Source organism: Felis catus, chromosome X, assembly GCF_018350175.1.
Source record: "Felis catus isolate Fca126 chromosome X, F.catus_Fca126_mat1.0, whole genome shotgun sequence".
Taxonomy (NCBI): Eukaryota; Metazoa; Chordata; class Mammalia; order Carnivora; family Felidae; genus Felis; species Felis catus.
The window spans coordinates 66,364,280-66,434,449 of record NC_058386.1 but is presented as its reverse complement, the minus strand read 5'-3'; the positions used below and the strand labels follow the sequence as shown (position 1 = coordinate 66,434,449).

General features: G+C 36.7%; 1 protein-coding gene and 1 long non-coding RNA gene across 3 annotated transcripts; one reads left to right on the top strand and one right to left on the bottom strand.

Moving 5' to 3' along the window:
• Positions 1 to 12,770: 12,770 nt before the first annotated feature.
• LOC123383441 lies at positions 12,771 to 41,441 on the bottom strand. Its single transcript, XR_006593164.1, has 4 exons — positions 41,308 to 41,441; positions 40,098 to 40,172; positions 32,177 to 32,247; positions 12,771 to 13,027 (listed from the first exon to the last, which is right to left on the bottom strand). It is a non-coding gene; the product is annotated as an uncharacterized LOC123383441 (long non-coding RNA).
• HMGN5 (high mobility group nucleosome binding domain 5) lies at positions 40,772 to 55,233 on the top strand. Of its 2 annotated transcripts, none has more exons than XM_045051032.1 (6): positions 40,772 to 41,014; positions 42,931 to 42,960; positions 43,507 to 43,536; positions 43,815 to 43,868; positions 46,329 to 46,457; positions 53,934 to 55,233. In XM_045051032.1, the coding sequence occupies exons 1-6, from the start codon at positions 41,000 to 41,002 to the stop codon at positions 54,660 to 54,662; spliced, it is 987 nt and encodes a 328-aa protein (XP_044906967.1). In that variant the 5' UTR covers positions 40,772 to 40,999; the 3' UTR covers positions 54,663 to 55,233. The 2 variants fall into 2 exon arrangements, with proteins under 2 accessions (XP_044906967.1, XP_044906968.1); XM_045051033.1 differs by lacking the exon at positions 40,772 to 41,014 and adding an exon at positions 41,307 to 41,397.
• Positions 55,234 to 70,170: the final 14,937 nt, after the last annotated feature.

Sequence of the window (70,170 nt, the reverse complement as noted above, 5' to 3'; positions counted from 1 at the left end):
TTTCTTTCACCATTGTTTTATAGTTTTCAGAGTTTTCACATCTTTTATCTCTTTGGTTAAGTTTATTCTTAAGTATCTTATGGTTTTAGGTGCAATTGTAAATGGGACTGATTCTTTGATTTCTCTTTCTGCGCTTCATTACTGGAGTATAGAAATGCAACAGATTTCTGTATGTTAATTTTGTATCCTATGACTTTACTGAATTTGTGTGTCCATTCTAGCAATTTTTTGGTGGAGTCTTTTGGGTTTCAATATAGAGTTTCATGTCATTTGCAAATTGTGAAAATTTGATTTCTTCCTTGCCAATTTTGATGCATTTTATTTCTTTTTGTTTTCTGATTGCCGAGGTTACGACTTCCAGTACTATGTTAAATAACAATGGTGAGAGTAGACATTGCTATCTTCTTCTGGGCCGTAGAGGAAAAGCTCTCATTTGTTCCCCATTGAGGATGATACTAGCTATTGTATTTCATATATGTCCTTTATGATGTTGTGGTATGTTCCTCTAACTCTACTTTGTTCAGGAGTTTTATCTTAAATTGATGTACTTTGTCAAATGCTTTTTCTGCATCTATAAAAAGGATCATATGGTTCTCATCCTTTCCTTTTCAAATATGGTATATCATGTCTCATTTGCAAATATTGAACCACACCTGTAGCCCAGGAATAAATCCCACTTGTCTGGGTGAATAATTCTTTTAATGTTCTGTTGGATTTGATTTGCTTGTAATTTGTTGAGAATTTTTGCCACCATGTTTATCAGGGCTATTAGCCTGTAGTTCTTTTTTTAGTGGAGTCTTTGTTTGGTTTTGGCTTTGGGGTAATGTTGGCCTTATAGAATGAATTTGGGCTTGATTACTTCAAAGATGTCTATTTACAAACATTTATTTTTTTCTTTCATCAATATCCAAATATGGGCCACATATCACATCTGGTTATTATGTCTCAAGTTTTTTTTCAATCTACATCCCCCTGATTTTCTCTATATTATGTATATACATTTAAGGAGCAGAAACAGGAGAACCATAAGAGTGCAGTATCACTCTTTAAAAATGGATTTAGAGACTTCTCAAATACTTTTGAGAAAGAAATAGGATTTAAAGAAACAAATAGCATTTAGCTTTGCCCAGCATACTTAATTTTATCAAGGCATGCAATTCATAAAACATAACTTCTTTTTGATAAATCCAAGCTTTTTGTATTAATTTAGAATTCTTCAAACAGTTCCTTGTGAGTATACTTATCAGTTCTCATTTTATATACGTATTGTTATATTTGAAATATTTCCTAATGGGAAAACAAAATAATTTCAGTAATGTATCATAATTTGGGTACAATACGTACAATGACCCTGAAGCAGTATGGCAGGAGTGTAGTGAGCAAGTGTTTAAGTAACTTGGAGATAAAGTGCAGAGAGGCAGATGTCAAACCATTCAGGGCTCTTTAAGGCCATTAAGGATTTTGTTTTTTTCTTGAGAATAAGTCATTCGAAAGTTTTAATTGTTTAGTTGTATACCATAAATTCTAGAAAACTCTGAATATTTCTATGTTGATTAACTAGCTCACACTAAAAATATATAAGGGGGGTGCCTGGGTGGCTCAGTTGGTTAACTGTCCAATTCTTGATTTCAGCTCAGGTCATGATCTCATAGTTCATGAGATTGAGCCCTGCTGGTGCTGCAGAGCCTGCTTGGGATTCTCTCCCTCTCTCTCTGCCCATCCTCTGTTCTCTCTCTCTCTCTCTCTCTCTCTCTCTCTCTCTCTCTCAAAATAAATACATAAACATTTAAAAATATATACAAAGAAATGTAAACTATTCAGCTGTCATACACCAACATGAGTTAGAACTCAGTAAATTATGTTGTCAGGTCTAGAAACATGCCATTGCATTTCTGTTTACATTCCCACCATTATTCAGAACTAAAACTGACCTGCCATCTGAGATATAAGAATTCAGGGTTCAAATGTCTCCATTTGAAAAGAAAATAAATATTTGTAAAAACAGAAAATATTTAGTCACTAATTACCTTTTCAGAAGTTACTTCATTGTCATTTATTTTCCTGCCTATTTACATAAAATGCATGGACTTTTTTTGCAACAAAAGTTGCAATTTACCACTTTTGGTTGGTCCATTTATAAAATCCCTATTTCTTATAAGCAGATCTCCAAAACGCATTTTATCAGTCACTTAATATTTTTACCAAATGGGACTAAAGTTACTTGTAATATACAAATTCGTTGTTAAAAGCAGATTCCCGAGTAATAACAATGTGCTATTCTTGTAACAGTGCTATATATTTTCCTAAGCTCATTTCAATCTCTTAAAATCAACTTTCTTGGAAAACAGCATATTGTAGCAGAGGAAACATCATGTTCGAAGTCAATCAGAAGAACATCAAGATCCCAATTTTACCACATATTTGTAGTATGTGTTGGCCAAGTCACAGTCCCCATAAGTCTCAGTGTTTTTTTTTTTGAATCTGCATAACGGGAATAATAGTATCTAACAAGCAAAATTACTCTGAGAATTGAGTGAAATAGTTTTTATAAAGCTTGTGGCACACACTAAATGCTCAATATAATTAGGATGCCTTATCATGATATTTAATATACTCTTAGTGGTAGATTTAGGGGATTTGAGATGTATTAGCATTTCTCAGTATGAGATATATATATATATATATAACTATATTATATATATATATATATATATATATATAACCAGTTAGCTGATAATATCTCATTTATAATTGCTAAATATCATTGATATATTTCATTGGTAGTCTCTCATTGATAGTATTTGAGGGACTATTGATTTTACTCTTTATGCCCCTAGTTCATCCACTTACAATTTTACAAATTAGGCCATTAACATTACTAGGAAAAATGATCTTGTCTTATTTTGCTTTAATTTCTTTTTTTAAAAAAGTTTATTTATATATTTTGATAGAGAGATAGCATGAGCAGGGGAGGGGCAGCGAGAGAGGGAGAGACAATCCCAAGCAGGCTCCACACTGTCAGCATAGAGCCTAATGTGGGCCTCAAACTCACGAACTGTGAGATTATGACCTCAGCTGAAGCCAGATGCTTAATTGACTGAGTCACCCAGGCACCCTTTCTTTTCTTTTCCAAGATTGCTTTGGCTATTCAGGGTCTTTTGTGGTTCCATACAAACTTTAGAATTGTTTGTTCTATCTTTGTGAAAGATGCTATTTTCATTTTGATGGGGATTGCATTATGTGTGTAGATTGCTTTGGGTAATATAGACATTTTAAAAGTATTTGTTCTTTGAATCTGTGAGCATGGGATGTTTTCCCATTTGTGTCCTCTTCAATTTCTTTCATAAGTGCTGTATAGTTTACAGAGTACAGATCTTTTATGTCTTTGTTTAGGTTTATTCCTAGGTATCTGATGGTCTCTAATGCAATTGTAAATGGAATAAATTCATGGATATCTATTTCTGCTGCTTCATTATTGGTGTATAGAAATGAGACACATCTTTGTTGTTGATTTTATATCCTGTAAATTTGCTGAATTCCTGTGTCTGTTCTAGCAATTCTTTAAGGAATCTTTCAGTTTTCTACATAGAAAGAGCATCATGACATCTGTGAATAGTGAAAATTTGATTTCTTCCTTGGTGATTTGGATACGTTTTATTTATAGATTTTTGTCTGATTGCTGAGACAAAACCTTCCAGCACTATGTTAAGTAGTACTGGTGACAGTGGACATCCCTGTCTTATTCCTGAACATAGAGGATAAGCTCTGCATTTTTACCCATTGAGGATTATATTAGCTGTAGGTCTTTCATATATGGTCTTTATGAAGTATGTTCCATATATGCCTACTTTGTTAAGGGTTTTTATCAAGAATGGATTCTGTATTTTGTCAAAAATCTTTTCTTCATATAGAGAGGACAATATGGTTCTTATGCTTTCTTTTATTAATGTGGTGTATCACATTGATTTGAAAATATTGAACCACACCTGCACCCAGGAATAAATCCCATTTTATTGTGGTGAATAATTCTTTTAATGTATTGTCAGATTCAATATGCTAGTCTCTTATTCAGAATTTTTGCATCCATGTTCATCAGGCATATTGGCCTGTAATTGTCCTTTTTACTGGGATCTTTGTCTGGTTTTGGAATCAAAGTAATGCTGGCCTCATAGAATGAGTATGGAAGTATTCCTTCCATTTCTATATTTTGGAACAGTTTGAGAATAGGTATTACATCTTCTTGTAATATCTGGTAGAATTCCTCTGGGTACCCATCTATCCCTGGACTTTTGTTTCTTGGGAGATTTTTTATTACTGATTCAATTTCTTTGCTAGTTAAGTCTATTCAAATTATCTATTTATTCCTGTTTCTCTTGTGGTACCTTGTATGTTTCTAGGAATTTGCCAATTTCTTCCCCATTGCCCAGTCTGTTGCCATATAATATTCTCTCATAATTGCTTGTATTTCTGTGTATTTCTGTGATGTTGGCTGTGATCTCTCCTCTTTCACTCATGGTTTTATTTATTTGTATCCTTTCTCTTTTCTTTTTGATAAGTCTGGATAGGGGGTTATCAATTTTATTAATTCCTTCAAAGAACCAGCTCTTACTTTTGTTGATCTGTTCTACTGTTTTTGTTTGTTTGTTTCTATATTACTTATTTCTCCTACAATCTTTATTATTTCCCTTCTGCTGGCTTTAGGCTTTATTTGTTATTACTTTCTAGATCCTTTAGGTGTAAGGTTAGGCTATGTATTTGATATTTTTCCGATTTCTCAAAGTAGGCCTGTATTGTAATATACTTCTCTCTTAGGACTGTCTTTGTTGCATCCACAGGTTCTGGATGGTCATATTTTCATTTTCATTTGCTTCCATATATTTTTTTAATTTCTTCTTTAATTTTTGGGTTAACCTATTCACTGTTTAGTAAAATGTTCTTTAACCTCCACATATTTGTGGTTTTTCCAAATTTTTTCTTGTGATTGTCTTCAAGTTCACAGTGCTGTGATCTGAAAATATGTCCAGTATGATCTCAATCTTTTTGTACTTCTTGAGGCCTGATGTGTGACCCAGTATGTGACCTATCCTGGAGAACGTCCCATGAGCCCTTGAAAAGAATTTGTATTCTGTTGCTTTATGATGAAATGCTCTATATAAATCTCTTAATTCCATCTGGTCCAGTGTGTCATTCAAAGTCATTGTTTCCTTGTGATTTCCTGCTTAGATGATCTGCCTATTGATGTAGGTGGGGTGTAAGTCCTCCACTATTATTGTATTATCAATGTTTCTTTGTGTTCGTTATTAATTAATTTATATATTTGGATCCTCCCACATGGGGGTGTAAATATTTACAATTTTTAGATCTTGTTGGGTAGATCCCTTAATTATGATACAGTTCCCTTCTTAATCTATTATAGGCTTTGTTTTAAATTCTAGTTTGTCTAATATAAATATGGCTACTTCAGCTTTCTTTTGATGTCCCTTAGCATAATAAATTATTCTCAATTTCCTCACTTTCAATTTGCAGGTGTCCTTTAGTCTAAAAGGAGTCTCTTGTAAGCAGCATATATTTTGGGTCTTTTTTAATATATTTGGATGTACTATGTCTTTTCATTGGAACACTTAGCCCATTTATATTTAGAGTGATTATTAATAGATTTGAATTTAGTGCTATTATATTACTTATAAAGTTGGTGTTTCTGGAGATATTTTATGTTCCTTTCTAGTCTTTTTTTCTTTTGGTTCTTCTTTCCCATTCTAAGAGGCCCCTTTAATATTTCTTCCAGGGCTGGTTTACTGGTCACCTACTCCTTCAGTTTTCATCTGGGAAACTCTTTAGCTCTCCTACGCTGAATGACTGCCTTGGTGGATAAAGTATTCTTGGCTGCATATTTTCCTTTTCAGCACATTGAATATATCATGCCACTCCCTTCTGGCTTACCAGGTTTCTGTGGGGATATCTGCTGCAAACTTTGTCATCCCTTGTAGGTTAAAGACTTTTTCCCCTTACTGCTTTCAGGATTCTTTCCTTGTCTGTGCATTATGTAAATTTACTATGACACATCTTGGTGTTAGCCAGTTTGTGTTGATTTTGATAGTAGCTTTCTGTACCTCTTGCATCTTGTCTATTTCCTTCCTCAGGTTACGAAAGTTTTCATCTATAATTTGCTCAAATAAAATGTCTGCCCTTTTTCCCATCTCTTCTGGAATTCCTGTGGTAGGAATGTTATGATTTATGGGTTAAGAGTTCTCTAAGTCTACATTCATGATCCAATATTTTTCTTTCCCTCTTCTTGTTTGCTTCATTATTGTCCATAATTTTATCTTCTATATCACTGATTTGTTCCTCTGCTTTTTCCATCCCTGTTGTCAATACACCCAATTGGCTTTGAATCTTGATTGTAGCATTTTATATTTTGTACTAGCTTTTAGTTTGTTTATATCTTCCTAGTGTCTGTATGCTTTTTTCAAGCCTAGTTAGTATCCATATGTTTATTCTTTTAAATTCTGGTTCAGGCATATTACTTATATCTGTTTTGATTAGGTCCCTGGTCATGACCTCTTCTTGTTCTTTCTTTTGGGATGAATTCCTATGCCTTGTTATTTTGCCTACACCTCTTTCTTCTGTGTGATAGGAAAACCTGTTACATTTTCTGCTCCTGAGTGTGATGGTTATATTAAGAAGAGGTCATATACTCTCCAGAGCCTGGCACTTCAGGAAGTTCTTTTTGTGTATGCTGTGTGCACTCTGCTACTGTGTTTTGGTTGTTCTTTCCTTCCAATCAGTCCTCTACAAAGTTTCTTCTTGCCTGCAGTGGGGAGTATTTGGACCTGGTCCAGTGTGTGGTGGGTTTTAACAAGGTGTGTTTTGGTCTGTTTGTTAGAAAAAGCTAGATCCTGTATCCCCTAGAGCTGAAGCTTTGCAGCACTCTATAATCAGTAGACTTATGTGTGCGAGGGGTTTGTGCTGGTCTTCTGGGAGATGGACCTGCTACGCCATTTCACAGGCTGACTTGCCCTTGTAAAGATGCCCCTGCAGGGTGCTATTGGGCAGGGCTTGGTGTAAGTGACTCCAGCCTCCACTGTGCGTGCTGTGTTGCTCACTGAATATATGTTTCCTTGCCCAGATTAGGGATGTTTCAGCTATAATTTCCTCAAATAAACTTACCTCTTTTTCCTACTGTTTTTCTTCTGGGACTCATTATATGAATGCTATTATGCACTATAGAGTCGCTAAGTTACCTACATCTGTATTTCTGATCCAATATTGTTCTTTCCCTCTTCTTTTCAACTTCATTACTTTACATAATTTTTATCTTCTATATCACTTATTCATTCCTCTGCTTCTTCCATCCTTGTGGTTATTATATCCAGTTGGCTTCCCATCTCAGTTATTGAATTTTTCATTTTGGCATGTCTAGTTTTCAACTCTTTTATCTGTGTGCTTAGGGACTGTCTCATGTCTTCTATGCTTTTATTAAGCCCAGCTAGTATCCTTTTGATTGGTGTTTTAAATTCAGGTTCAGGCATATTATATGTATTTCAATTAGATCCCTAGCTGTGACCTTTTCTTATTCTTTCTTTGGGATGAAATCCACAGTCCTGGCATTTTGTCTAGATCTCTATCTTTTTCTCTGTGTTAAACACACCTGTTATGTTTCCTGATCCTGAGAGTAATTGCTTTAGGAAAAAGAGGTCATATACTGTCCAGGGCCTGGAACTTCAGGAAGTGTCTCTAGTGTATCATATGTGCACTCTGCTGCTGTGTTTTGGCTGCTCTTTTTCTTAGGTCAGTCGTCTGCAGAGTTCCTCCTTCCCTACAGGGCAGAATGTTTGGACCTTGGCAGAATTTGGCAAGTTTTAAGTAGGTGTGCTCTGGTCTGCTTGTTAAAAGAAGGCCTGATGCTATTTCCACTAGAGCTGAAGCTTTGTAGAACTCTTGTCAGTAGATGTGGTGCATTCAGAGGGTTTGTGCTGGTCTTCTGGAGGAGAGGGCCACTCTGATGGTTCTCAGGCTCACTTTTGTAAGAAAAATAGCACCAGCAGAGCACAGTGCGGCATGACTTGGTTTAAGTGGTTCAGGCAACCAGTGTGGCACTGTGCTGCTTACTGAAGTTAGTTTATGCTCAGGAATGGTGGCACGGGAAAGAAATGGCATAAGCCAACTCCCTTGTCCCTAGAGAGGGGAGTTTCTGCCCACCACTGTCTGGAAAGCCCCACCAGATGAGCCAACAATCACCCCTTATGTATCCCAGGTGTCCCTCAGATCATTGCCTTCACCCCGTATGTACCCCAGTCACCTATCCACTGGGCAGCACAATACACATTGGGCTCTATTGAAGGCAGGTCAGCTGAGTTTTAAAACTCCAAACTTTAGGGATCTGGCATGGCACCAACCTGTGCTGGTCCTCTGGACAAGGGTCTCACCACTCTGTGAATGATTCAGCTTTTTCCAAGAATGGCAGTCACACAAGCACAGGGCATTGAGTTTACAGTAAAGTACAGCAAAGAGCCAGTGTCTAGTTTAGCCACCCTCAGCAGGTGTCTCTGCATCTATGTTGAGGAGTGTTGGAGGGAAATGGCAGCAGCTGGCTCTTTTGTCCCTGGAGAGGCAATGCCACCTCTCTCAGATACGCTCCAAACAGGGGGTACCATCTCTCCCAGTGAATCCCAGAGGATCCTCAGATCATGCTGTCTGTCCCTAGGATATCTGTCCTCCTTCTCCACGGGAGCACTATAGTGCCCGGAGGGCTCCATACCAGCCATGCTATGGACCTCTAAAACCAGTAGTTGAGCACCACTGGTTGTAAAACCTCATGAAAATCTGCCTGTCTCATTTTCCCAGTCAATGGCTTTGGGAAAGTGTTTTCCTTGTGCTATCCCCTGTGTGTTCCTTTCTTTCTTGTCTCTTGTCCATGACCAGCACTCTCTTCTCTCCACAGTACCTGTGATCCGTTTATCCTCCAAACCACATCTCTGTACTTCCTACCTTCCTCGAAGTACCCTCTTCTTTCCCTCTAGTGCAGTTTGTTCTGTCAGTCCTCAGATCAATTTCTTGGGTATTAAGAATGATTTAATATATATCTAGCTGTGTTTGAGGGAGGAGGCAAGTCTAGGGTCCTCCTACTACTTCATCATCTTAGCCCCTCCCTTAGGATATTTTTGAAACAGCAGATCATAGCCTATTAAGTAGTGAGATCAAATCATTGTGTCACAAATAGCATTTTTGTAAAATTATGTAGAATAGGGTGGAGAAAGGCATATAAGAACATAAGTCATTTAGAAAAAATAATTATTTTACAAAACTTTTGTTTCAATTACATATTTATGTGTGTGCATGTATGTGTTTGTGTGTGTGTGTGTGTGTGTGTATATATATATATATACATGCTTATGGATAGAGCCATAAAATCTATTTCAGACTGTGGATACTAGACACAAAAATATTTGTCATAGAAGTCACCAATCCTCTCATCTGGATGGAAATTTTCTCTCAGTGATCATGGTCTATATCTTTCCTTTACCCTGTAAATTGAAGCAACATGGATTTATGTAGCACAACATAGCTACTACAGATATTTCCTGGAGGCATGCACAAGTTTTCAGACACGTTTGCTAAAAGAGGGTATCAAGTACTCTGGTAATTCCAAATAGACCTATATTCCTCCATAGGGATAGTTTCCTTTTCTTATAGGTTGAATACCTGAGATGGCATATTTTTGTTGCTAATCATGTCCCTGTAGCATAAACTGAAACCTTTAAATTATAATCTAAAAAATCTACCACCCACTTATTTCTAGTAACATCTAATGTGAAAGTATTATTCAGTCTCTTATCTGAGATAAGCAAAAGGTTGGAGACAGTAAAAGCCAAGGCAAGGTATGGTATCCTAGGTATCAGTGCCAGCAATAATACAGAAATGACTATTTGGGATTTTGTTGCTCATGCAGTTGGGTTGGCTGAGGCCAAAAATGTGTAAACTGTTGGCTGGACTTCTTTGAGATTCTTCTTTTCATGATTCCCTCTTTAATAGCATCATCACAGAACTAGGGCTTTTGTAGATATCTTTTCAGATACACTATTCTCAGGTTGCTTGAGACATTAAATAGCTAGCATCCATGTTCTTCCAGTGTTTTGAAAAAGGCAATGCTGTCATTTAGAACCACCAATATTTCTAGGTAGTTCATATAATCCATCAGCTTCCTATTAGATGTTATGAGGTGGCAGAATCTTCTCTTTTTCTCTAAAGTACCCTCTTAAAACTTTACCTTCACCAATTATTGGGGTTTTATAATTCATGTTCTACAAATATTACTAAATAATTTACTGGTTTCCTAATAAGCGATACTGACTTGTATTTGGTCATAATAACTGTGACTATTTTAACACATGTCCATTCATAATTTTCAGACATTTTCTCATTATCATAATTGGTAAGGTATATGGACAGAAGGATTTCATGATTCCATTAGTTGATAGTTCTTTAATATGATTTCTGAGATAATTAATCTCTGATAAACCAAACCTCCTAGATCAATAGCTATCAATGGAGGAAAACTTTGTCACTCAGGGGACAATTAGAAATGTCTGAAGACATTTTTTTTTGTCAAAATGGTAGGTATGTCTTTTGGGTAGAGGGCAAGGGTGCTACTAAACATTATACAATGTCCATGGAAGTCCTTCCCCACCGCAAACACAGAATTATTTGTTCAAAATGTCAGTAGTGCCAATGTTGATGTTGAAAACTCCTAACTCTGATGTTTGACCCTAACGTTTCCTTGAGTCATGCAAAGTTATAGTGAGCTATTTCCTTATATACCCCTTCATTTACATAGATACTGTATCATAGCTTAAATTTCTATCTTCCTTCCCAACATTCTTCTTCTACATCTTAGAACTTGAATAGCTATCAAACTCAAAATTAAGTTAACTCCGACCTTAAACTCGGAATTTTCTAAGATGATAGGAAGAATAGAGATTGAGAGGTTTGTGGTTGTTGTTTTTTTTTCTTTTTTTCACTTGTCATACTTTTTTTTTAAATTAAGTATGGTTGACACACACAATATTACATTATTTTAGGGGTACAGCATAGTGATTTGACAAGTTTATATGTTATGTTATGCTCACCACAAGTGTAGCTACCATCTGTCACCATACAATACTATTATAATATCATTGACTATATTCCTTAAATTTTCCCTTTATTCCTGTGATTTATTAATTCCATAATTTCAATACTGTATCTTCTACTCACCTTTACACATTTTGTCCATCCTTCCACCCCCCCCCCCCACATACCCATCAGTTTGTTTTTGTATTTATAGGTCTGATTCTGCTTTTTGCTTATTTAATCTTTTTTTTTTAGATTTCACAGAGTTTTTTTGTTTCTGTTTATCTTTAATTCTGGTGAACTAGTGTGCATAAGATAAATAGAGTTTTGTTTATTAAAACTGAAAACTGATATATCATCAGTCTGCTGTTGGAAATAATATACTAGGATTTAAAAAGACTAAAATTAGGCTCAATGAATGCCATGTACACAACAACAGTGTTAATTCAACTCATCTCAATGGCTAATATGGAGGAAATATAATGACCTCAATTATAAATATGACATTTTAAGGTGTCCATGGGTCACTCAAGCAGATGTGTCAAGTAGGTCATTAAATATATGGAATTGGAAGTAAAACTAGACATGTAGATGTTATCATTTCATAGATGGTAACTGAAGCCTTAGGAGTGTAATGTAACAACTAAGGACATAATATAGACTTAGAAGAGGAAGTAGTCCATAACTATATTCTTACGCAATTCCAATGTTTAATGTCATATAAAGGAAAAATTCAGAGCCAATGATCTTTCCACTATATAAAGCTCTCCCAGAAAAAAGAGGAATTGATTTAATCATTTGATAAAATTTTATATTAAGTACCTATTATATGGAGGAACTATTGTAGGCTCTTGGATACATCAGTAAATAAAACTGAAAAAAATCTCAAACCTTAAGGGAGCTTATCTTATAGTTTCTTTATAAATAAACAGGGGTTCCAGAGGTGTTCCCTATTATAAAGCCAGTGGTTCTCTGAAAACCTCAATCCCCCATCTTCAATATTAGAAAGAAAAAACAGATGCCACCCTACTCTCCCATTTCCCCTAATCCACCTTTTTTCAATATTGCACATGGCTTTAGCTTTCCTACAAAATTGCTGGTTGTTTTGAGGAAGTGAAATAGATAATGGGGCAATCCAGAAATTAGGCATTGACCTTGAGCAAAAGGAAAGAGAAAGAATATCACATAAAAAAGAATGATAGGCATTCATAATGAAATAGCGAACATTATAGACCCAAGTTAAGATAAGTGGACAAAGAATTCTCAGTTCTTAGGTTGACAAAATATAACAAAGATAGGATAACATAGTTACACAGTATTGGAGGTAGTAAGAGTAAAGGGATGGGTCTGATTTGAAAATGCCATTTTCAAAGGCAAAATTAGAGGGAAGAGAAGTAAACTCAAACAATCATCTTTCTGATTGTATCTTTGCTCTTATTATCTTGGACTGAGCTTTACTTCCATCAGGCAACAAATTGATGTCAGTCAGACAACATAAAAATGCATTGAATTAAAATTTGATGATAAAACTTTAGACTTTCTCAGTGATTTTTAATATTGTTAAAATAATACATACAATAGTCTATTGATCATGTGTGCAACATAATGATTCAACATTTGTATACACTGTATACATTTCAAAAATGAATATTCTGTAGGATATGTTTTATAACAAAGGAAAAGTGCCACTTTTTAATTCATATACTAAAAATTGTGCTTTTATCATACACTTCTTAACCTCTTAAAACTGATAGCATTTCAAAAGTGAGTTAGATAATAACCATGAAAGCAAAATTATCCTAGAATCTTTGCTTACCACCTTGAACACTATTCGAATTCTCCCTCTACCTCAGGTCACCCTTGGTTCATCCTAAACGCAAGACCCTCCAGTTGGCACTCTCGCTGGAATCTCCACAACCTGAAGTATAAGACATGACGATAATTATATGAAACCCATAGCTCCAGAAGCACTACACATATGGACATAGATGATCTGGCAGTAATCCTGAAGTTCTTCCATTAATTTTTTGGAGGAAAACAATTACAGAACTATTGGCTCTGTAATCAAAGGTCTTACTCTTATACATCAAGGCTCCATATCTACATAATTGTTTGGGTATCTAGAACCTTTTAAAAACAGTTTCTGTTATCTGGGTCAGTTGATGAAGTCCCCTATATAACTCCATGAAAACTCAGGCCTCACACTTCTTATCAAGACAGAACATTTTAGATATCCTGCTGAAAGAAGAATATAAAAATAGATCATTCTGTACACTCAAAAAAAGTCATGCCTTATGCCAAACCTATGTTAGATTAGCACCCTGGATGGTATGTGACTTCTTGCTTATGAGGAGATGCCAATACTTCCAGAGAAGGAAGCAGACACTGTGGAAGAGTTCGAGTTGCTGGAAAGGATACACTATGGAATAATGCTGCCCTGAACATAATATTTCAAAAAAGGTTTTCCACTCTTTCATGTGGAAAACTGATTTAGATAGCTAAGGCTGGAAGTTTGGACCTGTGTGTATAACTGAAAGGCTACCTGGACACTTAGACCCATCTCTTAGCCATCCTGGTTCAATCTATCACCAGAAATAACTGAGTAAATGGACCTGCATGAAAAGTCAGCCATTTTATGTGTGCCAGGCCCACCAGCAAGAAATTCTGCAGCTATCTAATAATGATAAAAATCAGCCAGGTTCTCTTCCTCTAGCTGTGTCTTATGTCAGGGAAATCTTGGCTGCCAATATAACCTACCTATAGACCCACATAATGACAGATTTCAGGGTAATGGGGAAATCATTCATGGTCCAGTAGGCCCAGATTCACTCCAAGCTTCAGCAAGACTTAGCACATGTAATGGACATCTGCTACTGAGACCTATCATCCATTAGAACTTGTTAGGGTAGAAATTTATGTAGGGCTAATCATACCAATGTTGGCATTTAAGCTCAAATGGTCTAGGCCCATAACTAAACTATCATCTGGAGCATCCTGAACTACTGCTGAGCTACTATTAGCATGTGTGCCTCCTGAAAATGTCAATAATCATAAACTTTCCAGGTGTGTCTGCTTTATCAATCACATGGACAGCCAGAGTGCCCAAGAAAAAGTCAATCTACAGAGAAGTCTTCTCAGAATAAAGTGCAAGGGAGATACCTGTTAATTTACTTGTTGAATAGGGGTGCAGTGGTGCACTGCACTTGGAGGTGCAGTGGTAATCAAAACAGACAAAAATATTTTCCCTATGAGGCTTACATAATAGCTTGGAGGACAGAAAATAAGAAAAGAAATAAGTAAATTAAATAGCATATTAGAAACTAATAAGTGTTATGGAGATAAACAAAGAAGAAGGGATATGGAGATTAGCTTTAAATGTGGTCATCAGAGAAGGTCTCCTTGGGAAAGTTATATTTAACTAAATATAGATAAATATAATATAGATAAATATATCTTCTTTGGGAAGAACCTAAAGAAGCAAACCATGTACAGACATACACTAGACACGCTGCAGGTATGGTTCCAGACCACTGTGATAAAATAAATATTGCAATAAAGCAAGTCAACTGAACTCTTTGGCTTCCAAGTGCATATAAAACTTATTTTTACACTATGCTGCAACCTATTAAGTGTGCAACAGTATTATGTCTAAAAAATATATGTCTTAATTTAAAAATACTTTACTGCTAAACTATGCTAACCATAATCTGAGCTTTCAGTCATAATATTTTTGTCAGTGGAGGGTCTTGACTCAAAGTTGATGGCTGTTGACTGATCAGAATGGTGGTTGCTGAAGGCTGAGGACATGGCTGTGGCAATTTCTTAAAATAAGAAAACAAGTTTGCTCCATTGACTGACTCTTCCTTCCAAGAACTATTTCTCTATAGAATGTGATCCTGTTTGATAGCATTTTACCCACTATAGAACTTCCTTCAAATTTGGAGTCAATCCTATCAAACCCTGTCCCTGTTTTATCAATTAAGTTGAGATAATATGTTAAATCCTTTGTTGTCATTTAAACAATATTTACAACATCTTCACCAGGAGTAGATTCTATGTCAAGAAACTACTTTATTTTCCCATCCATAAGAAGCAATTACTTATCCATTAAAGTTTTGTTAAGAAATTGCAGCCACTCAGTCATGTATTCATGCTTCACTTCTAATTTTAGTTCATTTGCTATTTCCACCATTTCTGCAGTTACTTCCTCCACTGAGGTTTTGAACCCCTCAAAATCATCCATAATGGTTGGAATCAACTTCTTCCAATCTCCTGTTAATGTTGGTATTTTGATCTCCTCCTATGAATCACAAGTATTCTTAATAATATCTAAAATGGTAAATCTTTTCCAGAAGGTTATCAATTAACTTTGCACAGATCCATCAAAGAAATTACTATCTAGGGAAGCTATAGCTTTACAAAATGTATTCCTTAAATAATAAAACTTAAAAGTTGAACTTACTCCTTCATCCATGAACTGCAGAATGGATGCTGTGACAGTAGACATGAAAAACAATTTTAATATCATTGTACATCTCCATCAGAGCTCTTGGATGACCAGGTGCATTGTCAATGGGCAGTCATATTCTGAAAGGTATCTTTTTCTCAGAAGTAGGTGTCAATAGTGGGCTTCAACATTCAGTAAACTATGTTGTCAACAAATGTGCTGTCATTCATGCTTTGCTGTTCCATTTATAGAGCACAAGGAGAGTAGATTTAACATAATTTTTTAAAATGTCTAAGAGTTGGGGGGGTAAATATCTAGTAGTACAATTGCTGGATTGTAGTGTAGTTCTACTTTTAACTTTTCCAGGAACCCCTATTCTGTTTTCCAGAGTGGCTGCACCAGTTTGCATCCTACCAGCACTGAAAGAGGGTTCCCCTTTCCCAATTCACACCAATACTTGTGGTTTCTTGTGTTATTGATTTTACCCATTCTGACAGGAGTGAGGTGGTATCTCATTGTAGTTTGGATATTCATTTCCCTGATGATCAGTGATGTTGAGCATCTTTTCATGTGTCTGTTGGCCATCTGTAAGTCTTTTTGGGAAAAATATCTATTCATGTCTTCTACCCATTTCTTCACTGGATTATTTGTATTTTTGGTGTTGAGTTTGCTAAGTTCTTTATAGATTTTTGATACCAATCTATTCTATATGTAATTTGAAAATACTTTCTCCCATTCTGTAAGTTGCCTCTTACTTTTTTGTTCATTACTTCCTTCTCTGTGCAGAAGCTTTTTATCTTGATGAGGTTGCAATAGTTCATTTTTTTCTTTTATTTCCCTTGCCTCTGGAGACATGTCAAGTAAGAAGTTGTTGCAGAAGGTCATAGAGGTTGCTGCCTGTTTTCTTTCTCCTCTAGGATTTTGATTGTCTCCTGTCTCACACTTAGGTCTTTCATCCATTTTGAATTTATATTTGTGTATGGTGTAATAAAATGGTCCAGGTTCATTCTTCTGCATGTTGCTGTCCTGTTCTCTCAGCACCATTTGCTGAAGAGACTGTCTTTTTTCCATTGGATACTCCTTCCTGCTTTATTGATGATTAGTTGGCCATATACTTGTGGGTCCATTTCTGGGTTCTCTATTCTATTCCATTGATCTATGTGTCTGTTTTTGTGCTAATACCATACTGTCTTGAGAATTACAGCTTTGTAATAAAGGTTAAAGTCTGGAATTGTGATGCCTTCAACTTTGGTTTTCTTTTTCAACATTACTTTGGCTATTTGGGGTCTTTGGTGGTTTCATACAATTTTTAGAATTGTATGTTCTAGCTCTGTGAAGAATGCTGGTGATATTTTGATAATGATTGCACTGAATTTGTAGATTGCTTTGGATAGTATAGACATTTTAACAATATTTGTTCTTCCAATCCATGAGCATGGAATGGTTTTCCATTTCTTAGTGTGTTCTTCAATTTCTTTTATAAGCTTTCTATAGTTTTCAATATATATATATTTTTTACCCCTTTGGTTGGGTTTATTCCTAGGCATCTTATGGTTTTTGGTGCAATTGTATATGGGATCAATTCTGTGATTTCTTTTTCTGCTGCTTCATTATTCGTGTATAGAAATGTAACTGATTTCTGTACACTGATTTCATATCTAAGACTGCTAAATTCATGTATCAGTTCTAGAAGTTTTTCGTGAAATATTTCTGGTTTTCCATGTAGAGTATCATGTCCTCTGCAAAGTGTAAATGTTTGACTCCTTCCTTTTCAATTTTTATTTCTTTATGTTGTCTGCTGAGGCTAGGAGTTCAAGTATGATGTGGAACAACTGTTGTGAGTATGGACAACCCTGTCATGTTCCTGAACTTAGGGGGTAAGCTCTCAGGTTTTCCCCATTGAGGATGATATTAATTGTGTGGATTTGACATATGGCCTTTATGATGTTGAGGTATAGTCCTTCTATCCCTACTTTCATGGGGGTTTTTACCAATAAAGGATACTTTATTTTGTCAAATGCTTTCCTGGTGTCTATTGAGAAGATCATATATTTCTTATCCTTTATTCTATTAATGTGGTGTATCACATTGATTGATTAGTGAATACCAAACTAGCCCTTCAGCACAGGAATGAATCCCACGTGATCATGGTGATGTTTTAATGTACTATTAGATTTGATTTGTTAGTATTTTGTTGAGAATATTTGCATACAAGTTTATCAGGGATATTGGCCCATAATTCTCCTTTTTGGTGGGGTCTTCGGTTTTGGAATCAAGGTGACTCATCAAATGAGTTTGGAAGATTTCTTTCCATTGATAGTTTTTGAAACAATTTTCAAAGATAGATATTAATTTTTCTTTAAATAGCTGATAGAATTCCCCTGGGAAGCCATCTGGCCCAGGAATCTTGTTTATTGGGAGATATTTGATTACTGATTCAATATCTTTGCTGGTTATGGGTCTGCTCAAATTATCTATTTTTTCCTATTTCAATTTTGGTAGTTTGTGTATTTCTAAAAATTTGACCATTTCTTCCATATTTCCCAGTTCGTTGGCATATAATTTTTCATTGTATTCTCTTATCAGTGTTTGTATTTCTGTGTTTTTGGTTGTGATCACATTCATTCAGGATTTTATCTATTTGGGTTCTTTCTCTTTTCTTTTTGGTAAGTCTGGATAGGGGTTTATCAATTTTGTTAATTCTTTCAAAGAACCAGAACTTAATTTCATTTTTTGTTCTGCTTTTTTGTTTTTTTCTATATAATTTATTTCTGCTCTAATCTTTATTATTTCCCTTCTTCTGTCTTTAGGCTTTATTTGTTGTGCCTTTTATAGCTCCTTTAGGCATAAGGTTATATTGTGTATTCAGGGCCTTTCATGTTTCTTGAAATGGGCCTGGATTGCAATATACTTCCAAAGACTGCCGTTGTGGCATCCCAAAGGGTTTGAATTGTCATGTTTTAATTTTCAGTTGCTTCCATGTATTTTTTTTATAATTTTTTTATTTATTTTTTTATATATGAAATTTATTGACAAATTGGTTTCCATACAACACCCAGTGCTCATCCCAAAAGGTGATACCCTCAATACCCATCACCCACCCTCTCCTCCCTCCCACCCCCCATCAACCCTCAGTTTGTTCTCAGTTTTTAACAGTCTCTTATGCTTTGGCTCTCTCCCACTCTAACCTCTTTTTTTTTTCCTTCCCCTCCCCCATGGGTTCCTGTTAAGTTTCTCAGGATCCACATAAGAGTGAAACCATATGGTATCTGTCTTTCTCTGTATGGCTTATTTCACTTAGCATCGCACTCTCCAGTTCCATCCACGTTGCTACAAAAGGCCATATTTCATTTTTTCTCATTGCCACGTAATATTCCATTGTGTATTTAAACCACAATTTCTTTATCCATTCATCAGTTGATGGACATTTAGGCTCTTTCCATAATTTGGCTATTGTTGAGAGTGCTGCTATGAACATTGGGGTACAAGTGGCCCTATGCATCATTACTCCTATATCCCTTGGATAAATTCCTGGCAGTGCTATTGCTGGGTCATAGGGTAGGTCTATTTTTAATTTTCTGAGGAACCTCCACACTGCTTTCCAGAGCGGCTGCACCCATTTGCATTCCCACCAACAGTGCAAGAGGGTTCCCGTTTCTCCACATCCTCTCCAGCATCTATAGTCTCCTGATTTGTTCATTTTGGCCACTCTGACTGGTGTGAGGTGATACCTGAGTGTGGTTTTGATTTGTATTTCCCTGATAAGGAGTGACGCTGAACATCTTTTCATGTGCCTGTTGGCCATCCGGATGTCTTCTTTAGAGAAGTGTCTATTCATGTTTTCTGCCCATTTCTTCACTGGGTTATTTGTTTTTCGGGTGTGGAGTTTGGTGAGCTCTTTATAGATTTTGAATACTAGCCCTTTGTCTGATATGTCATTTGCGAATATCTTTCCCCATTCCGTTGGTTGCCTTTTAGTTTTGTTGGTTGTTTCCTTTGCTGTGCAGAAGCTTTTTATCTTCATAAGGTCCCAGTAATTCACTTTTGCTTTTAATTCCCTTGCCTTTGGGGATGTGTCGAGTAAGAGATTGCTACGGCTGAGGTCAGAGAGGTCTTTTCCTGCTTTCTCCTCTAAGGTTTTGATGGTTTCCTGTCTCACATTCAGGTCCTTTATCCATTTTGAGTTTATTTTTGTGAATGGTGTGAGAAAGTGGTCTAGTTTTAACCTTCTGCATGTTGCTGTCCAGTTCTCCCAGCACCATTTATTAAAGAGGCTGTCTTTTTTCCATTGGATGTTCTTTCCTGCTTTGTCAAAGATGAGTTGGCCATATGTTTGTGGGTCTAGTTCTGGGGTTTCTATTCTATTCCATTGGTCTATGTGTCTGTTTTTGTGCCAATACCATGCTGTCTTGATGATTACAGCTTTGTAGTAGAGGCTAAAGTCTGGGATTGTGATGCCTCCTGCTTTGGTCTTCTTCTTCAAAATTCCTTTGGCTATTCGGGGCCTTTTGTGGTTCCATGTGAATTTTAGGATTGCTTTTTCCAGCTTTGAGAAGAATGCTGGTGCAATTTTGATTGGGATTGCATTGAATGTGTAGATAGCTTTGGGTAGTATTGACATTTTGACAATATTTATTTTTCCAATCCATGAGCAAGGAATGTCTTTCCATTTGTTTAAATCTTCTTAAATTTCCTTCATAAGCTTTCTATAGTTTTCAGCATACAGATCCTTTACATCTTTGGTTAGATTTATTCCTAGGTATTTTATGCTTCTTGGTGCAATTGTGAATGGGATCAGTTTCTTTATTTGTCTTTCTGTTGCTTCATTGTTAGTGTATAAGAATGCAACTGATTTCTGGACATTGATTTTGTATCCTGCAACTTTGCTGAATTCCTGTATCAGTTCTAGCAGACTTTTGGTGGAGTCTGTCGGATTTTCCATGTATAATATCATGTCATCTGCAAAAAGCGAAAGCTTGACTTCATCTTTGCCAATTTTGATGCCTTTGATTTCCTTTTGTTGTCTGATTGCTGATGCTAGAACTTCCAGCACTATGTTAAACAACAGCGGTGAGAGTGGACATCCCTGTCGTGTTCCTGATCTCAGGGAGAAAGCTCTCAGTTTTTCCCCGTTGAGGATGATGTTAGCTTGGGCTTTTCATAAATGGCTTTTATGATCTTTAAGTATGTTCCTTCTATCCCGACTTTCTCAAGGGTTTTTATTAAGAAACGGTGCTGGATTTTGCCAAAGGCCTTTTCTGCATCGATTGACAGGATCATATGGTTCTTCTCTTTTTTTTTGTTAATGTGATGTATCACGTTGATTGATTTGCGAATGTTGAACCAGCCCTGCATCCCAGGAATGAATCCCACTTGATCATGGTGAATCATTCTTTTTATATGCCGTTGAATTCGATTTGCTAGTATCTTATTGAGAATTTTTGCATCCATATTCATCAGGGATATTGGCCTGTAGTTCTCTTTTTTGACTGGGTCTCTGTCTGGTTTAGGAATCAAAGTAATACTGGCTTCATATAATGAGTCTGGAAGTTTTCCTTCCCCTTTTATTTCTTGGAATAGCTTGAGAAGGATAGGTATTATCTCTGCTTTAAACATCTGGTAGAACTCCCCTGGGAAGTCATCTGGTCCTGGACTCTTATTTGTTGGGAGATTTTGGATAACCGATTCAATTTCTTCGCTGGTTATGGGTCTGTTCAAGCTTTCTATTTCCTCCTGATTGAGTTTTGGAAGAGTGTGGGTGTTCAGGAATTTGTCCATTTCTTCCAGGTTGTCCAATTTGTTGGCATATAATTTTTCATAGTATTCCCTGATAATTGTTTGTATCTCTGAGGGATTGGTTGTAATAATTCCATTTTCATTCATGATTTTATCTATTTGGGTGATCTCCCTGTTCTTTTTGAGAAGCCTGACTAGAGGTTTGTCAATTTTGTTTATTTTTTCAAAAAACCAACTCTTGATTTCGTTGATCTGCTCTACAGCTTTTTGAGATTCTATATTGTTTATTTCTGCTCTGATCTTTATTATTTCTCTTCTTCTGCTAGGTTTAGGCTGCCTTTGCTGTTCTGCTTCTAGTTCCTTTAGGTGTGCTGTTAGAATTTGTAATTGGGATTTTTCTTGTTTCTTGAGATAGGCCTGGATTGCAATGTATTTTCCTCTCAGGACTGCCTTCGCTGCGTCCCAAAGCGTTTGGATTGTTGTATTTTCATTTTCGTTTGTTTCCATATATTTTTTAATTTCTTCTCTAATTGCCTGGTTGACCCACTCATTCGTTAGTACGGTGTTCTTTAACCTCCATGCTTTTGGAGGTTTTCCAGACTTTTTTCTGTGGTTGATTTCAAGCTTCATAGCATTGTGGTCTGACAGTATGCATGGTATAATTTCAATTCTTGTAAACTTATGAAGGGCTGTTTTGTGACCCAGTATATGATCTATCTTGGAGAATGTTCCATGTGCACTCGAGAAGAAAGTATATTCTGGTGCTTTGGGATGCAGAGTTCTAAATAGATCTGTCAAGTCCATCTGATCCAGTGTCTCATTCAGGGCCCTTGTTTCTTTATTGACCGTGTGTCTAGATGATCTGTCCATTTCTGTAAGTCGGGTGTTAAAATCCCCTGCCATTACCACATTCTTATCAATAAGGTTGCTTATGTTTATGAGTAATTGTTTTATATATTTGGGGGCTCTGGTATTCGGCGCATAGACATTTATAATTGTTAGCTCTTCCTGTAGGATAGACCCTGTAACTATTATATAATGTCCTTCTTCATCTCTTGTTACAGCCTTTAATTTAAAGTCTAGTTTGTCTGATATAAGTATGGCTACTCCAGCTTTCTTTTGGCTTCCAGTCGCATGGTAAATAGTTCTCCATCCCCTCACTCTCAATCTAAAGGTGTCCTCAGGTCTAAAATGAGTCTCTTGTAGACAGCAAATAGATGGGTCTTGTTTTTTTATCCATTCTGATACCCTATGTCTTTTGGTTGGCGCATTTAATCCATTTACATTCAGTGTTATTATAGAAAGATACGGGTTTAGAGTCATTGTGATGTCTGTATGTTTTATGCTTGTAGTGATGTCTCTGGGACTTTGTCTCACAGGGTCCCCCTTAGGATCTCTTGTAGGGCTGGTTTAGTGGTGACAAATTCCTTCAGGTTTGTTCGTTTGGGAAGACCTTTATCTCTCCTTCTATTCTAAATGACAGACTTGCTGGATAAAGGATTCTCGGCTGCATATTTTTTCTGTCTAGCACCCTGAAAATCTCATGCCAATTCTTTCTGGCCTGCCAAGTTTCAAAAGAGAGATCAGTCACGAGTCTTATAGGTCTCCCTTTATATGTGAGGGCACGTTTACCCCTTGCTGCTTTCAGAATTTTCTGTTTATCCTTGTATTTTGCCAGTTTCACTATGATATGTCGTGCAGAAGATCGATTCAAGTTACGTCTGAAGGGAGTTCTCTGTGCCTCTTGGATTTCAATGCCTTTTTCCTTCCCCAGTTCAGGGAAGTTCTCAGCTATTATTTCTTCAAGTACCCCTTCAGCACCTTTCCCTCTCTCTTCCTCCTCTGGGATACCAATTATGCGTATATTATTTCTTTTTAGTGTATCACTTAGTTCTCTAATTTTCCCCTCATATTCCTGGATTTTTTTATCTCTCTTTTTCTCAGCTTCTTCTTTTTCCATAACTTTATCCTCTAGTTCACCTCTTCTCTCCTCTGCCTCTTCAAGCCGAGCTGTGGTGGTTTCCATTGTGTTATGCATTTCGTTTAAAGCGTTTTTCAGCTCCTCGTGACTGTTCCTTAGTCCCTTGATCTCTGTAGCAAGAGATTCTCTGCTGTCCTGTGTACTGTTTTCAAGCCCAGCGATTAATTTTATGACTACTATTCTAAATTCACTTTCTGTTATATTATTTAAATCCTTTTTGATCAGTTCATTAGCTGTTGTTATTTCCTGGAGATTCTTCTGAGGGGAATTCTTCCGCTTGGTCATTTTGGATAGTCCCTGGTGTGGTGAGGACCTGCAGGGCACTTCCCCTGTGCTGTGGTGTATAAGTGGAGTTGGTGGGCGGGGCCGCAGTCAGACCTGATGTCTGCCCCCAGTCCAACGCTGGGGCCACAGTCAGACTGGTGTGTGCCTTCTCTTCCCCTCTCCTAGGGGCGGGATTCACTGTGGGGTGGTGTGGCCTGTCTGGGCTACTTGCACACTGCCAGGCTTGTGATGCTGGGGATCTGGCGTATTAGCTGGGGTGGGTAGGCAAGGTGCACGGGGGCAGGAGGGGCAGGCTTAGCTTGCTTCTCCTTAGGTGATCCACTCCAGGAGGGGCCCTGTGGCAGCGGGAGGGAGTCAGATCCGCTGCCGGAGGTTTGGCTCTGGAGAAGTACAGAGTTGGGTGTTTGCGTAGAGCGACAAGTTCCCTGGCAGGAACTGGTTCTCTTTGGGATTTTGGCTGGGGGATGGGCAGGGGAGATGGCGCTGGTGAGCGCCTTTGTACCCCACCAAACTGAGCTCTGTTGTCAGGGGGCTCAGCAGCTCTCCCTCCCTTTGTCCTCCAGCCTTCCCACTTTCCGAGCAGAGCTGTTAACTTATGACCTCCCAGACGCTAAGTCGCACTTGTTGTGGGAACACAGTCCGTCAGGCCCCTCCGCTTTTGCAAGCCAGACTCGGGGGTTCTGCTTGGCAGGCGAGCCGCCCCTCCGCCCCGGCTCCCTCCTGACAGTCCGTGTAGCGCGCACCGCCTCGCGGCCCTTCTTACCCTCTTCAGTGGGCCTCTCGTCTGCGTTTGGCTCCGGCGACTCTGTTCTGCTAATCCTCTGGCGGTTTTCTGGGTTATTCAGGCAGGTGTAGGTGGAATCTAAGTGATCAGTAGGACGTGCGGTGAGCCCAGTGTCCTCCTAAGCCGCCATCTTGCAAACCTCTCTCCATGTAATTTTTTTTATTTTATCTCTTCTTCAATTTCCTGGTTAACCCATTCATTCTTTAGTAGGATGCTCTTTAACCTCCATGTATTTGAGGGCCTTCCACATTTTTCCTTGTGTTTGACTTCAAGTTTCATAGCATTGTTTTCTGAAAACATGCATGGTATGATCTTGATTTTTTGTACCTATTGAGGGCTGATTTGTGACCAATTATGTGATCTATTCTGGAGAATGTTCCATGTGCACTTGAGAAAAATGTGCATTCAGGTGTTTTAGGGTGAAATCTGAATATATGTTAACTTCATCTGGTCCAGTGTGTGTCTCAAAGCCACTGTTTCCTTGTTGATTTTCTTAGATGATCTGGCCATTGTTGTAAAGGAGGGGTATTAAAATCCCCTAGTATTTTTGTGTTATTATCAATGAGCTTCTTCATGTTTGTTATTAATAAACATATATTTGTGTGCTCCAATTTGGGCACATAAATATTTACAGTTGTTAGATCTTCTTGATGGATAGACCCCTTAATTATGATATAATGCCCTTCTCCACCTCTTGCTACAGTCTTTGTTTGCAAATCTAGTTTATATCAGGGCACATGGGTAGATCAGTTGGTTAAGCATTCGACTCTTGATTTCAGAAAAGAAGGGGTGCCTGGGTGACTCAGCCAAGTAAGTGTATGACTTTGGCTCAGATCATGATCTCACGGTTGGTGAGTTTGAGTTGGTGTCAGCATTGGACTCTGTGCTGACAGTGCAGAGCTTGCTTGGTATTCTCTCACTCCCTCTCTCTCTGCTCCTTGCCTGTTTATGCACTCACTCTCACTCTCTTTCAAAATAAATATTTTTTTTAAAAATCTAGTTTATCTCATATAAGTATGGCTACTCCAGCTTTCTTTTGACATCCATTAGCATGATAGAAGTTTCTCCATCCCCTCACTTTCAATCTGCATGTGTCTTTATGTCTATAATAAGTCTTTTGTAGGCAGCATATAAATGGATCTTGGGTGTTTTTTTTAATCCATTATGCTACCTTATGTCTTTTGTTTGGAGCATTTAGTCCATTTACATTCTGAGTGATTATTGAAAGATATGAATTTAGTGCCATTCTGTCACCTGTAGAGTTGGTGTTTCTGGTGATGTTATCTGGTCCTTTGTAGTCTTTGTTGCTTTGATCTTTATTTTTTTCCTCCAGAGAGTCCCCCTAAAAATTTCTTATAGGGCTGATTTAGTGATCATGAACCCCTTTAGTTAGTTAGTTTGTTTTTTGTCTTGGAAACTTTTTATCTCTTCCCTTATTCTGAATAACAGCCTTGCTGGATAAAGGATGCATGGCTGCATCTTTATCTGATTCAGCACGTTGAATATATTCTACCACTCCTTCCTTGCCTGCCAGATTTCAGTGAACAGGTCTGCTGCTAACCTTATATGTCTACCCTTGTAGCTTTAGAACTTTTTGTTCCTAACTGCTTTCAGAACCCTCTCTTCATCTTGTATTTTGCAAGTTTCACTATGATATGTCATGGTGTTGGTCTGTTTTTGTTGATTTTGAGAGGAGTTCTCTGTGCCTCTTGGACTTGAATGTCTGTTTCCTTCCCCAGATTAGGGAAGCTTTCAGCTATAATTTGTTCAAATAAACCTTCTTCCCCATTTTCCCACTATTCTTCTATTGGGACTCCTATAATACAGATATTGTTTCATTTAATGGAATCACTAAGTTCCCTAAGTCTCCCCTCATGATCTAATACTTCTCTTCCCCTCTTTTCAGCTTAATTATTTTCCATAATTTTATCTTCTATATTAACCACCCTTTCCTATGCTTCTTCAATCCTCACTTTTACTATATACAGTCAGGTTTGCATCTGGTACAACATTTTTTTAATTTATGCCTGACTAGCTTTTAGGTCTTTGATCTCTGGAGCAAGGGTTTCTCTGGTGTCTTCTATGCTTTCCTCAAGCCTAGCTAGTAGTCTTATGACTGTTGTTTTAAATTCTTGTAAGATATATTGCTTATATCTTTTTTGAGCAAGTCCCTGGCTGTGATTTCTTCTTGACATTTTTTTTTTATGGAGAATGCCTCCAACTTCTCATTTTGGTTAAGTTTCTGTCTTTTTTGTGTTTTAAAAGCTTGTTATGCTTCTTGCACCTGAGAGTAATGCTCTATTAAAAAGGGGTTATACACTGTCCAGGGCCTAGAATTTCAGTAAGTGTTTCTTATGTATGCTGTGTGAACTCTGTTTTGTTTTGGCTACTCGTTTCTACCGTCATTCCTCTGCAGAGCCCCTCCTTGATTGCAGTGTGGAAGGTATGGAGCTTTATCTAGGTGTGCTTTGGTTTGTTGGTTAGAATAAGCCTGGGAAAAGGGGGGGAAGCCTAATCCCAAAAAAGGTAAAAGTAAAGGGAATTAAAAAAACAGAGAATCAAAAAACTATAAGACTGATTCTAATTAAAAAGAAAAAAAATTGAAGTCTGATCCAAAAAGAAAAAGAGAAAATGAAATGAAACAAATAAGAAATTATATGCCTGATTCTAAAAGAAAAAAAGAAGAAAGGAGAAAAAAAGTAAGCCTCGTCCTATTCCCACCAGTACTGCAGGTGTCATTTTGAAGCACCTGGTTTTCAGTATACTTGGTGCATGTAAGGTGCTGCTTACGCTAGTCTTCTGGAAGAGAGGTCTGCTGTGTTGGCTCAGAGTCAGTCTTGCTCCAGTAAATAAGCAGTTGCCATGCTCAGGGGGTTTGGTTTAAGTGGGTCCCGCCTCCACTTGGGGTTGCTGTGCTGCTCTCTGAAGTCCCACCATGTTGGTGTTGGGGAGAAAATGGTGGCACTCCAATCTCCCATCCCCGGACAGGGGATCTCATACCCCTGCTGTTTAGTCAGCTCTCACAGAAAAGCATGGATAGTCAGCTCATCCTGTGCCACTGCTCTCCTGCATTTTTTCTTTGGCACTCAGCTGGGATTCAAAACTTGAAGTCTTAAAGGACCCAGCACAATGCGGACCCTACCCACCTCTACTCAAGATTAGAGCCTCTTCACGCTGTGTCTGAAGTCCTTTGTCCCAGAAAAACAGTCCCACGCCTATACAGTGCATGGTATCAATGGTGTAGCACCACTAAAAGCAGCAACAAGGTTATATTCCCTCTAGGTATGCCTCTGTGCCTGCTGATAAAAGGCTTCTTGTTGGAACCTACACGGTCTTGTGTCCTTGGAAAGGCAATATACCCTCTTCCAAAAGTACTCCAAGAAGGAGAATATTCTCCCCCGTGTAACCTGGAGATCCCTACAATGTGCTATGCACTCCTAGGCCAGCTCCCTACTTCTCCCCAGAGTGCATACCACAGGTCTGCTCCAGAGAAAGTCATGCACTTTAAAAATCCCCACTGTGTGCAAAAAGCATGTGACATTCAGTACTTCTCTCTCTAGTCTGTAGTCTAGAGAGGTTTTCCTCTTGTGCAAAGTGATGCCACACTCACTCAACTCCTCTATCTTTCTCTTCCTTTTGTCTCTCTTGGAAAGGGTTGCCTCCTCTTGATGGCACCACAGGTGTTCTCTGACCCAATTCACTTCCATGCACCTCGCACCTGCCATGCTGTCTCCTTCCAACCCAACTCCTTCTGCCAGTCCTCAGATCGATTTCCTGGGTGTTTCAAGTGATCTGACCTCAATACAGCTGTGTTTGAGGGCTGAGGAAAGCTCAAGTTCCTATTACTTCTCTGCCATCTTAACTCCTCCCTGAACAAATACTTCTTTAAGATAAGTACCAAATATAGAATTATTAATAATTCTTTACTTGGGATGCCCATCTCTCCTATACTATCTTTACCTCCTTAGTAAAGCCTTTTCTGATCTCCCCACTTTTATAAAGTATTGTTTGCTTCTTATCCTGATTTCCATACTATTTTGAACATATATCAATTATATCACATTTCAGACTACATAGGTACACCTATGTCTGTACTAGATTGTGAGTTCCTCAAAAACCAGAATCAAATATTTGTATCCTCAGTGACTAATGCAGTGGCTAGGCTCTGAGAAGTGTTCTATGAATATTTGTGGAACAAATTACTGTGAATTATAGTTGGGTTAATAATAATTATATTCCACTAGCATTGATTTCGTAGCTATTTCACAGTTGGGAGTCAAAATGGCACTATGTCCCAGGAAGAACTGAAAATTTAAAACTGTAAAACAGGAAATAAAACATAATTAATTTTCTATGTAACTAATTATATTAGCAAAAAAATTATGCTGAGATTTTGGTAATGAATTTCTGAACTAAGATGTAAAAATATAAATACTTGATAAAATAAAAATTAAAAGAACTGAAATGTAATTAAAAGAGCATAGGCTCTGTAATCAAATTCACCTGAATTTGAATTCTGACTTCACAATTACTAGCTAGAAGTTTGGGTCAAGGTGGCATAGTAGTAGGGGACCCTATGCTTATCTTGTTTCTCAAACACAGCTAGATAAATATCAAATAATTCTGAATACCCAGGAAACCAATCTGAGGACAGAGAACAAACTATACAACTAGGGGGAGAATAGAGGCCACATTAAGGAAGGTAGGAGGTGTAGAGATGTGATTTGGGGGAGAAAAGAATTATGAATGCTACAGAGGTGAGGATGCTCTGATCAGACAGAAAGAGAGAGAGAGAGCGACGGAGATCAGTGTGCAGGTGATTGCACAAGAAAAACACTTTCCCAAGACCATTGACTGGGAAAATGAGAAGGGCTGATTATTGCAAGTTTTTATAAGCAGTGGAGCTCAAAGTCTGACGTTCTTAGAAGTATGCTGGGGTGGAGCTTGTGGGCATAGTGGTATTCTGGTGGAGAAGGAAGGAAGAAACCCGGGAGCAGAGTGTGGTCCGAGGATCCCTAGAGTCACACTGGGAGAGACAGTTACCCTTCTTGGAGTGCATTTTGGAGAGATGGCACTGCCTCTCAGGGGACAAAATTGCTGGCGGGTGCCATTGAGCTGCCCCATTCATTAGCATAGACACAGAGGTACCTGCTGAGGGCAGGTAGCTTAGATGCCAGCTTTCTCTTGTGCTTCACCACAAATTCCAAGTCCCTGCATGTTTGTGTGATTGCCCTTCCAGCACAAAACAGCACCAGCCACAGCATGGTGAGATCTTCCTCCAGAGGATCAGCACAGGTCCACACCACACCAAGTCCCTCAAATTTGGAGTTTTGTAACCCACCCAGTGTGTCTGCGATAAAACACAGGAGCCCTGTGCTGCCGAGTGGGCAGATGGCTCAGACACAGACAGGGTGAAGGCAAGGATCTTGGGATCTCTGGGACACATGAAGGGAGATTATTCACTCTTCTGTGAGGGCTTCCTGAACAGTGGTGGGTAGAAATGCTCCTCTCTGGGTATGAGAGAGGGGGCTGACACCATTTTTATACCCTGACCAACAGCATGGACAGATTTCAGTGAGCAGCACAGCACCCACAGTGAAGGCTTCAGAATCTTACACCATGACCCATCCCCCTCTACTCGGCAGATGCTTTTTTAATAGATGCAGAAAAAAAATCATTTGACAAAATACAGCATCTATTCTTGAAAAATACCCTCAATAAAGTAGGGGTAGAGGGAACATACCTCAACATCATAAAGGCAATCTATGAAAGACCCAGTGCTAATATCAACCTCAATGAGGAAAAAGTAAGAGGTTTTCCTCTATGGTCAGAACAAAACTGGGATGTCGACTCTCAAAATTGTTATTTAGTATAGTACTGAAAGACCGAGCCTCAGTAATCAGACAACAAAAGAAAATAAAAGTCATCCAAATTGGCAAGGAATAAGTCAAACTTTCACTATTCTCAGATGCGTTGATACTCCATGTAGAAAGCCTCCACCAAAAATTGCTAGAACTGATGAATTCAGTAAAATCGCAGGATACAAAATCAACATACAGAAATCTGTTGCATCTCTATACACCAATAATGAAGACACAGAAATTTCAGGAATCAATCCCATTTTCAATTGTACCAAAAAACCATAAGAAGTATAGGAATAAACCTAACCAAAGAGGTAAAAGATCTATATTCTGAAAACTATAAAAGACTTATGAAAGAAATTTATGTTGACAAAAAGAGGGTAGCCTGGGTGGCTCGCTAAGTATCTGACTTTGGCTCCAGTCATCATCTCATGGCTTATGAATTTGAGCTTCACATCAGGCTCTGTGCTGACAACTCAGAGCCTGGAACCTGCTTCAGATTTTGCATCTCTGTCTCTCTCTGCCCCTTCCCTGCTCACACTCTGTATCTCTCTCTCTCTCTCTCAATATAAACATTTTTAAAAATTTCAAAATGACACAATGAAATGGACATACATTCCATGCTCATGGACTGGATGAATAAATCGTTAAAATGTCTCTACTACCCAAAGCAATCTACACATTTAATGCAATCCCCATCAATATACCACTAGCATTGAGAGACCTGGCTAGCTCCATCAATGGAGCAAATGACTCTTCATCTTAGGGCTGTGAGTTTCACCCCCACATTGGATGTAGAGTTTACTTAAAAATAAAAATCTTTTTGGGGTGCCTGGGTGGCTCAGTCAGTTAAGCATCCAACTTCAGCTCAGTTTATGATCTTGCAGTTTGTGGGTTCGAGCCCCACATCGGGCTCTGTGCTGACAGCTCAGAGCCTGGAGCCTGCTTTGGATTCTGTGTCTCCCTCTCTCTCTGTTCCTCCCCTGCTCACACTCTGTCTCTCTGTCTCTCTCAAAATAAATAAAATATTAAAATAAAATTTTAATAAAGTTAAAATATTTTTTAAAAGCTATTGAGAGACACTACAAATAAAAAGGTTACCACCAGAATTTTTCACAGAGCCAGAATAAGCAATCCTAAAATCTGTATGGAATCCCAATCGAGCCCCATGTATGGCTCTGAACTGGCAGAGCAGAGCCTGCTTGGGATTCTCTCTCTCTCTCTCTCTCTCTCTCTCTCCCTCCGTCCCTCCCCTGCTGGCTCTCTCTCTCTAAAAATAAGTAAACTTAAAAAAAAGAATGATATCTTGCCATTTCTAATGATGTGGATGGAGCTAGATTATATTATGCTAAGTGAAATAAGTCAGTGAGAGAAAGGCAAATACCATATGATTTCACTCAAATGTGGAACTTAAGAGACAGAACCGATGAACATAGGGGAAAGAATTAAAAAATGAGAGGGAGGCAAACCAAAAGAAATTACCAACTATAGAGAAAAACAGGTTTGCTGGAGGGGAGGTAGGTGGGGAATGGGCTAAATGCGTGATGGGTATTAAAGTACTTGTAATGAACACCTCCCATTGTATGTAAGTGATGAATCACTAAATTCTACTCCTAAAACCAATATTACACTTTTTGTTAACTAGCTAGAATTTAAATAAAAATTTGCAACAAAAACAAAGAAACAAATTATGACTGAAAAAACAATTATTAGCTATATCATTTGTAAAATAATCACCAGAAGTAACTCATATAACATGTAAATAGTTCCTAATACATAGTAAGCTTCCAATAAATGGTAGCTGTTCTTACTAATTTAATCTGGAGAAAACAGGGAATATTTTACTAATAATCACCAAATAGTGGCTCTGTGAAGGTCTGACCCAAGAGAAAAATATAAAAAGTCCATTTCCTCCTCTTTTCTCACTCCCATTCTCACCCCAAACTCTCCCATGAAAGCATTATGATCATTACCTTCCTTATGCCAAGAACCAATCTAAAACATAGCTGTTCTCTCTTCCTGAAGTTCCTGGTAAAGATCTTCCCTACAGAAGAAAATAAATCATTTTGTAATTCACACTTTTCTGATGGCAAGCATATAATTGTTTAGAATTAAAAAGTTTTTTTATCAAATTTCTACTGGGTTAGACTAAATCACAATAGTGTCAAGCCAGGAAAGTAATTAAGCAGAGAAGGTACACTGAGTCAGTATACTTTGTTGGAAAAATTACAGGCCAAAAGTTGAAATAGGAAACTTGATTTCTGTTCTTAACTTTGCTAATAACTTAGAAATCTTAGGTGAGTTGTTTTATTACTCTAGGTCTCAACTTCCTCACTTGTAGATGATAAATTCTATCCTGAAACAACTGGCCCAAATTTGGGGAAAAAAATAAAAAAGCTGTACCCCAACTCACTTCTTAAATGTATAAAGTCCAGACAACTGCACAAATATTTTACTATAAAAAGTGAAACTACATAATTTCCAGAGAGAAGTGTTAAAACATATGTTTATAATTTTGGAGGGAGGAAGTTCTTCTAAAAGAAAACACAAACAAGAAGTCATAAATAAAAAGTGATACAGCTACATAAAAACTTAAATCCTCTTTTGGAAAAATATACTTCTGTAAACATTTCAAAAGATGAAAGAGAAAAGTCACATAGAAAAATAACGCCCATGGGGCACCTACATGGTTAAATTGGTTGAGCGATATCTTGGGGCAAGTGACCTTGATTTCTGCTCGGGTCATGATCTCACAGTTTCTGGGTTTAAGCCCTGCATCAGGCTCCATGCTATTAGCACAGAGCCTGCTTTGATTCTCTCTCTCTCTTGAAATAAATAAACAAACTTTAAAAAAAGGCTTTAAAAAAAAGAAAACTAAAGGTTATGTTCAAATAATTCACAGAAAAAGAATACAAATGGCCATCAAACATACAAAAAAGTTGTTCAACTTCCTCACAATTAAAGACATATACATCAAAAGGAGATATTTTAGTCTATCCAACTGGTAAAAAATAATATATTTTAAAATACTAAATGCTGGTGAAGGCAAGGGAAGTGAACATTCCTCTGTGTTGGTGAGAGTGTAAAGTGGTGCTGCTCTCCAGTGCTAATTCTTGCTACAAGTCTCCGAAGCACTTTGTTTCAATCCTTCTCAGAGATACCCCTCTTCCAGTATTCCTAGTATCTGATTTGTCATCCTACAGACACATTTTAATCTGGAACACTGTGTGCAAATAGGTACATTGGTCTTGCTAACCCATCCCCTATCACCTCCTCCTTGAGGAACGTTCAAAGTTCCTTCAGTGTGGCTCCTTTCCTCTCTTCTACTCTTTGGGATCTCTTCCTTTCTGATAAGCAAGTTCCAAAAATTTTAAGAACCTAGCCAGTAAAATTCTCAAAGCATAACCATTAGCAACTGAGAAGAAGAAACACAAAGATTTGGATAATTCTTGAAATGGAAACAGAATACAAATTAATATATAAAGGAATTATCCTGCCACAGTTATTTAGTCATTTATTTAAGTAATTTCCACACCCAATGTGGGGCTCAAACTCATAACCTCAAGATCAAGAGTTATATGCTCTTCTGACTGAGCTAGCCAGGTGCCCCTTGCCACAGTTATTTTAAAGATAAAATTAAAATGGCTAAAATGTAATAGGATACTACTTTCTATGGGCAAAAGTTATCATAAACTTACAAAATAATATTTCTATTTTCAAGAGCTACAAAAACAATATTTTCACAGAACAAGTCATACCTCATGAACTAAAATAGCATGTATTTTATTACTTTTTAAAAATCTTCAATGTTGGGGCACCTGGGAGGCTCAGTCAGTTAAGCATCAGACTTGGGCTCAAGTCACGATCTCACAGTTCATAGTTCAAGCCCTGCATCGGGCCCTGTGCTGACAGCTCAGAGCCCGGAGCCTGCTTCAGATTCTGTGACTCCCTCTCTCTCTCTACCCCTCCCCCGCTCATGCTCTGTCTCCGTCTCTCAAAGATAAATAAACATTACATTTTTAAAAAATCTTCAATGTGGACTTTTTCCAGGAGAAATTAAGTGATGAATGGCAATTAATCTCATAATAAATTTAGAAGTGAATTAGAATATGAAAACAAAAGGAGACAGAAGGAATAATTCTATTTTCCCTTCAGTTTGAATCAGCAATGAATTCATATATGAAATAGACTAAATAATATAAACTATTTAATGAACATATTTAAAAATATTTTCTAGTTTGTATTTGGACAACACAACTCTGAAAGCAAGGGAAAATGTTCCAAAAATATATTTAGTTTATAGAAAATAATGAAAATATGTAAATGTAGATTTATACTATTATCATTAAAATGTATAAGAACTGAACATGCCCATTTGCTTGAATGGTTACTCACTTGAATAGAAAATATAATTTTCCAGTTTTAAATGTGTGGGAAATGAATGAAGTATGTCAGCTATTTAACAAATTGATCATAGATTGACTTAATAAAAAGAGGATAGGCATATGCACCCCAATGTTTATAGCAGTGTTATCAACAATAGCCGAATTATAGAAAGAGGCCAAACGTCCATCAACTGATGAATGAATAAAGAAAATGTGGTGTGTGTACACACACACACACACACACACACACACATACATACATACAGTGGAATATTACTCACCAATTCAAAAGAATGAAATCTTGCCATTTTCAATGATATGAATGGAGGTAGAGAGTGTTATTCTAAGTGAAATAAGTCAGTCAGAGAAAGACAAATATCATATGATTTCACTCATGTGTGGAATTTAAGAAACAAAACAGAGGAACATAGGGGAAGGGAAGGAAAAATAAGATAAAAACACAGAGGGAGACAAACCATAAGAGACTCTTAAAAACAGAAAACAAAGTGAGGGTTGCTGGAGGGGAAGAGGGTTGGGGTATGGGCTAAATGGGTGATGGACATTAGGGCACTTGTTGGGATGAGCAGTGGGTGTTGTATGTAAGTAACGAGTCACTAAATTCTACTTCTGAAGCCAATACTACATTCTATGTTAACTAACTTGAATTTATAAGAATAAAGAGAATAGAAACAAACAAAAAGAATGATTCTTTCAAAATGAAGTAAGGTAAGTAAGAAATAAGTAAATGTTTTCCACCATGTCCTTAGAATTTAAGAACACAAGAGATGTGTATGAATGATCTCCCAAAAAATGACTCTTAAGAGATATTTCTTAATGGATCTCCTCCAGGGGAACTTCTTTTCTCTCTTCCTCCCTGCACTCTTGCTTTGCTGTGTACTCGAAGGTATTTTCAGACTTAATACCATTATTGTACAGCTGTTTGTTCATTTATCCTCTTAATGGAATGTGCAGTTAGTGAGAACAACAGCATACATTGACAATTTCCCAAAAGAAAATCTACTTGAGTTCTACTACTTCATCAGAATATTTGTATGTACAGTTTGAAGATTGAAGCAAACTAGTTTTAACTTTTTTTATCACACTTTAGCTATGTTTAAATATGTGTAGATATTTATTTCAAGCAATTTACAATAAATTAAAAAATTTGGAGGTTATATGGTGCTTATTATAAAATAAGCTGATATGTAAGGCTCTAAGTGAGTGGATGAAAGCCTAAAACAGAGAGTAGGGGAAAAATCTCTAGTATGATGCAAAGTTAAGAGAATCCAGCATTTAACTTTAGCCTCTTATTAAAATGGTATCAGTTTACTATATCAAATATTTTTATTAGTGAAGAAGTTGGTTTCTTACACACAACATATTTGATAGGTTGCCACTATTTTCTCAGTGAAGGGTGATTGTTTGTAATCAACGCTCATTGATGGGACAGCTGAACTATACCAGAAAACTGATTTATCTTTTCTTGAAAATAGGCTGTAGTCTCATGTGGGCAATATGTGGCATTTATCAAATTTTTTTATTATTTTCTAATAAATTCTTGCTATAAATGTAACCAGCATTAGTGAGCTTTCTAAGGAGATAGAAAAAGCCTGAAGCATTAAAGCAAATTAAAATATAAAAAGCCAAAATATAATTGTTTTAAAGATGCCATTGTCTTAGTGTACCATAATATTCACACAAGTTGTAGAAGTCTCCCAAACTACATCTTAGTAGTTTATTAGCCATGGACTAATATTTATGCTTCTATAAGATAAGGCTGATGGTAGGAGCACCTGGGTGATTCAATTGGTTAAGCCTCTGACTCCTGGTTTCCACTCAGGTCATGATCTCACGGTCAGTGGATCTCTCTCTCTCCCTCTTCCTCTGTTCCTCCCCTGCTCCCACTCTGTCGCACTTTCTCTCTCAAAATAAATAAAAACTTTAACAAAAGATCAGGCTGATGGTAAAATATTAGAAAAAATAAGATTTTAAAACTCTTATATTTCATGCAAAAATACAAATTAAGTTTAATAGAATTTAGTAAATTTAAAGGAAACATAAGTCCTTATAGCTAAAGTAAAAAACTTTGGAACTCTTTTCAAGTAAATGAGGACACCTATGAGAAATGGAAAATTTTCAAATAACTTTTAGCCAACAGAAATACTTTCAAGTAAAATTACAGATGAGCTAAAAGTTATTCTAGAGTTTCAGCTAAGTGCTGTAATCAATCCAAGCAATTCCTCAGATCAATCTTCAACATGACTCAAAAATAAGTGCATTGATGTATTTGGCTCACTGTAGACTTACCATTTATTTTGCTCTTTGAAAATACCAACCAACAATATATTTAAAACAGAATTTTGGGGCGTCTGGGTGGCTCAGTCGGGTAAGCGTCCGACTTTGGCTCAGGTCATGATCTCACTGTTCCTGGGTTTGAGCCCCATGTCGGGCTCTGTGCTGACAGCTCAGAGCCTGGAGCCTGCTAAGGATTCTGTGTCTCCCTCTCTCTCTGCCCCTCCCCTGCTCATGCTCTGTCTCTCTCAAAAATAAACATTTACAAAATTTAATAAATAATAAAATACAATTTTAATTACATACTAAAAGTCTTACATCATTATTTGTTAGCAATAGTAGGTAGTTTTCTGATTTTTTCATTTTTTGTAAATATAATGGAAACAATAATGGTAATGGATGATGCCAAAATCAAAGATAATTTAATAGATAAAAGCAAATATCTTTTTACTAATCAATCAGTATTTTTGAGATCTCATTGCACATAAAGCAGTGCATACAGAAATACTTCTAATTATGTAACATATATATCATTCTAAACTATAAACAGGACATTTGAAGACCTCTTTTATCTTAACTACCTAGCACCCCTTTTCTCATAAATACATAATCTTAATATTCTCTTTTGGATTATCTTTCTCTGTTTAATGTTGGTTTCTTTCCTCTATAATTTTTCATATCTTTCTGTGTCTTTTCCCAATGGTTACCCAGTGGACATGCTAAAGTTTCTGTAGGTTTTTAGAGTGCTTGTAGGTATACTTAATACTCAGGGGAAATTAGAGAGTCCAGTGGAGAGTTGTCTAACAATCAACCTTTATAGTCAATAAACAATTGTAAAAGAGAAATAAGCCAATTTAATTTTAGAAAAACTGAGCCAAAAAAGTCTTAATTTGACAATTATACAAAGATTAAAGCCTTACTTAAAAATAATTTATCAATTTTAGAAAAATAGTTTTTAAAGTTAGTAAATTCATAGAAACTATGTAGAATATGATGTGCTGAGAAAATATTCAGGCAAGGCGAAATAAGTATATAAAATTTTAAATCAATGTGAAATTTTAGGACTGAATGGTTGGGAAAAATCAGGTTTGCTTGTGTCATATGAGTGGTACAATTTAAATTCTATAACATAATAAGAAAGCAGGATCTTTTAGGGCAGAAATGATTGGAGAAGGCTTTTGTCAAAGGGGTAATATTAGATTTGAATCTGACCAGTTTTGGTAGACATTTGATAGGCAAAGATATAACAGAATGGGTCTGTAGTACGAGATAATAATACAGCAAATGAAGAGTCTAGGGCAGGTTGGTTTGTATAAAAGGCCACCTGATTAATGATTAGAAAGAACATGGTATGTGGTAGGTCAAGAATTAGAGAACTATGTCACAATTAGAATATTTTTTATGCATGCATGACTATTTTTTCAATCTGATAAGACATAAATCACAGTTGCAACAAGTCAGACAGTAAGGAAGAAAAACTGACCAAAAAACAAAAATGCTGACAAACTTAAGAGGTATCTTAGATCTCACTGACTACACATTTGTGCTTTGCCTCAAAACTAAGCCTGACTTCCCAAGTCTTCACATGATCATTTGTTTCAGCCCACTTAGACTAGGCATTCTTTTCCCTAACAAGTACAAATATTTCTTGTATCTGCATTTGCTGTTAACAGTCTATTCAACAGTTCAGGGCCAAGTCAAATACCACCTTCTCAACAAAAATTTTCTCCAATGATCTGCCCTAAATGATAGTTCCCCTCTGTTATAATATCAAACTTAGATTGTACCACTCATATGATAAAGCAACCTTGATTTATAAATATGCATGCAACTGCTTGCTCTATTTTAAAAATTATAAAAATCCTAAGGGTAGAAACTATGTAATTTAACTTTGCATGCCAGAGAGTTTTGTCTTTTTACAGGTTAGTCTACAAAACCAAAATCCAATTCACAAAATAATGCTAAATACGAATTTGTTGAGTAAATGTGTTCCAGTGTTGCCACATTTTTCATTCCCTTCATGTTTTTTTTTCTTATCCTTTTGAGGCAATCCTCATTTTGTACCCAATTTTTATACTTACATTCTAACTCTTGGAACATAAAATGATTGAAAAATATCTAGGCTCGCTCAGTAATGTTTTCACCATAAGGGCAAAAAGAGGCCTCTAGAGGATCTAAGGATGATTCCAATAACTGTGGGCAAAGGAAGCAATATAAATGTCTTCTTAATTTACTTACTTGAATCAGAATACAATGAGATTGGAGAAGGGAAGTTGACTTGTAATCAAACAGTCTTATACTACTGGATCTGTTTAATTCCACAGTATAGATGGCTGGGGAAGAATGGGCAAAAATTTAAATGATGGGTTCTTCTGTTAGGCCATATTTTAGTTTGAGGGGATGCTTATGTATTATGTAACAGCTATGAATATTAAATTTTTAAACTGGTAATTCCAATTTTTTAGTACACATGAACACAAATGAAACTCCCCCTTTAGGTAGCTGTGCAAAATATTAATTTCCTTTTTAAATTAACCTTCCAGAATAAGGATTTGGGCTGTCGTTGGAGCACTTTTAAACCCAATTACATGTTACAACAACCAAAGTAAGGTACTCTGAGAAAGGGCTTCAGGACCTGGAATCTCCATTTCTACCCACAATTATCCCCATGTACAGTATTCGCCAATTCCCATCCCCACTCCCACAACCTTTAGGTCTCAGGAACTAACTTTGGAAGGCAGATAGAAGTCTCTCTTAGACGAGAAATCCACCTAAGGATGGGTTAAACTATGGTGAGGCTAAGGAGACACTATCCTTCAGCATAAAATGTAAGAACTGCAAAACTCAACAATGAAGATAAATACTTAATGCACTATTTTAAATATCTAAATTAATGTACCAAAGTCCATGATGAACAAAATATCAAAATTTTTCAAAAAGGATCCTACCCTGTGCTTGCATGACTCACCTCAATCGCCTCACCCTAATCTCAGTTTTGGGCCCATCCTTAAATTTTGTGGCACTGATGAGTGCCTTTTAATCACCTGATCCTAGTCCAGGCTCTGAGTCCTAAACACATTTTTGCATGGCACCTTCCTGAGTCCCTTCACTAAATGCTACCTTTGGATTCAAAATCCCTTGTATCAGCACTTTAACACTGGATAGACCTTTGTTACTACAAACTTAACTCGAGGTCCTATTCTTGGTGTATGCTTACCAAGTGGGATATCAGATGTCTGTGCCCTCAGGCTCTTCTGCTCTTCCAGCTCTCAGTTTTCTTTCAACTCTTCACCTGCAGGAGACGCAACATTTTGGCACCCTCCTCACATTTTAGCACCCTCCTCGTGCCAAGACCACAATACTGCTTTGATGGAAAGTTCCCACAACCAGAGAAACAGCTTCAGTCTTCTCTACTTTCTGAATCAATACTCCCCACCCCCCCCACCCCCCCGCAGTTCATCTCCATCCTCCTGCCAGAGGTAGAATGTGAAGACTGGAGCCTATACTAAACCCGGTCTCAAAAACCCTTTATCCCTGGAAATAAGTAAAAGTGGTGGTTTTGGAGACTGTGGAGAAAGCAACTGCTGTGACTTTCGCCTGTTATTACAACATAAAAGAAAAACAAAATGAAGACAACTCTGGCTTTCCCGCCAGTCTTAAGCTTGAGCATTTTGCACTTATCAAGTCCATGTGCTCCTCCACCACACCAGCGGTCTGAAAAGGCAGCCTTAACAGGGCGTCTGGCAAGTCTGTGGACCACGCCCCTGGGCAGATCAGCTTTCTTTATTGGTCTCACTGCCTGTCATTCAAATCTGGCTCCCATTCCAGCTAACCATTTACGTAGTTTGGTTGCGTCTTGGTGCGTTTAATGTTGCCAATAACGAGGTGTGTTTTTTGTTGTTGTTGTTGTTGTTTTTGTTTTTTTGGTTTTTTTTGTTTTTTTGTTTTTTGTTTTTTGTTTTTGTTTTGTTTTGTTTTGTTTTGTTTTGTTTTTGCCGAGTACAGGTTGTGCTGCAATTAGTTCATTGAAAACTCAGTTGCTCTCTGAGCGCTTGGGCAGAGACTGCTTTCGGCTTTTTTTCTGCTAATTGTTAAGATCTCCTGTAGAGAGCTGCAACAATGCCCAAAAGAAAGGTAAGTGAAATAGGAAGATAGAAGGGGGATTAGAGACTGAAATACATATTTCCTAATCCGTAGAGGTTTTAGAAAGCATTTTGGCTTCTAATTCGATTTTGTGATGTACTGAATGGAAGGGGGAAAGAAAGGCAAAGAATGATCAGTGTAAGATTAAGAATGGTCTTGAATGCAACTAGTAGTTCACTTGCGGCTTGTTTTAAGGGAAATAATCGTTTAAGAGGTGTCTCCATGCTGAAACAGCCATAGCGTTGTGCTGTCGCTTCCTACCCCACCTCCCTTCCTCCGCTTACCCTATTGGAGAACACTTCTCTTAACCACACTTCCAGGCACCAGTTTCCTCCTCAGCCTCCGGCTTTTCTCCGGGAACCTTCGCGTTTGGGGTAACGAAAGCCACGGCTTTCTCCCGTATTTGCCTTTGTTCTTCCCGTTTTCTTTTTCCTCTTCCCTCCTCCACTTCTTGTCATGCCAGATGGCTGTGCAATGGTAATCCTGTGCCATTAGGCGGCGCAGACTTCAAACTGTCTTAAAGAAGGAGAGAACCACCTCTGCAATTAGCAACTTTAGGGCTATGAGATCTGGGGTTCTCCAAACTCTTTGTGTAAAGGTGGAGAGATGGCAAGAGAACTGCGTAAGATAAAAACTATTGCTGATGTTGCGGTAGCGTGGATTTATTCACTTTTAGACATGCAGAATTGATTTGAGATATTCAAGGGCTACAGGTATTCTGCAAACCCTCATTTCAAAAATTGTGACTCCTCTCTTGGACAAGAGATAAATTTACTACCAGTGTTTGTTTGAATGTTTGTTGTTTTGGGAAGGGGGGTGTCCCTTAGTAGTGAAATTGAACGCTGTTTCGTTGCTTCATAAAATTGGAAAACACTGTGCTGATGTAAAGCAGTGTGATTGTTTTGATATTATTCCTATTTATCCGGCCACCTTCCCTATTTCTAAAACATAGGAATAAGACCGAAATTCCCCTGTGCTCTGGGGCTGTATGAATCATGTAATAGCTTGATAATTCCCAGACTAAAGGGCTGCTCAAATACAAAAACCAATGGTTTTTAGTAACCATCCCATTTCCTGAGATTCCCTCCGCTGAGCTTTTCTAGGCTTGTGCAATGGGTCGTGCTATTTCACAGATCTGACAGCAACCTTGTACCAGGTAGTGGCGGGAAGTTTTAAAGTCCATGGCCAGCTCCTCGGAATAACGCATTGACGTTGCAGGGGTTCCCTCCATAAAAGAAAAAGAGAGAAGGAAGGAAGGAAGGACCAAAAGGAAGGAAAGAAAGAAAGGGAAAGAAGGAAGAGAAAGAAAGAAAGAAAGACAGAAAGAAAGAAAGAAAGAAAGAAAAAGAAAGAAAGAAAGAAAGAAAGAAAGAAAGAAAGAAAGAAAGAAAGAAAGAAAAAGAGAAAGCAAGCAAGCATCGAAACATTGTGGGGGTTGTAGTTTTTGTATGAAGGACTTGGAAAGATTAATCCAGCCAGTAGAGAGGATCAGATAAGTACAATTGCATATAAAACATAAGGCAAAACACAGGGAAATTGCAGGAAGTTCCTCCTTCATTCTGCCCACCCCCACACTTTTTTTGGCTTTAACACTGGCTACAGCAGGTGGATTTTAAAATTTAAAAGGTTTGTTTGTAGGAGATGCAATTTACACAAAAGGATGGAATTGATTATTAGTTGTGTGAATTTATGTCTTGAGAATGCATTTGCATCTTGGTGCACATTTGCACATTAGCGGACAGCAGTATGTAGCATGCTACTAGGAAATAACACCTGGCTACTTGAGCTGGAATCCAGGAAAAAAGTCATAAGTGGTTATGTTACAACTGTAATCCATATGCAATATTTTCTAATCTATGTGTTTATATCGATGACCTTATTCCTGTGTGGTTTTCTCCTCTGTATAGGCTGCCAGTCAAGATGGTACCAGGCAGGAGGTGAGTTTTTTTAGTTTTAGAATATGACTGAAAAAATCCACTTGTTTTATGAATTTGAGACACACAAGCAGCTAAAAATAGATGCTGATTTGTATATTTGTACCATATGAGTATGAATATGGTATGCTAGTGAGCTCTTTCAGAAATATAGCAGGTATTGAAAATTACAAACTTCTTGGAATTTAGGACCTTATGCTTGTTAAGATCTGGAGAGAGTTTCTTCCTTTTAAGCAAAAAAAAAAAAATCTTTGTCAGTTTGCAAGAAGGGGCTATATTCTTATTTCTAAATATGCTCCTTGTTATTAGCCATTGTGTTCATTTAGCTTAGCATTTGAAGTTTAATTTGAGATATTTTTCTTTAGCTGTATAAAGGGTCCAGGGAAGGGAAAATAAAAATTTATATTTCTACTATATATTCTACTCAAGTTTACAACTGCCTCTTTAAAAACAATGCTCATGTAGTGTTGCACTAAATATTTTCACAATATAAATAATTCTAGTTTTGTGTGTCTATAATTCTATTAACTATTTTTTTTTTACTTATAGCCAAAAAGAAGATCAGCCAGACTGTCTGCTGTAAGTGGTCTTTTTAAAACGCTTCTCATGTATTGTAAAATGTACTTTTAAAATTCAGGGAATCCTACACAATACTACCTATTTAATACAAGATTTATTTTGGATGTTGTTGTAAAAAATTTCACACTAAGGACATGTTTGTTTGTTTGTTTTTCCTAGTGCTTGGTCCGAACTATACCCATTTATTTAAATTAAGAGGTTGGATTTCATTATTAGTAATCTGTCTTCAATTATGATTTTTTCCTTCCCCCAACCATGACTTGTGTTTTTTGATGCAGATGCCCATGCCCATGACACCAGAGTTGAAGACCAAAAGAACATCTATCACAAAGGTAAATATTCAACAGGCAATGTTGACAGAAGATTACTCTTCTTTAGAAATAGTTTTTTTGGAGGGGCGCCTAGGTGAGGTGGCTGTCGGTGAAGAATCTGACTTCGGCTCAGGTCATGATCTCAGGGTTCATGGGTTTGAGCCCTGCATCAGGCTGTATGCTGATAGCTCAGACCCTGGAGCCTGCTTTGAATTCTGTGTCTCCCTCTGTCTCTGCCCCTCCCCCACTCACTCGCACATGCTCTCTCTCACTCTCTCTCTCTCAAAACTAAACATTAAAAAACATTTAAAAATAATGTTTTTGGAAAGGCATACAGCTGATCATTTTGCTTTCTTTATTTTCTGTTTAGCTAGTAATATATTATACCATATGGTGCATGTAAACTTTTTGAGTAAGGAATATTTGTTCACGTTCTGTGATTGTCTACCGTATTTTGACATTTTTATTAGGAAGAAACAAAATAAAATTTTAGTTGGGTAGACTTGTAAAATATATATGCCTTTGACATCATAGAGTCACAACACCAATATTGCTGGAAAAACAAAAGGTGTAAACTGTAGTAACCAAAATAATGCTTTGTAATAATAGTAGTAACTAACGTTTGATAATACTTTACAGTTTGCAAAGTGTTTTCACATAAATTACTTTTAAATGAACACAATTGATATTCTATACTCTAATGTTATGGCTAATGACATTAGAAATAGAAATAGCCTCAATATTAAGTTCGTTTCTCCATGTTGTTATTTATTTATTTATTTATTTATTTATTTATTTATAAATGTGTGCAAATATAATACTAGTAATTTTTTAAACTGCTTTATTGAGGTATGACTGATATTTTAGAGATTGGTTAACTTCCTAAAATCATAAATGGTTAAAGCAAGGAGGAACATTAAAATCCTCGAATCCCATCATTTTGTGATTGGAGAAACTGTAAATTACAGGCATATTTATAAATCGCTTTGAATTATTTGATTAAAAGATACTGTTGGGGCCGCCTGGGCTGTTCAGTTGGTTGAGCATTCAACTCTTGATTTTGGCTGGCGTTATGAGCCATGGGTTCGAGCCCTGCATCAGCTCCACCATAAGTGTGGAGGCTGCTTGGGATTCTCTCTCTCTCCCTCTGCCCCTCTCCCTGCTCGCATACTTTCTTTCTCAAAAATAAAAAGAAAGAGGGGCGCCTGGGTGGCGCAGTCGGTTAAACGTCCGACTTCAGCCAGGTCACGATCTCGCGGTCTGTGAGTTCAAGCCCCCCGTCGGGCTCTGTGCTGACAGCTCAGAGCCTGGAGCCTGTTTCCGATTCTGTGTCTCCCTCTCTCTCTGCCCCTCCCCCATTCATGCTCTGTCTCTCTCTGTCCCAAAAATAAATAAACGTTGAAAAAAAAATTAAAAAAAAAAATAAAAAAAAATAAAAAGAAAGATACTGTTAAAACTAGGGCAAGTGAAGTTTTATTAACAAGTAACAACAGGAGAGAAAAGTTTAAAAATTTTTTTTTCTATTTAACATTTCAAGGTCACTATTCTATAAAATTGGGTACTCAATTTATAGGCTATTAAGATAGTAAACACTTTATTTCCATTAAAATTAGAAGATAATGCTATAATAAAACAAATACTATATAATCCTGGACTTTAAAATGCATTATTATACTTGACTCTCTGTTTTTTATGTGTTAAAATAGTAATAATATATCTGTATTATATTTTATAGTTTCTAAACCAATTTCACATATATTTTACCATTTGTTCCTAATAACACCCCTATGAGGTAGGTGGAATTACTCTTTTTTACATATAAAAAACATGCACAAAAAGATTTATACTTTTGCTCAAGATGACATCAAGTAAGTATCAGATCCAAAATTCAAACACAGGTTTTCTGGCCTCTTCACCCAGTGCTCTTTACTCACATAGGCAAAGAGCTTTCTTGGTAAAGCAATCATGATTCAAGTCATTTCAAAACTTGTAGAACGTATATTGAATCACCTATGTCCCCAGGAAATCTCTTTAAAATATATCTAAAGTGATGCCCTTTCTAGTGTTTCTCTTAATTATTAGCCACTGGAGGCTTTGCAATAAACAAAACCCTGTTGCTAATTATTAGACATGACAGATAAACTGGCCCCCTCTAGTCAAAAAGAGTTAATTTATAAAAATCTAACCTGATGCAGGCAATTAGCTTTGAGTGGTCAATGGTCAGTATTCTAACTTGTTGCTTCTCATCTAAAAGAAAATGTATTTGATTTATATCAGAAGAATATTATTCATTTTTAATGCTGCTTTGGGTTTACAATGGAGGTAAAAGTGTCGAGTGATGATTTTATTGATATTAAGTTTATATGGATATTGTAATCTTTTTATAAATCATTACAGCAGCTGATAAAATAACCTGGGCCATTTAATTAACACACAACTTAAGTTGTATATTTGTTTTTATTATTCTGTGTTGCTGGACAGAAAATGAAGACAGAACATGATACGATGGAAAAACACACAGATACAAGTTCCAAAGCAATAGCTGAAAACAAGAAAGAAGTCGTTAAAGAAGAATATAGTGATAAAAATGGAGAAGCCAAAATTATGGAGGTATTTTAAATATTAACAGATTTATCCATTTGAAAGATCAACAATGGGTACAACTGAAGGAAATCTTGTTTGACTTGTAGTTTAAAAGTTGAGAAACATTAAATGAGTAGTGGTTCTATACTGTGTTAGTCCATTCCAGCTGCCATAACAAATACCACAGACTAGGTAGCTTATAAATAACATAAATTTATTTCTTATAGTTCTGGAGGCTGAGAAGTCCAAGATCAAGGCACCAGCATTTTTGGTGTCTGGTGAGGACCTGCTTTCTGTTTTATACACAGCAGTCTCCTTGCTGTGTCCTGACATGACAGAAAGGGTGAGAGACATCTCTGGGGTCTCTTTTGTAAGGACACTAATTTCATCCATAAGGGCTCTTCCCTCATGACCTAATCACTTCTCATAGGCCCTACCTTCAGGTAGGGGATTAGGTTTCATCATATAAATTATGGAGAACACAAATATTCAGTTTATGACATATAATAATATTGAAGGGGAAAATAAGAAAATGAATTTAAAATACGAGAGTTTACAGGTATAAGTAGTGAGAATATTGGGTTTGCATTGCTATTGGTAGAATAATGACAGTGATCATGACTTAGTAATAATAAAATGACTTTTATTAAATAGCGAGCAATCCTTTATTCATTTTGTTGGCAAATGGTCTATTTATAAATCCCTTTGCAAGATCATATGATTCTTTTCCCCTTGCAGATTGCAAAACAAATTATTATGTAAATGTTTCTTACAGGTCTTTATTTGCATATTTAATGCATACCATAGTTTTTGATATTGCAGTAAAACACTGAAAATGGGATATAGTGCCAAATATACAAACCAAAGCTGTGCAAATAGGGAAAAAATTTTTGTAAGTGATCCTATGCTATATGGTGAAAGACTTTTATTTCTTATTTACATTATTTTTTGTTTAAATTTAGTTAGTTAACATACAGTGTAATACTAGTTTCAGGTATAGAATTTAGTGAATCATCACTTACATCGAATCATCACTTACATAGAATTTAGTGAAACATCACTTACAACACCCAATGCTCATCACAAGTGCCCTCCTTAATACCCGTCACCCATTTAACCCATCCCTACACCAACCTTCCCTCCAGCAAACATCAGTTTGTTCTCTGTAGTTAAAAGTCTGTTTTCTGATTTGGCTCTCTTTTCTTTTGTTCCCCTATGTTCATCTGTTTTGTTTCTTAAATTACACACATGAGTGAAATCATGTGGTATTTATCTTTTTCTGACTGACTTATTTCACTTAGCATAAGGCTCTTTAGCTCTCTCTAGCTCCATCCATGTCTTCACAAATGACAAGATTTCAATCCTTTTTATGGCTGAATAGTATTCCATTGTATGGATGTATATATATGTATATATGTATGTGTGTGTGTGTGTGTGTGTGTGTGTGTGTATATATATATATATATATATATATACCACATCTTATATATCCATTTATCAGATGGTGGACATTTGGACTCTTCCCATAATTTGGCTATTGTTGATAATGCTATAAATATTGGGGTGCATGTATCCCTTCAAATGACTATTTTTGTATCCTTTGAGTAAATGCCTAGTAGTACAATTGGTGGAACATAGGGTAGTTCAATTTTTAACTTTTTCAGGAAGCTACATACTATTTTCCAGAGTGACTCCTCCACTTTGCATTCCAACCAACAGTGCAAGAGGGTTCCCCTTTCTCCACATCCTTGCCAACACCTGTTATTTCCTATATTGTTAATTTTAGCTGTTGAGACTGGTGTGAGGTGATATCTTATTGTAGTTCTGATTTGTATTTTTCTCATGATGAGTGATATTGAGCATCTTTTCATGTGTCGATTAGCCATCTGGATGTCTTCTTTGGGAAAATGTCTATTCATATCTTCTGCCCACTTTTTAACTGGATTATTTGAGTGTTGAGTTTGATAAGTTCTTTATAGATTTTGGATACTAACACTTTATCAGATATGTCATTTGCAAATATCTTCTCCCATTTCATTGGTGGCCTTTTAGTTTTGTTGTTTGTTTCCTTTCCTGTGCAGAGGCTTTTTATCTTGATGAAGTCCTGATAGTTTATTTTTGCTATTGTTTCCCTTGCCTCAGGAGATATATCTAATAAGAAGGTGCTATGGGAAATGTCAAAGAGGTTGCTATATGTGTTATCCTCTAGGATTTTGATAGTTTCCTTTTTCAAATTTAGGTATTTTATCCATTTTGAATTTATTTTTCCGTATGGTGTAAGAAAGTGGTCCAGTTCCATTCTTTTGCATGTTGCTGTCCATTTTTCCCAACACCATTTGTTGAAGAGACTGTCTTTTTCCCATTGCATATTCTTTCCTGCTTTGTCAATGATTAATTGACCATACAGTTTTTGGTTCATTTCTAGGTTTTCTATTCTGTTCAATTGATCTATGTGTCCATTTTTGTGCCAGTACCATACTGTTTTGATCACTACAGCTTTGTAATGTAACTTGAAGTCTGGAATTGTGATGTTTCCAGATTTACTTTTCTAAGGTTGCCTTGGATATTTGGGAACTTTTGTGGTTCTATACAAATTTTAGAATGGTTTAGCTCTGTGAAAATGCTGGTGGTATTTTGGTAGGAATTGCATTCAATGTGTAGATTGCTTTGGGTAGTATAGACATTTTAGCAATATTTGTTCTTATAATCCATGAGCATGGAATATTTTTCCATTTCTTTGTGTCATCTTCAATATCTTTCATAAACATTTTATAGTTTTCAGAATAGAGATCTTTTACCTCTTTGGTTAGGTTTATTCCTAGGTATCTTATTGTATTCAGTGTAATTGTAAATGGGATTGATTCCTTGATTTCTCTTTCTGCTGCTTCATTATTGGTATATAAAAATGCAACCTATTTCTCTACACAATTTTGTATCCAGTAACTTTATGGATTCATGTATCCATTCTATCAATTTTTGGTGGAGCCTTTGGGTTTTCACTGTGTACAGTATTATGTCAACTGAAAAAATTGAAAGTTGGCCTTCTTCCTTGATGATTTGGATGCATTTATTTCTTTGTGTTTTCTGATTGCTGAGGCTAGGACTTCCAGTACTATGTTAAATAATAGTGGTGAGAATGGATATCCATGTCTTGTTCCTGACTATAGAGGAAAAGCTCTGTTTTTCCCCATTAAGGGTAATGTTAGCTGAGTTTTGTATATGGCCCTTATGATGTTGAGGTGTGCTCCCTCTATCCCTACTTTGATGTGGGTTTTTATCATGAATGGATTTTGTACTTTTTCAAATGCTTTTTCTTCATCTATTGAAAGGATCATAAGATTCTTTTCTTTTATTAATGTGTTGTATCACATTGATTCATTTGCAAATATTGAACCACTCTTGCAACCCAGGAATAAATCCCATTTGATTGTGGAGAATGATTTTGTCAATGTATTGTTGGATTTTGTTTGCTAGTATTTTATTGAGAATTTTTGCATCCATGTTCAGCTATTGCCCTGTAGTTGTTGTTGTTGTTGTTGTGTGTATATGTTTACGGAATTCTTACCTGGTTTTGGTATCAGGGTAATGCTGGTTTCATAGAATTAATTTAGAAGTTTACTTTCCATTTCTATTTTTTGGGAATTTTTTTAAGAAGAATATATATTAACTTTTCCTTAAATGTTTGTTAGAATTCCCCTGTGAAGCCATCTGGCTCTAGACTTTTGTTTGTTGGGAGATTTTTGATTACTGATTCGATTTCTTTGGTGGTTATAAGTCTCTTCAAATTTTCTATTTCTTTCTGTTCAGTTTTGGTAGTTTATGGTTCTAGGAATGTATCCATTTCTTCCAGACTCTCTGATTTGGTAACATATAGATTTTTTTTATAATATTCTCCTATAATTCTATTTATGTGGTGCTGACTGTTATTTCTCCTCTCTCATTTGTGATTTTATTTATCTGTGCCTTTTCTCTTTTCTTCTTGATAAGTCCTGCTAGGAGTTTATCAATTTTATTAATTTTTCCAAAGAAATCAGCTCCTGGTTTTTGTTTGTTTTTTCTATATCATTTATTTCTTCTCTAATCTTTATTATTTCCCTTCTTTTGCTGCTTTTAGGGTTTGTTTGTTGTTCTTTTTCTAGCTTCTTTAGGTATAAGGTTAGGTTGTTTATTTTAGATTTTTCTTCCTTCTTGAGGTAAGCCTATATTGTTATATATACTTCCCTCTTATGATTGCTTTTGCTGCATCCCAAAAGTTTGGACCATTGTGTTTTCATTTTCATTTGTTTCCATGTATTTTTAAATTCCTCTTTGATTTCCTGGTTAACCCATCATTCTTTAGTAGGATGGTCTTTAACCTCCATGTATTTGTGGACTTTCTGAATTTTTTCTTGTGATTGACTTCAAGTTTCATAGTACTGTGGTCAGGAAATATGGATGGTATGATCTCAGTCTTTTTGTACTTGCTGAGGTCTGAGTTTTGACCTAGTATGAGATCTCTTCTGGAGAATGTCCCATGTTCACTCGAAAAGAATGTGTATTCTGCTGCTTTAGGATGAAATATTCTGAATGTATCTGTTAAGTCTATCTGGTCCAGTATGTCTTTCAAAACCATTGTTTCCATGTTTATTTTCTGTTTAGATGATCTGTCCATTGATGTACTTGGGGTTTTTTAAGTACCCTATTATTATTGTATTATTGTCAGTAAATTCATTTATGTTTGTTATTGTTTTATATATTTGGGTGCCTCTATGTTGGGTGCATAAATATTTATAATTGTTAGATCTTCTTTCTGGATAGTCCCCTTTATTATGATATAGTGCCCTTCTTTATCTCTTGTTACAGTCATTGGTTTAAAATCTAGTCGTTCTGATATAAGTATTGCCACTCCAGCTTTGTTTTGATGTCCATTTGAAAGACAAATGTTTCTCCATACCCTCACTTTTAGTCTGCATGTGTCTTTAGGTCTAAAATGAGTTTCTTGTAGGCAGCATCTAGTTTGGGCTTGTATTTTTATCCATTCTGACACCCTGTGTCTTTTGATTGGAGCATTTAGTCCATTTCCATCCAAATTAATTATTGATAGGTATGTATTTAGTGCAATTTTATTACTTGTTTTGTCATTGTTTCTGGAGATTCTCTGTGTTCATTTCTAGTCTTTGTTGCTTTCAATCTTTCCTTCCCACTCAGAGTCCCCTGTAATATTTCTTGTAAAACTTTTTTAGTGGTCACCAACTCCTTTAGGTTTTTGTTGTGTTTTGTTTTGTTGTTGTTGTTGTTGTTTTTGTTTGTTTGTTTGTTTTTTGTCTGGGAACCTCTTTATCTCTCCTATCCTGAATGATAGACATGCTGGATAGAATATGCTTGGCTGTAGATTTTTACCATCCAGTACATTGAATCTATCATTCAAGCCTTCTGGCTTGCCAAGTTTCTGTGGAACCTTATTTGTCTTACCTTGTACTTTATGGACTTCTTTTGTCTTGCTGCTTTTAGAATTTTTGTTGTTGTTTATCACCATATTTTGTATATGTAACTACCATATGTCTTTGTGTTGGCCTGCTTTTGTCAATTTTGATGGGAGTTCTCTTTGCCTCTTGTATTTGGATGAATATTCCCTTCCCAAGATTAGGGAAGTTTTCAGCTGTATTTCCTCAAGTAAACTTCCTACCCCTTTTCTCTCTTGTTCCTGTGGGATGCGTATGATAGGAATGCTATTATGTTTGATGGGGTCACTGAGTTCTCTAAGCCTACTCTCATGATCCAAAATTTTTCTTCTCTGTTTTGTTCAGCTTCATTATTTTCCATATTTCCATCTTCTATATCACTTATTTGTTCTCTGCCTCTTCCATCTTGTGGTCATTACAATCCAGTCTGTTTTGAATCTCAGTTATTGCAATTTTCATTTTGGCTGGATTGTTTTTTAGCTCTTTTATCTCTGTGACAAGTGCCTCCCTAATATCTTCCATGCCTTTTTCAAGACCAGCTAGTATCCTTACGATTGTTGCTTTAAATTCTGGATCAAGCATATTACTTATGTTTGTTTCAATTAGATCCCTGGCCATGACCTATTCTTGTTATTTCTTTAGGGATGAATTCCTCCATCTTGGAATTTTTCTAGGTCTCTATCTTCTCTGTGTTAGAAAAGCCAGTTATGTTTCCTGCTCCTGAGAGTAATGGCTTTATGAAGAAGAGGTCATATAATGTTCAGGGCCTGACTCTTCAGGAAGTGTCTCTGTTGTGTGCTGCATGCACTCTGCTGCTGTATTTGGCTGCTCTATCCTTCAGGTCAGTCATTTATAAGGGTTGTTCTTGCCTGCAGTGGGAAGTGTTTGGACCTTGGCCAGAGGGTTGCAAATTTTAACTAGGTGTGCTCTGGTCTGCTTATTAAGAGACCTGATGCTATTTCCACTAGAACTGAAGCTTTGCAGAAATCTATGGTCAATAGAAGTGGTGTGTGTGGTAGGTTGTGCTAGTCTTATGAGGAAGGGGCCCACTGCACTGGTCCTTAGGCACACTTGCCTGAGAAATGCAGTACCAGCAGAGTGCAGGGTGTTAGGACTTGGTGTAAATAGGTAAGGCAGCCAGTGTTGTTCCTGTGCTGTCTACTGAGGTAGGTTTATGCTGAGGGGCAGGGGAGGGAAATGGCGCCAACCCATTCCTCTGTACCTAGGACCTCTAAATCTCTAGTCTTTGAGCCCCACTGGTGGCCAAAACAAAAAATCAGCCTCTTTCATTTTCCCAGCCAATGGCTTTGGGTAAGCATTCTCCTTGTGCATTTTCCTGTGTGTTCCACTCTCTCAACTTTCTGTGCAACCACAGATCTCTCCCTTCCACAGCACCTGTGATCCATTTCACCCCCAAACCACATCTCCATACTTTCTGCCTTCCTTGATGTGGCCTCTTCTCTCCCTCTAGTTGTGTAGTTTGTTCTATCAACCCTCAGGTCAATTTCTTGGGTATTCAGAATCATTTGATAGTTATCTAGCTGTATTTGAGGGAGGAGGCAAACCTATTATCTGCCTACTATGCTACATCTTAGCTCTTCCCCACAGCCTACCCAGTCAAAGAGTTTTCAAGTAACTTTTACAAAGAAAACCTAAATCTCACCATTATAGAAACAAAATATTATTTCCTCAAAAGAATGCATTTTATTTACTCACTGAGAATTGCTGATATAGAATATATGTCATTTTTCCATATTTACTATTTCCCATATTTGTAATGAAAATTATTTATATGAATATATTTTCCTGAATTTATTGCTCCAAATATCCATTTCTACATATGTGTGTGGAATTATTTTAGTTAATTATATCTCTTAGGATGTTTTCCTTATATTTTGATATTTGGGAGGTGTTTTTCACAGTAAAATTACTTTCTTATAAATGGAGATCATTCTTTTTATAAAAGAAAAATTATAAAACAGCTATAACTCTGTCTAAATACTTAAGGAGAACAATTCCAAATTTATAAATATAATCTTGTTTATTTCTTGTCTATATATAGGCACCAGCTCCTGAAAAAGAACTTGAGGAAATGAACGAAGAAAAAAATGAAGATGTTGAAGAAGAGGGAGTAGAAAAGAATGAAGCAGTGTCACCAGCAAGAAAAGAAGATGAGAGATATCAGAAAGGAGATGGAGAAGATCAATACAAAAAAGAAGAGAAAGGAGAAGATGGGCAAGAGAACAAAGATGGAAAAGGAAAAGAAGATAGAAAAGAGGATGAAGATAAGAAAGAAAAAGAAGAGGGAAAGGAGGAAGACAAAAAAGAGAAAGGATATGAAAAAAGAGGTGAAGATGGAAAAGGGAAAGAAGATAGCAAAGAGAAAGAAGAAGAAAGAGAGAAAGGACATGAAAAAGTGGATGAAGATGGAAAGGGGAAAGGAGAAGATAGCAAAGAATTGGAATGTGAAAAAGACAAAGGAGAAGAAAAACTGAGAGAAGAAAGAAATAAGAATGAAGATGAAAAGGAGAATAAAGGTGGAAAAGAGGATGAAATTGGAAATGAAGAGGAAGATGGAAATAAGCAAGAAGGTAGAAAAGAGAAAGGAGAAGATGGAAAGGAGGGCAAAGATGGAAAAGAGGAAGACGAAACAGAAGAAAATGGAAAGGGAGATGGGAAAGATGGAAGAGATGGAAAGGAAAATAAGAAGGCTAAATTGGGAAAGGAAGTAGCTGATAAAGAAGAGGCCAAAAAAGATGAAAAAAAAGGAGAATCTCAGAATATTGTTTAAAGCTTCCCTATATAGTTTCATAATTTGGTAATATGTGCCTCCATGTTGTAATGTTAATAGAGATGAATATTTTTATCAAATATTTTATAAACACAACTTTTCTTTGGCATCAATGTAATTTCAGAACATCTTCATGCTGATTATTCATCACAAAGTAGCTAACATGAAACCTTTTTACATTTTGTGATTATAATAGTGGAATATATAAAAATATTCTTTCAACTTTTTGAGTGACTTTCCTTTTGTGTAAGTTATGTATTAAATCTGTGAATTTTAATTTTACTTATATGTGATCAAGTCACAATGTGGGGATATCATGAAAGATTGTTACAACATTCTTATGGTTCTCTAGGTTGTTTTTATAAAAAAAAAAGTGAACTATTTTCTGTAATGCAAAGAGTTAGAATTCTTTCCCAAATATAATTTTATTATCAGCTTGTGAACAAATAAAATTGTAATTCCATTTTAAAAAGATTTACACATTTTTTTTTCCAAAAGGGCAGTTCTGATTATACGTGTATCCACAAAATTTTACTGGGTTGATCTTAATAAAAATTCTCTTCAAAAATAATTGTAGTTTTTTATCTCTAAAAATGTAGTTAGTGAAATATTATAGCATTTAATTTTTTATATTGTGATATTCATAAAAGAATTTAAAAGTTTTTTGCACTGAGATAAAATTAACATAAAATTTACCATTTTAACCATTTCCAATTCAGTGGTTTTTAGTACATTCACAATGTTGTGTGATTACCACCACTACCTAATTCCAGAACATTTTCACCCAAATAAAAACCAAAGTGCCAATTAGTAATCTTTATATTCTCAACTCCCTCCTCACCTGTCCCTGGTAGCCACTAATTTAGTTTCTTTCTCTATAGATTTGCCTATTCTAGATATTTCATAAAAATAGAATCATGCAACGTGTGGCCTTTGTGTCTGGCTTCTTTAACTTAGGATAATGTTTTCAGGTTCATTGATGTTGTAGCATGTATCATTACTTCATTTCTTTTTATGGATGAATAATATATTGCATTGATATACTACATTATTTCTTGATGAACATTTGAGTTGTTTCTATGTTTTGTCAATTATGTATAATGCCGTTATGAATATCCATGTACATGTTTTTGTGTATATATATATTCTCCTAGGTATACATTCTAGAAGTAGAGTCACTGGACCAAATAGTCATGCTATAACTTTTTGAGGGTCTTCCAGACTGTTTTCCAAAGTGGCTTCAGCATTATATATTCTCACCAGCAATATAGGAGGGTTCTAATTTCTCCACTTTCTTGTCAATACTTCTTATAATCTATATTTCATTATGTAACCATCCTAGTGGGGTGATTTGGAGGTGATTAAAATCATGGTGATTTTGATATGCATTTCCATAATGATGTTGAGCATCTTCCCATGTGCTTATCAGCCATTTGTGTATCTTTGGAGAAATGTCTAACAAATCCTTTGCTCATTTTCACTTGGGTTGTCTTTTTAGTATTGTGTTGTAAGATGTGTACATATTTTATATACAAGTGCCTTATCAGTTATAATATTTGCAAAAATTTTCTCCCATTCTATGGGTTGTCTTTTCATTTTCTTGATAGTGTCCTTTGATGCACAAAAGTTTTTAATTTTGATTTAAATGTAATTTACCTTTTCTTTCATTGCTTGTGTTTTGTGTGGCATATCTAAGAATCTGGAGCCAAACCCAGGTCACAAAGACATACATCCATATATCTTAAGAGTTTTATAGTTTAACTCTTACATTTAAGTCTGATATATTTTGTGTTAAATTTTCTACATGGTGTGAAGTAGGGGTCCAACTTTATTAATTTACATGTGGTCATCCATTTGTTCAAGCACCATTTCTTGAAACACTATTTCCCTATTGAATGGTCTTAGCACTCTTCAAAAATGAATGGACATAGATGTATGGATTTATTTCTGCACCCTCAAGTCTATACCATTAATGTATATGTCTGTATGTCAGTACCATACCTTTGATTACTGTAGCATTGTAGTAATTTTTGACATCAGAGAGTATGTGTCCTCCAATTTTGTTCTTGGTTGTTCAGGGACCCTTATAATTCCATATAAGTTTTAGGATCAGTTAGTCCATTTTGCCAAAGAAAAGGCAGTTGAAATTTTGCTTAAGGATCACAATAAATATACAGATAAGTTTTGAGAATATTGCCATACCAAGAAAATTTTCTTTCAGTACATTAACACAGGATGTCTTCTCATTTATTTAGGGTAGCTTTCATTTCAGCAATATTTTGCAGTGCTTTGTGTACCAGTATTATACCTCCTTTATTAAATTTATTCCTAAGTGTTTTATTATTTTTGATGCTGTAAATGGATTTCTTATTTCCATTTTGGATTGTTCATTGCTACTGCCTAGACACAACTGAGTTTTGAATATTAATCTTGTATCCAATTTTGCTGAACTAGTTTATTAGATTTGGTAGGTATTTTGTGGATTCTTCAGAGTTTTTTTTCTATTTTTTTTTTAAATTTGTATCCTGCAACTTTTCTGAATTCATGTATCAGTTCTAGCAGACTTTTGGTGGAGTCTGTCAGGTTTTCCATATAGAGTATTATGTCATCTGTGAAAAGTGAAAGTTTGACTTTATCTTTGCCAATTTTGATGACTTTGATTTCATTTTGTTCTCTGATTGCTGATACTAGGACTTCCAACACTATGTTATACAACAGCGGTGAGAGTGGACATCCCTGTCGTGTTCCTGATCTCAGCGGGAAAGCTCTCAGTTTTTCCCCATTGAGGATGATATTAGCTCTGGCTTTTCATATATGGCTTTTATGATGTTTAAGTATGTTCCTTCTATCCCAACTTTCTTGAGGGTTTTTATTAAGAAAGGATGCTGAATTTTGTTAAATGCTTTTTCTGCATCTATTGACAGGATCATGTTTCTTATATTTTCTTTTATTAATGTGATGTATCATTGATTTGTGAATATTGAACCAGCTCTGCATCCCAGGAATGAATCCCACTTGATCATGGTGAATAATTCTTTTTATATGCTGTTGAATTCGATTTGCTAGTATCTTATTGAGAATTTTTGCATCCACATTCATCAGGGATATTGGCCTGTAGTTCTCTTTTTTTGTTGGATCTCTGTCTGGTTTGGGAATCAAAGGAATGCTGGCTTCATAGAATGAGTCCAGAAGTGTTCCTTCCCTTTCTATTTTTTGGAACAGTTTGAGAAGGACAGGTACTATCTCTATTTTTTAAAAAATTGAGTTTATATATTTATTTTTAGAGAAGAGAGCGAGCGGGGGAGGGGCAGAGAGAGAGAGAATCCCAAGCAGATTCAGCGCTTTCAGAACAGAGCCTGACGCAGGGCTCGAACTCATAAACCATGAGATTGTGACCTGAGGTGAAACCAAGAGTCAGATTCTTTTTATTTCTTTTTTTAATTTTTTTAAATTTTTTTATTTTATATATGAAATTTATTGTCAAATTAGTTTCCATACAACACCCAGTGCTCATCCCAAAAGGTGCCCTCTTCAATACCCATCACCCACCCTCTCCTCCCTCCCACCCCCATCAACCCTCAGTTTGTTCTCAGTTTTTAACAGTCTCTTATGCTTTGGCTCTCTCCCACTCTAACCTCTTTTTTTTTTCCTTCCCCTCCTCCATGGGTTCCTGTTAAGTTTCTCAGGATCCACATAAGAGTGAAGCCATATGGTATCTGTCTTTCTCTGTATGGCTTATTTCACTTAGCATCACACTCTCCAGTTCCATCCACGTTGCTACAAAAGGCCATATTTCATTTTTTTTCATTGCCACATAGTATTCCATTGTGTATATAAACCACAATTTCTTTATCCATTCATCAGTTGATGGACATTTAGGCTCTTTCCATAATTTGGCTATTGTTGAGAGTGCTGCTATGAACATTGGGGTACAAGTGCCCCTATGCATCAGTACTCCTGTATCCCTTGGATAAATTCCTAGCAGTGCTATTGCTGGGTCATAGGGTAGGTCTATTTTTAATTTTCTGAGGAACCTCCACACTGCTTTCCAGAGCGGCTGCACCCATTTGCATTCCCACCAACAGTGCAAGAGGGTTCCCGTTTCTCCACATCCTCTCCAGCATCTAGAGTCTCCTGATTTGTTCATTTTGGCCACTCTGACTGGCGTGAGGTGATACCTGAGTGTGGTTTTGATTTGTATTTCCCTGATAAGGAGAGACGCTGAACATCTTTTCATGCGCCTGTTGGCCATCCGGATGTCTTCTTTAGAGAAGTGTTTATTCATGTTTTCTGCCCATTTCTTCACTGGGTTATTTGTTTCTCGGGTGTGGAGTTTGGTGAGCTCTTTATAGATTTTGGATACTAGCCCTTTGTCCGATATGTCATTTGCAAATATCTTTTCCCATTCCGTTGGTTGCCTTTTAGTTTTGTTGGTTGTTTCCTTTGCTGTGCAGAAGCTTTTTATCTTCATAAGGTCCCAGTAATTCACTTTTGCTTTTAATTCCCTTGCCTTTGGGGATGTGTCGAGTAAGAGATTGCTACAGCTGAGGTCAGAGAGGTCTTTTCCTGCTTTCTCCTCTAAGGTTTTGATGGTTTCCTGTCTCATATTTAGGTCCTTTATCCATTTTGAGTTTATTTTTGTTAATGGTGTGAGAAAGTGGTCTAGTTTCAACCTTCTGCATGTTGCTGCCCAGTTCTCCCAGCACCATTTGTTAAAGAGGCTGTCTTTTTTCCATTGGATGTTCTTTCCTGCTTTGTCAAAGATGAGTTGGCCATACGTTTGTGGGTCTAGTTCTGGGGTTTCTATTCTATTCCATTGGTCTATGTGTCTGTTTTTGTGCCAATACCATGCTGTCTTGATGAGGACAGCTTTGTAGTAGAGGCTAAAGTCTGGGATTGTGATGCCTCCTGCTTTGGTCTTCTTCTTCAAAATTCCTTTGGCTATTCGGGGCCTTTTGTGGTTCCATATGAATTTTAGGATTGCTTGTTCTAGTTTCGAGAAGAATGCTGGTGCAATTTTGATTGGGATTGCATTGAATGTGTAGATAGCTTTGGGTAGTATTGACATTTTGACAATATTTATTCTTCCAATCCATGAGCAGGGAATGTCTTTCCATTTCTTTAAATCTTCTTAAATTTCCTTCATAAGCTTTCTATAGTTTTCAGCATACAGATCCTTTACATCTTTGGTTAGATTTATCCCTAGGTATTTTATGCTTCTTAGTGCAATTGTGAATGGGATCAGTTTCTTTGTCTTTCTGTTGCTTCATTGTTAGTGTATAAGAAGGAAACTGATTTCTGTACATTGATTTTGTATCCTGCAACTTTGCTGAATTCCTGTGTCAGTTCTAGCAGACTTTTGGTGGAGTCTGTCGGATTTTCCATGTATAATATCATGTCATCTGCAAAAAGCGAAAGCTTGACCTCATCTTTGCCAATTTTGATGCCTTTGATTTCCTTTTGTTGTCTCATTGCTGATGCTAGAACTTCCAGCACTATGTTAAACAACAGCGGTGAGAGTGGACATCCCTGTCGTGTTCCTGATCTCAGGGAGAAAGCTCTCAGTTTTTCCCCGTTGAGGATGATGTTAGCTTGGGCTTTTCATAAATGGCTTTTATGATCTTTAAGTATGTTCCTTCTATCCCGACTTTCTCAAGGGTTTTTATTAAGAAACGGTGCTGGATTTTGTCAAAGGCCTTTTCTGCATCGATTGACAGGATCATATGGTTCTTCTCTTTTTTTTTGTTAATGTGATGTATCACGTTGATTGATTTGCGAATGTTGAACCAGCCCTGCATCCCAGGAATGAATCCCACTTGATCATGGTGAATCATTCTTTTTATATGCCGTTGAATTCAATTTGCTAGTATCTTATTGAGAATTTTTGCATCCATATTCATCAGGGATATTGGCCTGTAGTTCTCTTTTTTGACTGGGTCTCTGTCTGGTTTAGGAATCAAAGGAATACTGGCTTCATAGAATGAGTCTGGAAGTTTTCCTTCCCTTTCTATTTCTTGGAATAGCTTGAGAAGGATAGGTATTATCTCTGCTTTAAACGTCTGGTAAAACTCCCCTGGGAAGCCATCTGGTCCTGGACTCTTATTTGTTGGGAGATTTTGGATAACCGATTCAATTTCTTCCCTGGTTATGGGTCTGTTCAAGCTTTCTATTTCCTCCTGATTGAGTTTTGGAAGAGTTTGGGTGTTCAGGAATTTGTCCATTTCTTCCAGGTTGTCCAATTTGTTGGCATATAATTTTTCATAGTATTCCCTGATAATTGTTTGTATCTCTGAGGGATTGGTTGTAATAATTCCATTTTCATTCATGATTTTATCTATTTGGGTCATCTCCCTTTTCTTTTTGAGAAGCCTGGCTAGAGGTTTGTCAATTTTGTTTATTTTTTCAAAAAACCAACTATGGGTTTCGTTGATCTGCTCTACAGTTTTTTGAGATTCTATGTTGTTTATTTCTGCTCTGATCTTTATTATTTCTCTTCTTCTGCTAGGTTTAGGCTGCCTTTGCTGTTCTGCTTCTAGTTCCTTTAGGGGTGCTGTTAGAATTTGTAATTGGGATTTTTCTGGTTTCTTGAGATAGGCCTGGGTTGCAATGTATTTTCCTCTCAGGACTGCCTTCGCTGCATCCCAAAGTGTTTGGATTATTGCCTTTTCATTTTCATTTGTTTCCATATATTTTTTAATTTCTTCTCTAATTGCCTGGTTGACCCACTCATTCGTTAGTAGGGTGTTCTTTAACCTCCATGCCTTTGGAGGTTTTCCAGACTTTTTTCTGTGGTTGATTTCAAGCTTCATAGCACTGTGGTCTGAAAGTATGCATGGTATAATTTCAATTCTTGTAAACTTATGAAGGGCTGTTTGTGACCCAGTATATGATCTATCTTGGAGAATGTTCCATGTGCACTCGAGAAGAAAGTATATTCTGTTGCTTTGGGATGCAGAGTTCTAAATATATCTGTCAAGTCCATACGATTCAATGTCTCATTCAGGGCCCTTGTTTCTTTATTGATCCTGTATCTAGATGATCTGTCCATTTCTGTAAGTGGGGTGTTAAAGTCCCCTGCAATTACCACATTCTTATCAATAAGGTTGCTTATGTTTATTAGTAATTGTTTTATATATTTTGGGGTTCCAGTATTCGGCGCATAGACATTTATAATTGTTAGCTCTTCCTGTAGGATAGACCCTGTAACTATTATATAATGTCCTTCTTCATCTCTTGTTACAGCCTTTAATTTAAAGTCTAGTTTGTCTGATATAAGTATGGCTACTCCAGCTTTCTTTTGGCTTCCAGTCGCATGATAAATAGTTCTCCATCCCCTCACTCTCAATCTAAAGGTGTCCTCAGGTCTGAAATGAGTCTCTTGTAGACAGCAAATAGATGGGTCTTGTTTTTTTATCCATTCTGATACCCTATGTCTTTTGGTTGGTGCATTTAATCCATTTACATTCAGTGTTATTATAGAAAGATACGGGTTTAGGGTCATTGTGATGTCTGTATGTTTTATGCTTGTAGTGATGTCTCTGGTACGTTGTCTCACAGGATCCCCCTTAGGATCTCTTGTAGGGCTGGTTTAGTGGTGACAAATTCCTTCAGTTTTTGTTTGTTTGGGAAGACCTTTATCTCTCCTTTTATTCTAAATGACAAACTTGCTGGATAAAGGATTCTCGGCTGCATATTTTTTCTGTCTAGCACCCTGAAAATCTCGTGCCAATTCTTTCTGGCCTGCCAAGTTTCAAAAGAGAGATCAGTCACGAGTTTTATAGGTCTCCCTTTATATGTGAGGGCACGTTTACTCCTTGCTGCTTTCAGAATTTTCTCTTTATCCTTGTATTTTGCCAGTTTCACTATGATATGTCGTGCAGAAGATCGATTCAAGTTACGTCTGAAGGGAGTTCTCTGTGCCTCTTGGATTTCAATGCCTTTTTCCTTCCCCAGTTCAGGGAAGTTCTCAGCTATTATTTCTTCAAGTACCCCTTCAGCACCTTTCCCTCTCTCTTCCTCCTCTGGGATACGAATTATGCATATATTATTTCTTTTTAGTGTATCACTTAGTTCTCTAATTTTCCCCTCATACTTCTGGATTTTTTTTATCTCTCTTTTTCTCAGCTTCCTCTTTTCCATAACTTTATCTTCTAGTTCACCTATTCTCTCCTCTGCTTCTTCAAGCATAGCTGTGGTGGTTTCCATTTTGTTATGCATTTCGTTTAAAGCGTTTTTCAGCTCCTCGTGACTGTTCCTTAGTCCCTTGATCTCTGTAGCAAGAGATTCTCTGCTGTCCTGTATACTGTTTTCAAGCCCAGCGGTTAATTTTATGACTATTATTCTAAATTCACTTTCTGTTATATTATTTAAATCCTTTTTGATCAGCTCATTAGCTGTTGTTATTTCCTGGAGATTCTTCTGAGGGGAATTCTTCCGCTTGGTCATTTTGGATAGTCCCTGGCATGGTGAGGACCTGCAGGGCACTTCCCCTGTGCTGTGGTGTATAACTGGAGTTGGTGGGCGGAGCCGCAGTCAGACCTGATATCTGCTCCCAGCCCACCGCTGGGCCACATTCAGACTGGTGTGTGCCTTCTCTTCCCCTCTCCTAGGGGCGGGATTCACTGTGGGGTGGTGTGGCCTGTCTGGGCTACTTGCACACTGCCAGGCTTGTGATGCTGGGGATCTGGCGTATTAGCTGGGGTGGGTAGGCAAGTTTCACGGGGGCAAGAGGGGCAGGCTTAGCTCGCTTCTCCTTAGGTGATCCACTTCAGGAGGGGCCCTGTGGCAGCAGGAGGGAGTCAGATCGGCTGCCGGAGGTTTGGCTCCGCAGACGCGCAGAGTTGGGTGTTTGGGCAGAGCGAGCAAGTTCCCTGGCAGGAACTGGTTCTCTTTGGGATTTTGGCTGGGGGATGGGCGGGGGAGATGGCGCTGGCGAGCGCCTTTGTTCCCCACCAAACTGAGCTCTGTCTTCAGGGGGCTCAGCAGCTCTCCCTCCTTTTGTCCTCCAGCCTTCCCGCTTTCCAAGCAGAGCTGTTAACTTGTGACCTCCCAGATGCTAAGTCGCGCTTGCTGTGGGAACACAGTCCGTCAGGCCCCTCTGCTTTTGCAAGCCAGACTCAGGGGCTCTGCTTGGCCGGCGAGCCGCCCCTCTGCCCCGGCTCCTTCCCGCCATTCCGTGGAGCGCGCACCGCCTCACCGCCCTTCCTACCCTCTTCCGTGGTCCTCTCGTCTGCGCTTGGCTCCGGAGACTCCGTTCTGCTAATCCTCTGGCTGTTTTCTGGGTTATTTAGGCAGGTGTAGGTGGAATCTAAGTGATCAGCAGGACGCACGGTGAGCCCAGCGTCCTTCTACGCCACCATCTTCCCTCCCTATCACCTTTTTAAAAATTTTTTTAATGTTTATTTATTTTTGAGAGCGACAGAGACAGAATGCGAGTGGGTTAGGGGCAGAGAGAGAGAAGGAGACACGGAATCCGAAGCAGGCTCCAGGCTCCAAGCTGTCAGCACAGAGCCAGATGTGGGGCTCGAACTCACGACATGACCTGAGCCAAAGTCAGACGCTCAATGGACTGAGCCACCCAGGCGCCCCCAAGAGTCAGATTCTTAATCAACTGAGCCACCCAGGTGCCCTCAGAGTTTTCTATTCATAAGATCATGTCATTTGTAAATAAAGATCATTTTACTTCTTTCCAGTGTGGATGTCTTTTTCCCTTTTTTCTCTTGCTTGATTTCCTTGGTTTTAAAAAGACTCCATGAATATTAAGAATAAAAAAAGGAAGTAAATCCAGAAGTCCAGCTTCCAAAGCATACAATTCTCTTTCCCAGAGCTGGGAAACCTTTTCATACCATTTCATACCATGTCTCAAAATTTACTAAAATGCTACAGTAATCAAAACTGACCTAAAAGGGCTGGTTAAATTTCTAAGCACATTGTCTATAACCTCCCACTTCTTAGCCAAATTCTGCAGCCACAGAAAATGTACTGTCATAACTTCCAATATAACAACTGGTTTTTTAAACACCTTAGTCCCTTTCATTTCCAAGGCTAAAATAAAAGTAACAATGCTTGTTTTCTCTTAAAAAACACATTCCAAGTGATGGGTAGAAATATGGTAATGAGTAATCTTAACTTTTCATGTGAAATTCTACCCTCTACATAAAGCAGTTAGCCATCTTCACCTTACATTATTTTTTAACTATATATCTATTGATATATATATATATATATATATATAGCATTCATATTACAAGAACGTCATAGTATACTACAGAGGACCATTCTTTCACACTATGAAACTAAACACTTCTCCAGGACTTGTATTATTTTTTGATATTTTCATTGGATCCTACATTCCTTTTCCATAAAAACTTTGACACACACAATTTCTCTTCTAAACATTTCAAAAATAGTAAGTTGTGAAGGGGAGAGTGGAATAGAGGAGTGTTAATTTAAAGAAACAGTATACCATCACTATAAGTGAAAGTGGATATAAATTATAAATCTATACCAGAACAATACTTAGTAAAATTATGGAGAAATGGACAAAGGTATACAAAAATCTTTAGGGAATACCACAGAAAAAAGTTGTTTAAGAAATTTACTTGGAGTTTCCTTAGTAATATGAAGTATCCTTTATTAACTATCTCATTGGCAATGCTAGTTTTTGGTAATATACTGATTCATCACAATAATTGATTTTCTGAGTATATAGTGTTGAAGTTTTAATAAAATTCTGTCATGACTTTAAAGTGTTTGCCCTCTTAATAAGCATGTTTTTGGCTAGTTATAGCATGTCTCAGGATAAAAATTTTTAATGTGAATAACCTTTGAAATCATTTTCTAACTAGATGGTAAGGTATAATTCAGTTTATTGCTGTACCTTGATAAAAAGAATACACATAATACTTCAGGGTATATCTACTACATAAAACAAAGCCTGCCCTCAGTGTTTCTCTCTAATAACACCTAAAATGTTTCAAGCTGAACATCATTAATCCTTATAAAAGTCCCATGTTTAAGATGGTGTCAGCAAAAGGAGACATAGAGCTAGGGCATGTCAGAGTTGGAGTCCAATCACATAATAAACCATAATATAGTAAGTATTATTGATGACCTACTAAGATCACACAGATAAATATTGACACCATTTTAAAGGTTAAGGTTTTTTTTAATTTTATTTTTTATTTTTTAAAATTTACATCCAAATTAGCATATAGTGAAACAATGATTTCAGGAGTAGACTCCTTAATGCCCCTTACCCATTTAGCCCATCTCCCCTCCCACAACCCCTCCAGTAACCTTCCATTTGTTCTCCATATTTATGAGTCTCTTCTGTTTCGTCCCCCTCCCTGTTTTTATATTATTTTTCTTTCCCTTCCCTTATGTTCATCTGTTTTGTATCTTAAAGTCCTCATATGAGTGAAGTCATATGATATTTGTCTTTCTCTGATTGACTAATTTCACTTAGCATAATACCCTCTAGTTCCATCCACGTAGTTGCAAATGGCAATATTTCATTCTTTTTGACTGCCGAGTAATACTCCATTGTATAGATATACAACATCTTCTTTATCCATTCATCCATCGATGGACATTTGGGCTTTTTCCATACTTTGGCTATTGTTGATAGTGCTGCTATAAACATGGGGGTGCATGTGTCCCTTCAAAACAGCACACTTGTATCCCGTGGATAAATGCCTAGTAGTTCAATTGCTGGGTCATAGGGTAGTTCTGTTTTTAGTTTTTTGAGGAACCTCCATACTGTTTTCCAGAGTGGCTGCAGAAACTTACATTCCCACCAACAATGCAAAAGAGATCCTCTTTCTCCGCATCCTCGCCACCATCCGTTGTTACCTGAGTTGTTAATGTTAACCATTCTGACAGGTGTAAAGTTGTATCTCATTGTAGTTTTGATTTGTATTTCCCTGATGATGAGTGATATGGAGCATTTTTTCATGTATTGGTTGGCCATCTGGATATCTTCTTTGGGGAAGTGTCTATTCATGTCTTTTGCCCATTTCTTCACTGGATTAATTGTTTTTTGGGTGTTGAGTTTGATAAGTTCTTTATAGTTTTTGTATAGTGACCCTTTATCTGATATGTCATTTGCAAATATCTTCTCCCATTCTGTCGGTTGCCTTTTAGTTTTGCTGATTGTTTCCTTCACTGTTCATAAGATATTTATTTTGGTGAGGTCCTAGTAGTTCATTTTAAAGGTTAGGTTTTGAAAATCCTCAAATAGTAATGTTTTGGTCCTAAAATAAATATTTTTATTCAAGGTACTATTGCAAAAATTTTCCAAAATTAAAAAACAGAATTGTTGAAACAAGTTGGTTAACATATAAGGAACAGAGAAAAAGTCCAAAATCAGCTTCAGTTTAGAACCTCCTGTGCTGAAATGAAATTAAGTTAAATCTAAACCATGATAGAAGGTAAATGACTTATGTAAAGGTGATTTTTCAGAATACAGAAAAGGATTTTTAATGTAATAACTACTCAATAGATATGATTTTTATCTTAAAATACATGAATTCAAGACAATTACATACTTTTAATAATGATACACTTGCCTCCCATGAATAGTCCCAAGGCAATGGTCTTTCAGATTATATTGACGTCCTTAAATTGGAAAATGGTAAGTAGACAAAAGTCTGATTTTGTATGGAGTAATCATTTTCTCTAACATATTATCTCTCTAACTTAGAGCTGTTCATTCTTATTGTTTATTACAGACTTTGAAAATCTTTGTTTTGAAATTTGTTTTTCTCATATTCTTTTATTTTAATTTTTCAAAAAATGTATACTTATTTTTGACAGAGACAGAGTTCGAGTGGGGGAAGAGCAGAGAGAGAGGGAGACACAGAATCCAAAGCAGGCTCCAGGCTCTGAGCTGTCAGCACAGAGCCTAATGTGGGGCTTGAACTCACAAACCATGAGGTCATGACCTGAGCCGAAGTCAGACACTTAACCGACTGAGCCACCCAGGCGCCCCAAAATTTGTTTTTCTCATGAACATTTTCTTACATATTTATATCAAGTATCACATAAAAGTGTAGATCAAGATGGTTTTCCTGTGTTTCAAAGAATCAAACATTAAATCTAGAAAAATTAAATATCCTTTAAGAAACAAAACAATGATTTAGTATATGTTATCTGATAACACATGCATTTAATCTTTTAGCAACTATATTATGCAGTCCAGGCTTTGTGAAATTTACTAAATAATATAAATGAACCCCAATGTTTATAGAAATTGAATATTACAGATCATATAAGGGAAAGGATGTGTGTGTGTGCGTGTGTCTATGAGTGTGTGTGTTTCCAGAGGAGAGAGAAAGGAGTAATTACAAAGTGAGATGGATGATTTTGAAATATCTTAGTATTAGTGGTTTAAAAGGCTATTTTTTTCATACAGATTAGGCACTCTGACCAAGGGTTAAATAAATCTTCAAATATTTAGCACATATAAAAGTGTTTACTATGTGCCAAGCACTTTCTTAAGCATTTTTTATATATTACACATACATGTAAAAAACACATTTACATATAATAAACCTATGATACAGGTATTATTGTTATTATTTTCACTTTATAGATAAGGAAACAAAAGCACAAAGTTCAATAGTTTAGTTTACTTGTATAAAATTCATAATTTCTAGGATTTGAACTAGGTTATGCTGTCTCTAAAACAGAAGTAACCCACAGGCCAATTTTGCCCAATAGAATTTTTGTTTTGATTTGTAAAAATACAAATCAAATGATAAATGACAAGTACTAACCAGTGTTGCAATTTAGATTCTTTAATTCATTTAATCAATAAATATTTCTTGAGTACCTACTATGTACCAACTAGGTACTGTTATATCTGTGAAGAAAATAGAGATTTCCTTTGCTCTCATTGATCTTATTTTCCAGCAGAAGAAATCAATATATTTTTAATTACATAAATAATTAAATGATTACAACTTTTTAAATGTGATTACAACTTTTTTAATGTCATAGAGGAATAGTAAGGTAGCTAAAAGACAATATGAAAGAGAAGAATAGTGAGGTAACTAAAATACTGAAGCTAGCATTTGTAGCAGGTTAGAGGTGCTAATTTTCATGTAATATAGTGTCTAATTCATTCACCCAGACATATGAGTTCATTGAACTCAGCTGTGAGGTTCTCACCTGAGGTTTTCTGGGCCTGGAAAACTATGTATTACTTCTGCTGCATTTTGTTAGTCAAAAGAAACCAAAGTTCAGCCCAAATCCAAGAGAAAGAAAATAAACAAGGCAACAAATACAGGGAGGCATAGTTTATTGCAGAGCCATATTTGGAGATTAGCTACTATGAATCTCAGTTCTCTTGTTCTCTGTTTACAGAATCCCTACATCAATGTTGGATCTTCCAGATTAATCGCCAACTATAAAATATCTTTTCTCTTAGTTTTTTCTCTTTTTTTCATCTTTCCGGGATTGTTCTTATATTCAATATGTCTATTTAATTTTATTTAAAAAAATAATGTTTATTTATTTTTGAGAGAGAGACAGCGTACAAGCTGGGGAGGGGCAAAGAGAGACGGAAACACAGAATTCGAAGCAAGCTCCAGCCTCTGAGCTGTCAGCATAGAGTTTGACACGAAGCTCAAACCCAGGAGCTGTGAGAGCATGACCTGAGTCAAAGTCAGACGGTTAACCAACTCAGCCACCCCAGGAGACTCTATTGAATTTTATATTTCTTTTTTTTAGTTTTAGTTTCCATCAGCTCTTTTTGTTCTATGCTTTTCTTTTTGTCATATCAGGCTATGCTTTTTTCTTAATGTAACATTTTTCTCTCCTTTGTCTTCCAGGATCAATATTACAACAATTTACTGCTTTTCTTTTTGTTTGGTTTGTTTTAAATTTTCTTCTATTCCCTGGATTGCTACACTTCCTCCAATGTCCTCCGTCTCCATTTTATCCCCTTTTTGATTTGTTTTGGTAACTGCCTTTAATGTTAGTTTTCCCTCAAATTCCAGGTGATTTAAGACATTTAACACTTATATTTTAGAATGAGACACTAAAAAGCTTATTGGGTGGAGCTTCGCAACTAACAGCATCATTAGCTGATGTGTAGGAATCTCACCATTTTATGAGCAGCATCTACCAATGTCATTCTCTATGAGCCTTTTCTCTTCAGTTAGTGAGTTTCTTTAGAGAGGAACCATTCAAACTCCTGTATGAATATATAAGCTTGACTACAGATATTCTGAAAACCCAACATACATGAGGATCTGTGAGCCTCTGAGTTAGTCAGGGTTCTCCAGAGAGACAGAACCAATAAAAGATAAATTAGATACATCATTGATTGATACATAGATAGATAGATAGATGATAGATTAGATAGATTTATTGTAAGAAATTAACTTACATAATTATGGAAACTGGCACATCTAAATCTGTAGTGTGGGCCAGCAGGCTCAAAATCTAGGAGCGTCAACATTTCAGTTCCAGTCTGAGGCCAGCAGCCTAGAAAACCGGTAAA

Bases quoted from the DNA above. Each gene is read 5' to 3' on its own strand.
- HMGN5 (XM_045051032.1), top strand. The intron at 42,961-43,506 runs GTGAGTTTTTTT...TTTTACTTATAG, and splicing joins AAGATGGTACCAGGCAGGAG to CCAAAAAGAAGATCAGCCAG. The intron at 43,869-46,328 runs GTAAATATTCAA...GTTGCTGGACAG, and splicing joins AAAGAACATCTATCACAAAG to AAAATGAAGACAGAACATGA.